Source organism: Leopardus geoffroyi, chromosome B2, assembly GCF_018350155.1.
Source record: "Leopardus geoffroyi isolate Oge1 chromosome B2, O.geoffroyi_Oge1_pat1.0, whole genome shotgun sequence".
In the NCBI taxonomy this organism is placed as follows: Eukaryota; Metazoa; Chordata; class Mammalia; order Carnivora; family Felidae; genus Leopardus; species Leopardus geoffroyi.
The window spans coordinates 144,314,579-144,370,665 of record NC_059332.1 but is presented as its reverse complement, the minus strand read 5'-3'; the positions used below and the strand labels follow the sequence as shown (position 1 = coordinate 144,370,665).

The following is a 56,087-nucleotide window of genomic DNA, read 5'->3' as shown; positions in this document are numbered from 1 at the left end:
AAGGAATACTACTCAGCAAGAAAAAGGAACAAATTAATGATACACGACTTGAATGGATCTCAAGGGTATCATGCAGAGTTATAAGAGTCAAATCTCACGAGGCCATTCATGAAAGGAAAAATATCTGTACAGACGGAAGATAGATTAGTGGTTGATTACAGTAGTGGTTACATAAATCTCTGTGTCATAAAATGTCGGAGAACTATACTCACATATTGTACCAATGCCATGGTTTTAATATCATACTATAATTATGTAAAATGTAACGATGGGGAGAAACTAGGGCTTTTCTGTACTATGTTTTGTGACTCTATAGCTATTTCAACATACAGTTTTAAAAATAAATCTTTAAAATCACAGTAGTTTTTAATCTTATAATTGGCAATGTATTTATTTTTTTATTTTTACATATTTATTTTTTGGTTTCGGGAGTAGAATTGAATGATTCACCACTCACCTATAATGCCCAGTGCTCATCACAGCAGGTGCCCGCCTTAATCCCCATCACTCATTTAGCCCACCCCCACCCTCCTCCCTCCATCAGCCCTCAGTTCTCAATAGTTAAGATTCTTTTATGGTTTGCCTCCCTCTCTGTTTTTACCTTATTTGATTTTGTCTTCCCTTCCCCTATGTTCATCTGGTTTGTATCTTAAATTCCACATATGAGTGAAACCCTATGGTATTTGTCTTCCTCTGACTGACTTACTTCGCTTAACACAAGACCTTCCAGCTCCATCCATGTCTTTGCAAATGGCAAGATTTCATTCTTTTCGATGGCTGAGTAATATTCCTGTGTGTGTGTGTGTGTGTGTGTGTGTGCCACATCTTCTTTATCCATTCATCAGTCCGTGAACATTTAGGCTCTTTCCGTAATTTGGCTATTATTGATAGTGCTGCTATAAACATTGGGGTGTGTGTGCTCCCTTGAATCAGTATTTTTGTATCCTTTGGATAAAAACCTAGCAGTGCAATTGCTGGGTCATAAGGTAGCTCTATGTTTAACGTTTTGAGTTTTCCTGTTTTCCAGAGTGGCTGTACTAGTTTGCCTTCCCACCAACAGTGTAAGATGGTTCCCCTTTCTCCACATCCTCACCAACGTCTGTTCTTTCCTCAGTTGTTAATTTTAGCCGCTCTGACAGGAGGCAAGGAAAACAAAAGCAAACATGAACTATTGGGACCTCATCAAGATAAAAAGCTTCTGCACAGTGAAGGAAACAACCAACAAAACTAAAGGGCAACAGTGAAGTGGGAGAAGATATTTGCAAATGACATTTCAGATAAAGGTTTAGTATCCAAAATCTATAAAGAACTTATCAAAGTCAACACCCCAAAAATAAATAATCCAGTGAAGAAATGGGCAGAAGACATGAACAGACATACCTCCAAAAAAATTACAATATTTAAAAAAGTGAAATGCCATGGGGGCTCAGAAGAGGCCGTTTCTTTAGAGCAATGTTTCTTAAAGTTATTAATCAAGGCGCTTTTGAAATCTGAAGAAAATCATGACTCCTCTGTCCAGAAAAACACATACCCCAAATCTGCATACACTTCTCCAGGTTTACTGATCTCTCATTCAGTTAAAAACTCTTGTGATAGACACAAGGCTCAGCAAACTATGGCCCATAGGCCAAATCCAACCTGCTGCCTGTTTTTTAAGCAGAGTTTCATTGACACAAAAGCACGTCCATCCATTTCTATACTGTCTATGGCTGCTTCATAACCACTGCAGCAGAGTGAATAGTTGCTATATTCTCTGGCCCGTGAATCTTAACACATTTACTACCTGGCCCTTTATGCAGAAAGGCCCTTTATGCAACCTCTGGGTAGAATTCCACCTCTGGGAGCCGGAAAGAACACTGAAATAAAAAATTAATAATAAGAGCACAGAGAAGGCAAGACTATTAACACTCCAAACTTTGCCCGTCTTTTTCTGTGTGCCTGGAATTAAACACCATTTTCTGTAGGCAGGTAAGCATTCAGGTAGTCAGATAAAAAGGTGGCAATTAAAAAAGAAGAACAGGGGTGCCTGGGTGGCTCAGTCGGTTAAGCGTCCGACTTGGGCTCAGGTCATGATGCCCCATGGGTTCGAGCCCCACGTCGGGCTCTGTGCTGACAGCTCAGACCCTGGAGCCTGCTTCGGGTTCTGTGACTCCCTCTCTCTCTCTCTGCCCTCCCCCCACTCTGTTTCTCTCTCTCTCAAAAATAAATAAACATTAAAATTTTGTTTTACAAAAGGAAAGAACAGCTAACATTTATGGAGCACCTTTGTGCATGGGCTGTGCTCAGCGCTCTTGGGGATGAGGCCTCTTGTGTGGATTCCTCCCTACGACCCTGAGGTGGGCAAGGCTGCCCTCTCCCAGGATCAGTGACCTCAGGGTGTGTTGAGAGCGAGGTGACCCCAGCAGGCCCCCATACTCAAGAAAAGAAATGGGGCATCCATGCAGGCTGAGAGGCTTGTGAATGGAGGTCTGGCAGACCACTCTATCCATATTGTTTAAGCCATGCTTAGTAGAATCTCCATCACTTAATATCCCATTTACTTAAAAAAAATTAACCTAAAACAAAGAGAATGTACTTATATCTTCTCATGAAGAGTGAAGATCTTTTCTTTAAACACACGTCTCCTGATAGGACTTCTCCATGCTCTTTGTTGCACAGACCACATTTGTAATGCATTGTTTATAATTTGCAATTCTGATTTCTTTAAAGTTGAGCCTGTACTCAAAACACTTGGAAACAATCTGAATCCAAAGTCCCAGATTCTTACCATACTCTTTCTTTTATATTTGACTCACCCACATTTAGACGTTTTTGGTGACTCATTTTTATCGAATATCAAGAAGGCATTGGTTTACTTTAATCACATTATAATAAAAACATAATTCATTTCTTATACCCCTATTTCATCAGGTTACATAATGTCATCAAGTTAGGTCATTGCAACACCAAGTTCAATGCAAAAAAAGAGATGTAGAGAGGAACGTAACTGACTCTTGGTCACCTTGTAACTCAACTGGTAGATGTAGATGGGTGAACATTCTAGAATGTGCCACCTGGCCAGAGCTGAGGGTTCGTCAGCTGGTTGTACAGAGGGAAACGTGTCAGTCAGGGTTCTGCAGAGAAACAGAACTAATAGGATGTGTGTATGCAGGATAAACCAAAGAGATCATGTATTTTATATACGTACATAAAAGGAAATATGGGCTCACAGCATTATGGAGTCTGAGAAGTCCCACATCTGCTGTCTGCAAACAAGAGGCCCAGAAAAGCCAGTGTCATTCATTCAGTCCAAGTCTGCAGGCCCGAGAACCAGGGGAGCCGAGGATGTCACTCCCAGTGCAAGGATGGCAGGAAGGGAATGGTCCTCCCTTCTTCCACTTTTTATTCCATTCGGGGCCTTGACAGATTGGGGAGGGGGCAGTCTACCGAGTTCACTGCTCCACATGCTAATGTCACCCACAAACACCCTCGAGGACACACTCAGAAATCACGTTGAATCTGGGCCGCCCAGGGCCCAATCAGTGCGACGCACAAAATTAACCATCATCACGGAGGAGAGATCCTGTGAGCTGGTTCAGCAGAGGCTGGTTTCAAGCTTCTCCTAAGCCCAATGCTGACATTTCACACAGAATTTTCTTTATTTTTCTCATGCAAGCCTCCGTGAGTAGGACAACGTGTATAATAACCAGCCCGAGCAAACGTCAAGAATAAAACTCTTTTCCCTTTTCCTTGTTTGGTCAATCTCAGCATACCATCTATGATTAACAAGGACTCTGAAAATGTGAGCCTCGGTGACCCCCATGAAGTCCTGGAATCAAAAGTGACTTGGCAAAGACTTCTTCCTGGCAACTGCTCTACTCTGTGTCATCAGACAAATGAGTCTTGGGCTCAAGTTCACATTCAGACGTCGCTAGCAACAATTCCTTCAAGGCAAGAAGATGTGGAACAGGGCATCAACGTAGGATGTGAGTGTGAGAGGTGGTTGTGTGACACCTACGTGCCCTCACTCCGTGTCCTCCCTGCCTGGCCTAGAAGATAACAAATCCTACACCACGAACGCTTCTCCTCAAGTGTGGAGCGCATGGGATGCAGCTTCTCTCAGGATGAGTCCTGGCAAAACTGAGGTCCCACCTTCCAGGTCCTCTGGTGCCCTCGCCTCTCCTTCTCCCCTCGCCCAGCCCCACTGCCTCATCCAGGGTCCCTTGAAGCCAGACAGTCTCCCCTCCAGCCCCTCATCTGAAGAAACAGGCTCTATGACCCAGAATCTTAGGACTCTGGCACTGAACCATGTGTGAGGGCAGAGGACCTTGGTCCTGGAAACCAGTCCGGCTGCACTCTGGTCACTGCTGGTCTCCATCCCGGTCCCTGGGCCTTCAGTCCCGTAAGTGCTTGTGTTCCCAGAGGCTCCAAAAGAGCACGGCTCCCACCACCAGGCACGAGCTAGGGCTCCCACGTCAGCGGCTCTAGCCCAGAACTCTCTTCCAGCTCCAGACATCGCCACTTACCCGTCCGGAGGGTTTCTTGTAGACAGCGAGTCTCCCTGAGATTTTACTGCCAGTACTGAAATGGTATTATCTTTAGATCTCGAAAAGAAGAATTCTGGAAAAGCCCGTATTTGTATCTTGCATGTACATTTCCTAAGCCCTCTCTCACCCCCGGGACTACTTGGGGAACGTCACCACGTATCTACCCAAAAAGCAGATGTTCAGCGACTATTTCCGTGTCAGGCAGAACTGCTAAGGTCAGGCCACCAGGAAGAGGAAAGCCCAGTCCCTGAGCCCCTGGAGCTCACGACCTAGCGGGGGCCACAGATGGGTCACAACAAGCCACCATGAGGTGCTGTCACTAGGCCTGGGCTGTGTGTGCAAAGACTCCCAGACCACTAACCACAAAGCCAAGCAGGGGGACCTGCTCCACTCAGTCAGTGCTGGCTCTGGAGTAAATAATGCCAGCATCCCGCTAGGCATCGGGACAAGGTGAACAAGACAGATGTGGGTTTTGTTGTCAGGGGGCGACAGAGGAGGCAAAGGCAGCCCGGTGTGGAAAGTGAGCCTGGGAACACACAGGAAGGAAGCAGCTGGCCTCGCAGTCACTGCTTCCTGTTCACTGGGTGGGGACAAGTTTCCCTGACGCTTAGCCACAGTTCTAGCTAATTGTAGAATCCGTTGTAATTCATTAATGGCCTGGCTCCCCGGATTTGCGAGACGGAGGAGGGAGGGTGTCCTCTGTGGAGATAGTAGCAGGTTTGGAAGGTACTGTGTGGTTGAGGTACTGCACATACAGGAGGGGAAAGTCCGGAAGAGCAGGAGGGTATACGGACCCTTGACCTTGTCGGAGGAGGGCTGGGAAGAGAGGGACAGGCAGCAGGAGGTCAGGCGCAGCCCAGGGCTGAGCTTCAAAGGGCATGAGAAGGGGGTGGCTGCCAGGGGGTTCAGGGAGGGAACCAACAAAGAGGTTGATGCAGCGTGGGGCCAGAGGTTAAGCGAGGAATCTGAGTGAGTATAGCAAGAAGAACTGTCCCGTAACAGTCTAACAGAAAACAAGCAAACTGGAATCTCATTAAATCCTCAGCAGTGACGTTTCACCCAGGGACAAACACCCGGGGACAGCTCTGTCAGTCCCGAGACCACCGGTGACTTCGAGCACGATACAGTAAGTTTTGTACACAAAATAACCCGAATTCATACAACCAGCTTTGAGTACATTCGAAGTGCTTTCAGAAGGGGAAAAAAAAAAAAAAAAAAAAAAGATTTCAGAAATGGTTTCACCCAAAATGGTTAAGAGAAAGAGATGGTTAATATTATATTTTGTAATATTTATTTTCAAGAGAAGCTTGAAACCTGGGTGGCTCAGTCGGTTAAGCGTCCGACTTCGGCTCAGGTCATGATCTCACAGTTCACAGTTCACGGGTCATGATCTCACAGTTCACGGGTTTGAGCCCCTCATCAGGTTCCGTGCTGACAGCTCGGAGCCTGGAGCCTGCTTCTGATTCTGTTGTCTCCCCCTCTCTCTCTGCCCCTCCCCCACTCGTGCTGTGTCTCTGTCTCTCTCTCAAAAAGGCACAGCACGAGCGGGGGAGGGGCAGAGAGAGAAAGAGAGGGACAGAGGATCTGAAGCAGGCTCTGTGCTGACAGCAGAGAGCCCAACACGGGGCTCGAACTCACGAACCGTTGAGATCATGACCTGAACTGAAATCAACAGTCGGACGCTTACCTGACTGAGCCACCCGGGCGCCCCTGTGATGACTGTATTTTATAAAATATATTTGTTAGGCGATATGTGATGCACACGAGAGCACAGATGCATTGTGTGAGTTGTCTCTAAGCCTTCCTTCCTTAATTATTCCCTGGTCCACCTCTATCCCACCAAAAGTAACAACTCTTCCAGGTTTGTTTTGTGTGTGAGATGATTCTTCTTGTTTTCAAATTGAAGTATAAGTGACAAACAATATCCAATTCGTTTCAGGAGCACATAACAATGTTTCAATATTTTTATACATTATCAAATAAGTTTGTGTACTACACAAAGTTATTTCAGTATTACGGACTGTGTTTCCTATGCTGTACATTATAGCCCATGACATTTATTTTATAACCGGACGTTTGTACCTTTTAATCTCCTTCACCAAGTCTGCCCTCCGGCAGCCCTTCCCCACTCTGGTAACGAACATTTTGTTTTCTGTGTCTGTGAGTCTGTTTCTATTTTGTTTCGTTCGTTTGTTTTGGTTTTCAGATTCCACATTGAAGTGTAATCATTTGTCTTTCTGATTGATTTCACTTCCCATAATGCCCCCCAGGTCCACTCATGTTGTCACAAATGGCAGGGTTTCCTTGTTTTTTGTGTGTGTGGCTGAGTAATATTCCAGTGCGTGTGTGTGTGTGTGTGTGTGTGTGTGTGTGTACCGCAGCTTCTGTGTCCACTCATCCAGCAATAGATACAGGGAACACAGTGGTGCACACATCTCTTTGAATCGGTGTCTTCATTTTCTTCAGGTAAATATCCACAAGTGGAATCACTGGATGGTAGTTTTAATTGTGAAAGGAAACCTCCACATTATTTTGCACAGTGGCTGCACCAGTTTACGCCCCCACCAACAGTGCATGAAGGTTCCCTTTTGTCCACAACTATTCTGGATTTTGTCTATCTCATTTCCTGGCTTTTACGTTTAACACACACACACACACACACACAGAGTCACGTATGTCTGCGTGCACCTCTACCTTGTTTTCATTTCTGTTTTATATTTATATTTTCTGTTCTTAGGTTTATCTCCATTTTTCTCACTTAGGTTTGTTCTGTGATTCCCTTTCTAATTCTCTGTTCCAAATGGCTCAACGCCAAAGTCTTCCCTGTGTATCAAGTATTTGTGCTCAGAAAAATAGAACACACAAAAGAATACGATTTCATTTTTAGTTCAGTGTCTCTATCATTTACAAAGTTTATCTTTCCATCACAATTCATCACTTGGAGGCTTAACCTCCTAAAGCACTATTTCTCAGGTTACATGCTTTGTGGCGTATTCGTAATTGCACTTATACATAATTGTGAGTCTTTCTTGAACCATGTTTGATCCAGTAACTGTGGCAAGTAGTTACCATTCCATGTTGTTAAAGAAAAAATGTACTTTTCTAACCAGGATAAAATATGATTTAATTACCAATCCAGCCAGGTAGTAGCCAAGGAAAGATGTTGCAAGTTCCTGTTCTAAAAAACAAATAAACAGTGGTAACTTAGTGTTTATCTGGAAAAAAGAAACACATGGGTATATTTGAGGTTTCTTTGGTTATTGAAGATTCAAGCTCTTTTGATGTGCTAGGAAACAATGTTAAATCATTTGACCCAATACTCTTTAAAAACTCAAAAGCAATCAGATTAAATGGACGATTTGTTTTTTTATTCTTTCACACCGGATGATGACAGTAAAAAATCGGGTAATAATTACTTGAAGATGTGACTTAGAATAATATCTTATTTCTCTGACACCCTTCGAAAACCCAAACGTTCTAGTATTTAGAATGGAAAGGAAGTATGGGGCGCATATGTTGCAATCTCACCAGCCAGTGAGATTAAACAAGAGGCTAAGAATGTTTCTCCCCAACCTCAGACACTGTTGAAAAAAAGCAAGCATTAGCCAACGAAGTTTTAAAGGGCCAGCTTTGATGAACGAAACAAATATTGTGACAGCTGACTGTGGGGGTGAAAGCCCCACGAAGATAAACATCCCTTAACTATTTGATGTCTTGCAGGGTTCCCTGTGGGTGGAGACTTAGCTGTCATCCAGATGGGCTCTCTGGTACAGCAGCTACAAGAGGGAAGTAAAAGAAATGCACTGGGAGAGACATCAGTGCTGCCTAACTCTGGGGAACAGAGACTTCGTGGCCCCCCTCTAGAGATCAGTCTAAATGAACACAACCTACCTTTGGCTATCATGCAGTCCAAGGTTTGAGCCTTCGCTCTCCTTGGAGAAGGATATCGTAACAAAACATCTGGAAGGACATCAGTGGTCATTTGCTATTTATTTAGCTCCTGGGAAGCCTAGAAGAAACACAGCAGGGCCTGCTAAGGATGCGTGTTGGGGATTCTGGTAATACCAAGAGTGGCTAATTGGGATTTGCTGTGAATAATTTAAGAGCTTCTGGGTTGGGGCCTGCTACTTTCGATGTTGTCTGTAGGAATTTTTGAAGAGCATCTGCCAATCGCAATGCACGAGAAAAAAAAAATTAAAATCTACAGGCTAAAAGCAGTAATAGACGTTGTACGGACATTCACAGTGGTGTTTATTCGACCAGCACTTATTAAGTGTCTACTGTGTGCGTGCTCTACCCTGGGCATGGAGATTCCACATGGAATGGGAGCTGTTACTCTTAGGTCGTGGGTTCTTGTAGGAGAAGAGACATTAAACAGGGAGTTACGGTTCCAGGTTGACATGGTGACTGAACACACTCATCCAGCTCAGTGACTTGTGGAGAGAATATGCTTGACCAATGGCAGCCCAGAAGGAGGAGCAACCATCACAGGGAGGCCTGATCTAGTCTGGGAGCCAAGAGGGACTTCCGTGGTGATCTGAGGGTGACCGAGAAATGCCCTGACGGGAGTCAAAGGTGTGGGAGGCAACCTAACTCCATCCCTCACTTGGGACTGTTTTGCCATATGTGGGGAAAAGTCGCTGAGTGTGGTGTATTTCCCGGACACATTTTTGTTTTGAATTGGGGTAAGACACACAAAACGCTTACCGTCTTCGCCATTTGTAAGTTCAAAGTCATCGAGTACGTTCCCAGTGCTGCGTCTCCAGAACACTTTACATCTTCCCAAACTCAAACTCGGTACCCACCAAACTCTAACTCCCTGTTTTTCTTCCCCCCACCCCCCACTCCGTCCCTGGCGTCCACTTTTCTACTTTCCATCTCTGTGAAGTTGACCACCCTAGCACCTCGTGTAAGTGGAATCAAAGCGTATTTGTCTTTCTGTGCCTGGTTTATTTTACTTAGCATAATGCCCTCAAGTTCATCCATATTGTAGCAGGCGTCAGAATGTCCTTCCTTTTTAAGGCTGAATAATATTCTGTGGCATGTCTATACCACATTTTGTTCATCCATTCATCCATCAATGGACACTTGAGTCGCCCCACTTGGGGCTAGTGTAAACAATGCTGCTCTGGACATGAGGGTGCAAATGTCTCTTCAAGACACTGCTTTCAGTTCTTTGGGGTGTATACCCAGAAGCTCATTGCTAGATCTCACAGTAATTCTATGTTTGGGGTGCCTGGGTGGCTCAGTCAGTTAAGCATCGACTTCAGCTCAGCTCATGATCTCACCGCTCGTGGGTTCGAGCCCCATGTCGGGCTCTGTGTTGATAGCTCGGACCCCGGAGCCTGCTTCAGATTCTGTCTCCCTCTCTCTCTACCCCTCCCCCGCTGGCGCTCTGTCTCTCTCTCCCTCGCTTAAAAATAAATAAACGTCAGGGGCGCCTGGGTGGCTCAGTCGGTTAAACGTCTGACTTCAGCTCAGGTCATGATCTCGCGGTTCGTGGGTTTGAGCCCCCGTCCGGGCTTCAGATCCTGTGTTTCCCCTTCTCTCTGCTCCTACCCTGCTCATGCTCTGCCTCTCTCCATCTCTCAAAAATAAAATAAAACATCAAAAACAATAATTCTATGTTTAATCTTTTGAGGACCCACATATTTTTTTTTCCACGGTGCCTGCGCTATTTGACATTCCCACCAACGGTCCACGAGATTTCTGCTTTCTTAGATGGGCGCGTTTTCATGTGTGTGACTGAGGCGATAGCCTCTTTATTTGATAGCTCACCTACCTCATAATCACTTTGTGTCATCAAGAAACACACTCCAGAAAAGGCAGAGGCTTTTGCTTAAAATTTGTTTTTAATAAATCATACTTTTCTTTGGTTTTCTGTTCATACTCATAGAAGCCACAAACATGCTCATTATTTTATTTTACAGTATTTGTCTATATGTGTTTTGCAATGATCTTTGGGCAAACCATTTTGACTCCAAGCACCATGATGTTGGCTGACTCTTGTCTGGGAGGCTGCTCCCGCCCTGGGAAACGTGCCCCATGTCCCCCTGTCCCTGTTCCCCGTGTCCCCGTGTCCCCATGTCCCCACATCCCCGTGTTGCTGTGTCCCCATGCCCCTGTGTCCTTGTGTCCCCATGTCCCTGTGTTTCCTGTCCCTGTGTCTCCGTGTCCCCACATCCCCATGTCCCTGTGTCCCCATGTCCCCACATCCCTGTGTCCCTGTGTCCCCATGTCCCTGTGTCCCCATGTCCCCACGTCTCCATGCCCCTGTGTCCCCATGTCCCCATGTCCCCGTGTCCCTGTGTCCTCATGTCCCCATGTCCCTGTGTCCCCATGCCCGTGTCCCCATGTCCCCACATCCCTGTGTCCCCACGTCCCCATGTCTCCGTGTCCCCATGTCCCCGTGTCCCCATGTCCTTGTGTCCCTGTGTTCCCATGCCCCTGTGTCCTTGTGTCCCCATGTCCCCACATCCCCGTGTCCCCGTGTCCCCATGTCCCCATGTCCCCATATCCTTGTGTCCCTGTGTCCCCACGCCCCTGTGTCCTTGTGTCCCCATGTCCCCACATCCCTGTGTCCCTGTGTCCCCATGCCCCTGTGTCCTCATGTCCCCATGTCCCCACATCCCCGTGTCCCCACGTCCCCATGTCTCCGTGTCCCCATGTCCCCGTGTCCCCATGTCCTTGTGTCCCTGTGTTCCCATGCCCCCGTGTCCCTGTGTCACCTGTTACTGTGTCCCTGTGTCCCCACATCCCCATGTTGTTGTGTCCCCATGCTCCTGTGTCCCCATGTCCCCACATCCCTGTGTCCCTGTGTCCCCATGTCTCCGTGTCCCCATGTCCCTGTGTCCCCATGTCCTTTTGTCCCTGTGTCCCCATGCCCCTGTGTCCTTGTGTCCCCGTGTCCCTGTGTCCCCTGTCCCTGTGTCCCCGTGTCCCCACATCCCCGTGTCGCTGTGTCCCCATGTCCCCATGTCCCCTAGCTGCTCCTCATACTCAGGGCTTAATGAGAGACAGTCCTAATGCTCCATCCAGCCCCATGGGCCCTCTGTTTAGGGCCCTAATCAACATGGGGTGGCATAAAATGCACAAAAATGTATTCTCGCAGCTGACAACGCAGGTCATTTTTTTCTTTTAGCCGTAGCAGGTTGGGAGGCCAGGAACACGTCCGTGCCGGGTCTTCCGGGGAAATCAGCCACTGCTGCTTTCAGAGGACTCCTCCAAGAGCAAGCCCGGCCGCCTCTAATTTCCCTAAGCAGGAAATGACTGCTCAAGTTCAGACCCTGACACATCATTATCCGAACTCAAACACGTTTTCAAATAAAGGTGTTCTCTGTTCTAGGGACAGGAGGATGCTGTTCAATGTGAAGAGCCGCGGGGATTAGTAATTAACTTAATGAAACTCTTACTGAAACTTCTTAATGAAACTTGGAGGGAAACTCTTAAGAGATTCCCCCTCCCTTCCTTAAAATTTGGCTCTGGCAGTGGTTCTTCCTAAAGCATCTCGGAGAAGGAGGGATTAATAAAGGCCAAGTGTCCCTAATGAAGTGAAGGCCCATTAAGCCAATTAAACGGGTTCTTCAACGGAACAAAGTAGCTAAATCACTGTGCGGTGGTGAACGAGAGAGTAGGCGAAGAGGCAAGAGAGGGCCAGAGAGGGGGGCCCGGGCGGCTCAGTCTGTTGAGGGCCTACCTCTTGACTTCCACTCAGGTCACGACGTCACGGTTCGGGGGTTCGAGTCCTGCACGGGGCCCTGTGCTGATGGCACAAAGCCTGCTTGGAATTCTCTCTCTGCTCAACCCCCACTCTCTCCCTCTCTCCCAAAATAAATAAATAAAAACTTGGGGCGCCTGGGTGGCGCAGTCGGTTAAGCGTCCGACTTCAGCCAGGTCACGATCTCGCGGTCCGTGAGTTCGAGCCCCGCGTCGGGCTCTGGGCTGATGGCTCAGAGCCTGGAGCCTGTTTCCGATTCTGTGTCTCCCTCTCTCTCTGCCCCTCCCCCATTCATGCTCTGTCTCTCTCTGTCCCAAAAATAAATAAACGTTAAAAATAAATAAATAAATAAATAAATAAATAAAAACTTTTAAAAATTATACGTATAAAAAAAGTGCCAGAGGGATGCCAGGAAGGCCTGAGAGAGACGAACCATCTTTAATGCTGTTACCTTGTGTCTGCAGGTGCGGTCAGCTTCTGAGATGGTAGAGAGAAGGGGTTAAGAGCAGGCACAGCGTGGAGATTCGAGTTTTTTCTGTAACTGACACCTTTTAAGACTTCTGCTATTAGGGGCGCCTGGGTGGCGCAGTCGGTTAAGTGTCCGACTTCAGCCAGGTCACGATCTTGCGGTCCGCGAGTTCGAGCCCCACATCGGGCTCTGGGCTGATGGCTCAGAGCCTGGAGCCTGTTTCCGAGATTCTGTGTCTCCCTCTCTCTCTGCCCCTCCCCCGTTCATGCTCCATCTCTCTCTGTCCCAAAAATGAATAAACGTTGAAAAAAAAAAAAAAAGACTTCTGCTATATACTTCAAATGGTCCTTCAGAATGTGTTACAAATTAATTCTACAACACATTGCTAGAATGTCGTTTTTCTGTGTCCTTGTCACATCCAGATCCCCCCACACACAGCCCCCCCACACACACACGTGTTCTGCCCACACGCACAGCTTCGCAAAACCAGTCAGCACAAGATAGTATCTCATGGCTGTTTTATCGGCATTTCTGTGAGGAGAGCGGTTGAACGTGCTTCTTGTTTACTGGCAATTTTCTTTTTATTATCGAAGGACTGCTTTTGTCTTTTGCCCATTTCCCTTTTGGGATGTTCCACTTTCCCTTATTCATGGGTAAGAGCCTTTGATGCATTAAGAATGTTAACCGTTGGGGGGCGCCTGGGTGGCGCAGTCGGTTAAGCGCCCGACTTCAGCCAGGTCACGATCTCGCGGTCCGTGAGTTCGAGCCCCGCGTCGGGCTCTGGGCTGATGGCTCAGAGCCTGGAGCCTGTTTCCGATTCTGTGTCTCCCTCTCTCTCTGCCCCTCCCCCGTTCATGCTCTGTCTCTCTCTGTCCCAAAAATAAATAAATGTTGAAAAAAAGAAATTAAAAAAAAATAAATAAATAAATAAATAAAAAGAATGTTAACCGTTTGACTGACACGTAATCCTCAAATTGTTTTCCTGTGGGTCATTGGCCTTTTAGTTTTTTATCGGGTCTTTTTCCCATAGAGAATTTTTTTGTTTAAACCTAAACGAACAAATCTGTATGTGTTCCCTTTACGGTTTCTTAACTGCTATTGTGTTCGGAAGGTCCAAATGCTGATCTATTTATTGTCAGCTTCTCGTAGGTCAAACGGTTCTCTTTTCCACATTGAAATAATTCAACCAGAAGGTACTTGATGTCAACTGGGTTCTCCCGCCTCCATGAGCGCTCACAGCTGTCTCCAGGCGCCAGGGGTAAGTTGCCATGATTAGATTACGAGATCTTGGGTCTTCATGGTCTGTCTGGGCCGATGGGTGAAATGGTGCTTCTTCAGTGGCTCCGCTCCTCCCCGGCCTCACTCCCTCCTCCAGTGCTGCGACTTTCCGGTTCTGTTCCCAGACACCGCGCTCCGCCCTGCCCTGTGGACTTGGACGCAGCCTGAAGCCTGGGGTGACGCAAGAGGAAGTTGAGTATCACCCGCTGCACCCTTTCCTCTGCACGGTGTGCCCGCTGCGTCTACATTCCGTGTCTTGCAGCTTTTTGCTCAGCACGTCCACGTTGCCCTCTCCTCCGTGTTGTCGCACAATTCCTCAAGCTCCTCCTCTGGCTCACTAATTCGATTTCCTGTCAATTCCAGCCTGTTCTTTGTCGCCCCTGTTGCTTCTCCAGATGTGTTCTTCCTCTAAGTAATATATCCACTAATGGGGCACCTGGGTGGTTCAGTCAGTCAACCAACCGACTCTTGATTTCGGCTCAGGTCATGATCTCACGTGTTCATGGGATCGAGCCCGCATCAGGCTCTGTGCTGACAGCTCAGAGCCTTCTTGGGATTCTCTCTCTCTCTCTCTCTCTCTCTCTCTGCCTCTCCCCCACCTGCACGTGTGCTTGCTCTCTCTCAAAATAAATAAAATAAACTTTAAAATAAATAAATAAATAAATAAATAAATAAATAAATGTTTTCCCTCTCCATGACCTCATCATCTTCTGCAAACTTGGAGAGAACATGAATTGGAGATTTTCCTTATGTTTTCTCCTTTTTGGTGGTGGGGGGCAAGCTCTTCTAAAAGGAAATATTTGCGGGGCGCCTGGGTGGCGCAGTCGGTTAAGCGTCCGACTTCAGCCAGGTCACGATCTCGCGGTCCGTGAGTTCGAGCCCCGCGTCGGGCTCTGGACTGATGGCTCAGAGCCTGGAGCCTGTTTCCGATTCTGTGTCTCCCTCTCTCTCTGCCCCTCCCCCGTTCATGCTCTGTCTCTCTCTGTCCCAAAAATAAATAAACGTTGAAAAAAAAAATTTTAAAAGGAAATATTTGCTAGGATATCTCAAGTTTGTCATTTTGTCTTGAATTCCCGAATCTTCTTAATGTTTGGCTCTGCTTTCTCTACTCATTCCTTTTTCCACCAGAATTGGTAGATGAGATACTTTCCTGGAACGTGTTTCTTGATGAATCATGAGGATTCTGTACACGGCCTAGGGGCTATAACATGGAAGGGTAATTATCACAGTCACCCATGAACACACACACGCGCGCACAGAATGTGTGGGTCACACTTCAAAGCTTTTGGATTCGGACAAGTGGGTATTAGCATAGTTTAGACTCGCTGCAGTTTTCCTTTGCCATCTAGTTTGAGACTTGCTGCAGACTGGATTTGTACCCCCATCTCTGGCCAGATTTCTCTTTGATTCTTTTGCTTATAATGGGATGTCCTGGCATCGAGAGTCTGAGGTTGGGTAAAGGATTCCACCCACTCACTTTTCCTGATTAAACACAATGCCCAAACAATAGCTCAGTACTACTCGGTACTACTCACGACTACTGCTCCCAGCCTTCTGTGTGGGGATTGGAAAACCACAAGACTCTGAGCAGGTATGGACCCTGAGCAGTTGTTCTCATCAGAGGCAGACAAATGGGAAAATGTGCCTGGGGTTGAAATTTGGGACTTCAAGGGCCATTCTCCTCCAACAATTGAAAGTTAAGAAGGTAGAAATTGAAGTTGGATAAAGAAATTCACTCGTAGCATCCCTGCGGTTTAACGTCCATAAATCTTACTGATCAAGAACACAGCCTTAAAGTAAGACACACACCTCTCCCTCAATGGTTTTGATGTTGTAACCAAAAGCCAGAAAGACCTCTAAGAAAAGAGCATCACAGAAAAGAATTTCCATATGTTATTAATTCTTCCTCAATAGGAAAAGGGGAGTATACACTCATTCAGGAACCATGTATAAATTTATTTGTATTCTCTATTTGAGAAGAAAGGAAATATTAGTACACAATTACTTAAACTAAATTAGCCCTGAGGGTAGGATCCATTCAAGTCTTCTTGTATCCCATCATCCTGTGTGAATGTATTTCCTACTGAAATTACTTCAATCATCTGTTTGGTTTCGCCTGTCTCCCCCAACTAGAATGTTAGCTCTGTAAGAGCAAGAGATCTTGCCTATCTTCCTCTCTCTAACTGAGTCCCCAGTACCTAAGCCTGTGTTGGCACGTAACAGATGGTCAATTAATACTCGCTAAATGAGTTAATGGTGGGGAGCTGGGTTAATGGATCTATCGGTGGATGGAGGCAGAGTATCCCTTGATTTTGGCTTCTACCCAAGGATAAAATAAAAGTATAGGAGGTGGGAGGGAGAGGTGTCTGGTTGTGTAACCCAACAATGATGATGAATCCTGTAATAACTCAACAACAATATCCAGACAAGAGTATTTTTTAGTGTCTCCATCAGGATGCTACCATCCATTAGTCATTAAGTCATTCACTATATTGCCTTGGTGTTGATTTTTTGCCATTATCAAGTACGGCATTTTCCTGTAACTTGCCATCAATTAGGGTCTCTGCATCTTTCTGTCCAGTGGCTCCCACAGAGGCCCTGGCAGAAAATATGCTACTTTAACTAAATTAACCAGGATTCTTGCATCAAATATTCAAAATACCCACCCTTTTCCCATGAATAGGAGTGGTCCGATATTGCACAACTGTTCTTTAGAACAAAGCCAGCATAGAGCAAGATTGCAAGGGCCCTTTGTATGTTTCATATGAGTCTTTGGGGTGGGATAGTCTCATTTTTCCTGGAAATCTATTTTCCTTGTCTCAAGAGAGCAAGCAACCTTTGGTATGGGCCCTGGAAACCAGCGTCTAGACACTGTGGGCTATGTCTCCGACTCTGAACAGCAACAATCATGTTAGGAGCAGCTGGTCCGTAGGAACCACGCTGGACACAGAAGAATATTCTGGAAGTTCCCAATTGCAAATAATGGTGGATCGTAAGTTTTATCTCCCAAATCCCAGACAATATTTCTCTGTGTCCTTAGTTCGGTTCGTGGGTATTTCACCTTATTTTGCCCTTTCCCCCACCAGCAACCAATGGTTAGAGGGTTTTTATCTTTTCACTAGGCTTCTGGCTCACCGTAATCAGTAGATGATCATCACTTGATTCCCTCAAATTAGAAAAAAAGAATTCATATAGTGTCAAGTGCATACATCTGACTGTGACCTTCTAATTCAATGATCAAGGCAAGTGTTTTGCCTTCTTAGTGGCGTGCCATGTGGTCCCTTCATGGAGGGCTTCTCTCTTCTCCATGGAGGTCTCTCTGGACCTTGGCCCCTTCGCTGTCTGACCATCGCCCATCCTCACCCCCCAGAGCCTGTCCAAAACAGCAGGAGGAAGGGGGGAGCACCTGTGCCTGCAAAAAATCCCTCCATTTTTGGTGGTTCTGGCCTGGGTTCATCGTGCCATTTGAAGGTTTGCATAGAATTACTGTGGAGCATGGAATAGATAAGGCAGGAAGGAACTCTCATAATTTCTGATTCTTCAGTTTAAATTAAGAAGGTGTATCGTTTTGAAATATCATTCTGAAAAACGTTTCAAGGCAAGAAACAGTTCTGTGACGATTTCTGCCCGGGGCACGATGTGGCAGCACGGCGGGCAGCCGGGCCCAGCGCCGCAGCTCCTCGCCAGCATGGGTCACGGTGAGGGCAGCACCCCATGGGCCCCACGGCCCCCCTGCCTGCCCTCCACGCCACACAAGTCGTCGTCCCCCGCGTGCACCAAGCAGGTCAATGTTTCCTATCCCTAACCTTCTAGTCTGCAGCCTGGCTCCTAAAAGATCTGACCTTTTTTCTTTCCAGGTCCCATAATTCTGCATGGCCAACATATTTTAACGTAAAATGATCAAACCATGGACATTGGATACTTTAAGCACGTTTCATCTCTCGTCTCCATCTGCCTCTTTTCTAGGACTGTTAACCTTGGTGTTCATCTAACCTCGAGCAGGGAACTCCCATTAGTTGTTTCCAGCAATTAACAGAGGGTCTTGTAAACTCTATTAGAAACTCACGTGTGCTTTTTCTTGGCACAATTCCTATTATTTGTTTCATTCGATTATTATTATGGACTTCTGACTCTTCATAGGCTCAAACTGTTCCATTCGACCATAATTACTGTTCGCATGATGTTAAAATTGTCCCTGTTTGGCCATTGGGAATCCTCTGTATTTAGTCGTGTTTTCTTTTTTAAGTGTATTTATTTATTTGGGGGGGCGGGGGGAGAAAGAGAATCCCAAGTAGGCTCTGCACTGTCAGCTGGGAGCCCGACACGAGGCTCAAACCCACGAGCCGTGAGATCATGACCTGAGCTGAAGTCGAGAACCAGACGCTTAAACTGATGGGGCCACCCAGGCGCTCCCAGCCATCTGTCTTTTTAACACTTACCTTAGCCACTCTGAGGGCCTTTGGCCCAAAAAAGTGTCCTTTCTTCTCTTGAATTTTGAATTTTTCTTGTTCCTAAGCCTCGCATGGCAACCCTTGGCAGAATCCGGATTTTGAAAACTAAATTTAATGAAATTAACTTATTTAAGCAAATTACAAGGGAGGGACTAAAATCTGGACTTCTGCAGCAGGACGACACGGCTCCACGGGCCCTTGCAGCAGGCAGAGCGGTACCAGAGGGAGCCTCAGCCACGGAGCGAAATTACGAGCAGTTTCGAGACACTTGACTGAAAATATGAATTGGAAGTGACACGAAAATCAGACCACAAAAGCCTTACTTTCCGCAGGTCGACTACCAACCGTTTAAAGAAGACTGATTCACGTTGTCTTAACGATATTAATGGCTGGGATGCCAGAGCAGATGGAAACCAACCAACCTGGAGCTTTGAGCCGGACGGTAAGTCACAGAGGGTGTCTGTGAGCACCGGCGTTCGGAATCAGAAGTGACATCAGCGCCGGGGAAGGAAGTCACGGGAGACACAGAGACGGGGAGACACAGAGCCGACTGACATCTGGACCAGGCAGAGGTAACCTTTTCATCATGATTGGAGGGTGCCCGAGGCATAGGCACAAGCTGACAGGCTTTCTCAAAACTAGGGTAACGGGGTGACCGAGCATGGTCCTCTAAACAGTCCCGACCCTCCCTCCGGGCCTCACGACTAGAAACACAACTAGAGTCTGACGTGAAGGGTGGGGGACAGGACCATGCCTTACCAACTTCTCTTCCCAGCTGCCCTCTGGCTCTTCAAAGACCCCGTCATGACCCTCCTGGGCCCAGCAAAGACTTCATCTGATGTCACCAGCCAGGGTCTGTGTGAGAGCGAGCCCCCCCCCCCCCGCCCACACGCAGTCAATTTCTTTGGGGCCGCGTGGCTCTTGTGATCCTTTTTGTTTTCAGGTGTGGGGAGGACACACAGTGAAGGACTTTGTCAGTGCGTTGAGAGGATGTTCTAGACCCCACCCGACCGCACCCGCCATTGCCACAGGTGAGCTGTGTCAGCTGCAGGACACCTGTCCATTTTCCACGTCCTCACTTCTTTCTTGGCGAGTGAAGGACACGGTGGCTCAGACGTGGAAACCTGACCTGTGAGGGCTCACCTGACCAAACGGGCGCCTTATTCCCACATCCTCCTTCTAGCTCCCGTTGGCCCCCCATCTTCATCTAGAAAGAAGCTTCGAGCTTTACATAAATCGGGCAGCCAACTGGCTCTTTGTTTCCTTGTCCCCTTCCCACCTCTGCCTTCCCGAAAGGTCCTAGTGGGGCACATTAGCTAAACAAAAGGCCATCTGGTCCCTGGAATCAATTATGTCACTCCCCAGGGGGACAGCAGCGTTGGAGACACAGACCCTTCCCCTCCGCTCAAGCTTCCGAAGGGGCGGAAGGTAAAAGAACGCTTTCTCTTGCACTTGAGGGTTAAGTACAGTTCCTAGTGGAGAGGGGAGTTCTTGAATTAAAATGGAGCACAATTTTTAACTCCTATGTTTGGCAAATGTACCTACTGAGAGATTTCAAATGCAGTCATGCACGTTTGGGATGATTTTGTATGTAATGTAGTGTCTAATGTGAAATGTAATATCTATGTGTAGTGTGTGTGTGTGTGTGTGTGTGTGTGTGTAGAGACAGAGAATGAAATAAATTCATAAGACAAATAGGATTTGGTTCGGCGAGTAGAATATACGTCATCTACACAAAATGCTTGGAGGCACAGCAGTGGGTCCTGCACGGTCTCGACATTGTGACAAACACGAGACAGAAGGCCCCAAGGTGGTGTTTCTCCTTGAATAACGTGCGTGGCTCAGCTCATTACCAGGAAGCCACTAACGAAAAGTCAGATCCGTGTTCCCAGAAATGGACGAAATGTTAACTCAATAAAGCGAGTTGCTGCCCGAAGGGGATGGCCTGTCCCCATGAGTTCCCGGGGACCGCAAAATGTAAATGTGCGAGACGCGGGGCCTTGTGTTTCTGTGACTGAGTCTTCTCCAGCCCCCACCCCGGCAGGCAGTAGAAAACTCTATCTTGCCAAGTCGAGGGAGACTTGACCCCTTCCGGGTTCTCTCGGAGAGTTCAGGTAAAGCGGGGGATTTAAGCTTTCCCCTCGCCCAGTCTCCCTAGAGGGCAGCACGTTGGGCTCCGCAGGCCTCCTTCGTGTCGTGGCGCGGAGGGCGCCGGTCACTGGTCAGCCTGGGTCCCTGCTGGCGTTCCCAGGGTCTCTCTCCCCTCGCGGGGCCAGCTGACGGTGCACACCCAGCCCCGTGACACGATGGCCGTACGTGAGTCACATCACGCTCCTTTCACCAAATGGGAAGCCGTCGGGGGCTCCTCACACGGCCGCACGAGGAATCTGTGCGGCTGCCGCCTCGTCGGCCACCGACGCCCAGCCCTCCACGCCATGGTGGTGTGGACAGTGCCCTATGGGTCTTATGGCCCCTGGGGCACTGGGGCAGGGCCCTCCTCCCAGACCCTCAGATTTTTGTGCCGCCCGCCAACTACAGCATGGACAGCTGGTTGTCCTCCAATATCTAGTCCCATTGCTGCCTCAGTGATGGAACCCCAGTGTTATGTGAGGGCCACAGCCCCCCGTGTCCCGTTCTCTCTCGATGTGCTGGCCAGTGGGACACAGAGCTGTGTGCCACGTCCAGAAAGTGCCCCTAAAGGAAGACCGTCCTTCTCGTCTGTGCCCTGTCTCCCGTGGTGCGGGCGCGTGTGGTGGGGACGGATGCAACCAGGGGGTCCCGGCCGCAGAGGGAAGTCCTGCCCAGCACAGCCGTGGGGGGGCACCTGGGCCCCGCCCTGTGTCACCCCCCAGCTCTGGGGCAGGGTGCCCTTGAAACTCTTGAAGATGAGACAAAAAGAAACTTTTGTCTTATCCGAGCCCCTGATATTTGGGAGGCTCTGGTAATTCACAGGCCAACTTCGCCCAGACTTCACCCCCTCAGGATCCAGGGCAGAGGAGGGCGGTCGGGGCCCAGGACGTGTTCTCAAAGACTGGCACCTGAGTCCTCGGCTTTTCTCGTGGTTCCTGCCCGGCCCAGGGCACATGTGTCTCTCCCGTCGGCGGGTGGAAGACGGCCTTTCTCCTGTCCTGAATCTCCGCCCTCGCTAGTGGGCCGCCCGGTGCCAAGATGTGCGTCGTCCGCTTTCTGGCTTTACTGTGACCGCTCAGCGTGGGACAACAGCTGCTGTTCGCGTGGCGGCCAGAGTTGGGGTTCGGAAGGAGAGCGGGGGGACGTGCACGTTCTCGGTGCTCCAGAACTCAGCCTGCCCCATATTCACCGCGGCCCCGGGTTCAGAGGAAGGACGGAGACGCGCCCCCGGGGGCGAGACCCGGTGGGGGGTGACCAGCTGACGCTCCCTCTACGGGATTCCGTCCCGCGGTGGGTTTTGACGTGATTTTCATTTTGTGTGTTTCTTGGTGGTTTTAAACTTCAAACATCAAGAGGCCGCAGTCAGGAAGGTGCAGTCTGAGAACCACGGAGAACCCGCTCCCCAGCTGCAGAGAGGTGCCCACTGTTGCCGTTCTAAGGACAGTGCCCCTCTCGGGGTGGCCCCAGAGCAGCGCCTGAGAACTTCCAGCTCAGACCAACCAGGAGAGGCCTCAGTCTTCCCCACAGAAGAATGGCTTTACTGTTTCTGGGTTTTCTGTAAATAATGGTTGAGCCTACTATTGCCGGGACCTCAATAGGAAGTACAGCATCTGGTTAAAAATGTGGATTTGGGAGGGGCGCCTGGGTGGCTCAGTCGGTTAAGCGGTTAAGCGTCCGACTTCGGCTCAGGGCATGATCTCGCAGTTCGTGGGTTCGAGCCCCGCGTCCGGCTCTGTGCTGACAGCTCAGGGCCTGGAGCCTGCCTCGGATTCTGTGTCTCCCTCTCTCTCTGCCCCTCCCCTGCTTGCACTCTCTCTCTCTCTCTCTCTCAAAAATAAATAAACATTAAAAAAAAGTTTTTTTAAATGTGGATTTGGGGGAGAGACCTGAGGTCCTCCGCTTACTACCTACTGACCTTGGACATGCTGGTTAACCTCTCTTTGTCTCCATTTCCCCTTCTCTGCACTTAGGGAGTATTACCCAGTGTCATGGAGGTGCTGTGAGGGTTTCATGAGATAATATAAAATGCTTGGGATGGGAGGCGCCTGGGTGGCTCAGTCATTTAAGCATCTGACTCTTGATCTTGGCTCAGCTCATCATCTCATGGTTTGTGTGTTCAAGACCCGTGCTGCGCTCTGTGCTGACAGCATGGAGCCTGTTTGGGATTCTCTCTCTCTCTCTCTCTCTCTCTCTCTCTCTGCCCCTCCCCTACTCATGCAGTTGCTCTCTCTCTCTCTCAAATAAAAATTTTAAAAATGCTTGGGATGGTACCTGGTACGGAGCAAGTTCTGGAAAAATCCGAACTATAGTTTTTAATAGTCTTGTTGTTTCTCCGAACTCCCAAGCAACCAGATTTTCATACTCCTTTCACCCCCAAGTCAGATTTGCCCAAGAAAGCAGCAGGTGCCACAGGGAGAGGTTTGGGATTAGTCCGACCCAACAGCTCCAAAAACCAACCGTGACACGCATGCAGTTTAAATGTGCACATCCTTCTCACAAGTGGGGGGAAAAGGTAACACACTTCACTCGGACAGGAACCCAGAACAAGGTTACTGCCACCCACAAGGCTGAAGAAGTCAGTGAGCGAGCGGGGACTGTGAAGATGTGCCACGGCCCTGGGAACGGGACCTTAAGACCACTGCCCAGAGCACATTCAGGACTTCCCTCTGTCCTTCCATTCAACCCATAGGCCTGTGGCAGGGGACAAATGGATAATCAGAAAAGCCAGGAATGGAAGTCTCTAAGACCAAGAAACTCATTCGTAAGAGGCCACGCCTCTTAGAATAGTCCCCTCTGTTCTTCATTTTTTATGTTTAGAATTGAAGCTCGTAACCTCTCCTGCGATCTGGTCCAGAAGATCTAAATACAAGGCCCAGTTCCTTGCTTCGGCAGCACGAGCCACTTACCGTCTCTGAATTTAGCTTTCTCGAAGCTTTGAAATGGAGGTGATAATATCGGCTTTAAGATGTCGCCGTGACTGAGGGAGTTCCTTTCTACGAATGTGTCTCGAAATGGCCTTTTGAAAAGTGTCTTTGTTTAGTAAGCCTAATAGGTCTCTGATTTGCTCCAGTGACATCTTGAAACATCAGTCATTCAACGTTTAGCTGCACAGAGGAGGCAGAGGTAGGACAGACAATAGGACACGTTGCCCTTCACAAGCAGACGCAGGGAGTGAGCTGGTGGAGTGGAGATGGTTGACACGCACGTGCACTACAGATGTGGGGACCACGTGGCATGGAGGCTGGTGTGACATTCCTGGGTGATCTGCAGCTTTCTGTATCCCCAGAACCCACCTAGAGGTGGGTGCCAGGAGGTCACGGATGCTCGGATGGTTAAGGAGCCATAAAATCAATACATGGAGATGTGGGAACTACTTCCGGGTCAGAGCAGAGTCCAGGCTCTTCCCGTGACTTCATGCTGCCTCTCTAAGAACGCACCGTGTTCTAGGCACAAGGCTGAAAGGGAGTGCTTCCTGCCCTGCTGTCACCACCCCCTACCCCCCATGAACCCCCTGGAAGTGGGTTCCAGGCCCTGAACTGTCAGCACAGAGCCCGACACGGGGCTCAAACCCATGAACCATGAGGTCAAGACTTGAGCCAAAGTCAGATGCTCAACTGGCTGAGCCACCCAGGCACCTACCCCCAACTTTTAAATTCTTTAAAATAGAATTTGGCGGACGAGAACATTCTTTTGTTTGCTTGTTCCAAGTTGCCAATATCCATTCTCAAAGGAAGATCAAAGACTGCTCAGGCCCAAACCCATGGCCTCACGTCCCTGAGACCATCACTTAGCCGAGCAGGCCAGAAGTGCTGACAACATAGCCCCATGCCTTTCCCCAGGCCTCCGATTCACATTAGAAATATTTTTTCCCCAAGGTGCTCCAAAGCAAGGGTATTACGTTGTCTTTGGTTTCTTTCACAGGGAAAGAAATTTTAAAACAAAGGTTTTTGTGTATTCTAGGAACGAAATCACCTCTTCCACCAGAACTTAAACCAGTTACTACATAACTGGTGGTAAACTGAACTCTTTGATATATTTACTACAATAGTTTATAGTTGGCATAGGAGTCTACCTTCTAGAATCACCAACAAGAATGAAAACCAAGAGTGAAACTGAATACAACATTCCTCGAGCAAAGGTGGCAGAAACCGCTTCCTAAAAAAGTTACAGGACTTCTGGCCTGCGGATGAGGATCATGCTCTATTCCGTGAGTCGTATGTAAACGTGATTCGGGTATGGTCTGCCGGGAGAGTCGCCATGTTTGAAAACCAAGTGCCCTTCAAGAAAGCTACACCTTGAAATATTTTTGCCAAGATAAATACTCCCAATACAAAGACATTTTCTTTCGGAGGGAATGAAACAACACAGATTCTAGGAAACCAGTTACAGAGGCCTCTTTTATAGCCATATTTAAACTCGACTGGATCATCGAAATACTTTAGATAATTAAGTAACTGGTAACCACCAACAGCTCCTGCTAGGAAAGTAGATAAAAGAGGCCAGGGCTTTGGGAGACTTTTTAAAAGAAAGAAAATAAAGTAAAACGAGGCACATTTGGTATTGTTCAGCATATTGGTTTAGGGGCAGGTAAGTGAGGAAGAGCACAGAAAAGTAAGGGTTTCTAAGCGTTTCTTCAGATGCAAACCCCATCTTCGATCTCAGCGAAGCATCTCTCTCACGTGCCTGCACGTTCTGTTGTTTGGATCTGAAGGTAAATCGTGTTTTCTTTGGGCTTTGCTATCCTGTAGCCACCCAAAACAAAAATGAGCGTTAAAATAAACAATGTTTTGACTAAGAAACTATTTCAAAAGAGAGAGAGAAGAGAAAAGAAACTATTGTAAAATTGTCCACAGGAATATATCTCAAAACAAAAGGAGAAAAGGAGGGTAGCAAGGAACACAAAAAGGACCAGCAAAGTGATATCTCAAGAGATGACCCGGTGCTTATCAATGAATTGTAATGACATAGTTTAAAATCTGATAATCAGGGGCGCCTGGGTGGCTCAGTCGGTTAAGTGTTCGACTTTGGCTCAGGTCATGATCTCATAGTTTCATGAGTTCGAGCCCTGCATCAGGCTCTGTGCTGACAGCTCAGAGCCTGGAGCCTGCTTCAGGTTCTATGTCTCCCTCTCTCTCTGCTCCTCCCCTGCTCATGCTCTGTCTCTGTCTCCTTCAAAAATAAATGAAAACATTAAAAAAAATTTTTTTTAATCTGATAATCAATATTAGCTACCTATTTGGGACCCAAAAAGGCATATTGTCATCAACTAGAAAATGCGTTTACAGTTAAAATAGAGTGTCCCAGGGCACCTGGCTGGTGCAGTCGGTTAAATGTCTGACCTTTAATTTCAACTCAGGTCATGATCTCACGGTCATGAGACTGAACCCAAGTCGGGCTCTGAGCTCACCACAAGGAATGTGCTTGGGATTCTCTCTCTCCTTCTTTTTCTGCCCCTACCCCCCACCACTCGTGCTCTCTCTCAATCTCTCTCAAAATAAATAAATACGCTTTAAAAAAAAAATAGTTTTGTCCCTTATCAGTACGGAGACATCCAGAATTTGTCAAAGTGAGGTTTATGAAGCACTTATGAGCTTCCAATATTGGCAGAGCTTATTAACAGCACAGATTCCTGGCTCCCACCCTTCATCTACTAAATCAACAAACCTAGAAGGCTCGGGAATCTGCATTTCAATAAGCTTCTTCTTTTGTGATCCTTCTGCATACTAAGTTTTGAGAATCACCGAGGAGTTTACACAATATGCAAGAAGAATGGAGAAAATCTAAGGTTTATCGAACACCTACGACGTGTGGGGCACCTGATCAGTCACTGTTCCCTATGGAATCCATAGAGCGAGTCTGGAGGGGGACCCGAGAGGCTACCTCCTCAAGCATTGCTTATTCCTTTCCTTTTTTATTGCTGTAAGAGAAGAATCTGAGACTCCATTAAAGTCCTCGTCCCTGTCACAAGAATGAAAGTTTTAAGTCCCTCTTCCTTTGTAAAGAAAGTCATTAAAGAGTCGGAATCAACAGGGGCGCCTTGGTGGCTCAGCTGAGTGTCCAACTCTTGATTTTGGCTCAGGTCATGATCTCACAGTTTCTTGAGTTCAAGCCCTGCATCAGGCTCTGTGCTCACAGTGCAGAGCCTGCTTGAGATTCTCCCTCTCTCTCTGCCCCTCCCCTGCTCTCACTCTATCTCTCAAAATAAATAAATAAACATAAAAAAATTTTTTTTTAAAAATAATTAGAACCAACAATTGCTAAAAGGACAGAAGACTGATTTAAAAATAGCTCCCAACTCAGGGCAGTTAGCTCCTGGTGAGCTAGGGACTCAGCCCTTGTTCAGTCAGCATCTCAGACACATGTTCTCAGTCCCACAGTTCAGAACGGCTAACTGCCAACCAAAACCACATATTCGTGCTCTCCAATCTTTCCTCCCCCAAAGCCAGTGGCTATTTGTGTCGTGTTTCTCTCTACAGCAGCTCTGGTTAAAATAAATAAATAAATAAATAAATAAATAAATAAATAAAAAGATGCACAGATATCTGTGAAGCTCTCCTAAACCACTAAGATAGAGGAAATGGAGATACCGGGGGCAGGTGCCACTCACGTGAACCCCGAGTCCCCAAGCACCACAGACTCACCTCCCAAGGTTCTCTGCATCCTCGATGGTCTCTGGCAAAGTGACCCCTTTGGTCTCAGGAAGAAGCAGCGTCACCCCCCCGGCAACCAGGCCCAATATCGCTTCAAACGAAACAGAGTTCACACAGAGCCGTTAGAGCACAGCCAACACCACGTAGGGATGCCGACCGCTAGCTAAAGGGATGGCTAGATAATGCACCTGTGAGACACACTGGGTGTTTAGAAGTCGGGAACATCTAGGAAACAAAAGTTAAAGCAATAGGATCACTGGGGAAATGTCAGAGTGAGAAAGGGGAATATTGGGGTGCCTGGGTGGCTCAGTCCGTTAAGTGTCTGACTCTTGGTTTTGGCTCAGGTCATGATCTCACGGTCCACGGGTTCCAGCCCTGAGTTGGACTCTCCACTGACAGCATGGACCCTACTTGAAATTCCCTCTCTCCCTCTCTCTCTACCCCTCCCACCCTCTCAAAATAAATAAACATTTAAAAAAATGGGAATAGTGCCTTCACTTCTACATAAGAATAACTTGGACAGTAACTGATGTTTAAGTGTTAGCAGATTGATTATATATAATGTATATTCTATATATTATAGTTATATATAAAACTATACACATTAGATAATTGCATTATAATGTGTTGTTTTATACAGAATATATATAATAGTTACCATATATAAGCTATAATATATACTATAGTTACTATATATTAATATTATATTACTACATATTTGATATGAAGCATAGATAATATGTTTGTGGGCAGCGTGGGCCTCTCTCGTTTCTCCTTCCCCATCCCTCCTCCCCTCTCCTAATTTCTCCCTTCCTCTGTCCCCCGCCCTCTCCCTCGTGCTATGCCTGGGCCCCGGCACAGCACCTCTCTGCACGTAGATGGCCGTTCTGCCTTCCACCAAGTGGGTTAGCAGGGTCTCGGAGGTCCCAAGGTCTCAGTTTGGGGAGAGAAACTAGAGTCCCCTCCTCCTTCTCTAATCCAACTTCATCACTATCACAGCTGATACTAAACTTCGATTCCCATTTGTCTCTATTTCCGCTGTTAAGCAGCAGAGTGATAATTCAGCATCTTTAAGCCTCCAGCAATTACATGTTAAATACACAAAAATTAGGAGTCAAATTCATAAGAAAGGAGGAGGCTACGTCAACACAGGCCTCTCAAATTCTGTCCTATAAGACAATTATTGGACTCTGGAGCCATAGAATGTAAACCTCTGGCCTGCCTTCCAGGAATGGCCTCCTATCTTCCCATGGAGCAAGACAGAGCGAGCCAGGAGACAGCGACAGGGAAGGCGCCATCCTTGTCATCTGTAAACTCACTGGAAGACATCATCCTCTCATCAAATAGTTGTTGAGTAATCGTGCTGGGCTGGGAAGAAGGAATAATAAACATCCCAGGAAGTCTTACCAAACAAAATGAGGGGCGAGCCTCGCCAAACCTCCATCAGCCTGAAGACCAGGAAGGGGGTGATGATCCCGCCCAGATCGCACAGGGAGGAGCACACCATCACTCCAAGGTTCCTGACAAAATAGAGAACAAAAAAGATGCTACTTCTGTGATCCAACTTTCCAAAGGTTAACCTTATCCTAGCGCAAGCACAGGGAGGGGAGAGAGGCTGGCGTAGAGTTAATCACCAATGGCCAATGATTTTCAGTCAATCATGCTACATGACAGAGCCTCCACGGAAACCCTGACCTGTGGGGTGCAGAACTTCCAGGTTGGTGAACATATCCATGCACTGCAACGGTGGCCCACCCCAACTCCACGGGGACAAAAGCTCCCGTGCTTGGGACCCTTCCAGGCCTCACCCTAGGTACCTCTTCATGTGGCTGTTCATTTATATCCTCTATTATGTCCTTTATCATCAACCGGTAACTGCAAATAAGTGTTTCTCTGAGTTCCATGAGATAGAGCAAATTATTGAACTTGAGGAAGGGGATATGGGAGTCCTGATTTAGACCCAGTGAGTCAGAAGTCCAGGTGACAACCTGGGGCTCGTGCCTGGCATCTGAGGTGGGGCCAGTCTTGTGGGACTGAGCCCTTACCCCGTGGGATCTGCACTAACTCCATGAGGTTACCATCAGAATGGAACAGGATGCCCAGGGGGTATCTGGAAAGTTGGAGAACTGGTTGGTGCAAGCTGAGCTCTTCCTTCCTTCCTTCCTTCCTTCCTTCCCTCCCTCCCTCCCTCCCTCTCTCTCTCTTTTCTTTTCTTTTCTTTTCTTTTCTTTTTCTTTTCTTTCTTCTTTCCATGAAGACATAGGGAAGGGCAGAGAAGGTATTAAGGATGGGAGGATGAAGAAGCCTAGAAGAGAATCAGAGAAATGATCCTACCTGAAAGGATTCTCTCCATCCCTGGTGATAGTCTTTGCTCTGACATCTCTGTCTTACGTGAATACGGCCACTTTTGACTAGTGTTTGTATGGAATATCTTTTTCCATCCTTTTATTTTTTTTTTTAAGTTTATGTATTTGTTTTGAGAGAGAGACCGCGTGCGAGCGGCAGAAAGAGAGAGAGGGACAGAGAATCGAAACAGGCACCGTGCTGACAGCAGACATCCCAGTGCAGGGCTCAAACCCATAAACCATGAGATCATGACCTGACCCCAAGTCAGATGCTGAACGGACTGAGCCACCCAGGCGCCCCATCATCATTCTACTCTTAAACTATCTCTGCCCCTATATTTAAAGTGAGTTTCTTGTAGCCAGTATACAGTTGGGTATCACTTTTTTTGTCCAATCTGATGATCTTTGACTTTTAATTGGGGTGTTTAGAACATTCATACTTCTTTTGACTGTTGATAAATCTTGCTTGTTCAGTGCTGGGTATTTTTGTATTCCTATAAATAGTCTTGAACTTTGTTTTAAAAACATGGTTAAGCTAGGAACAATAAACTGGGAGAAGTTTTATCCTCTAGGATATGACCTTTAAGCTTCTTCGGTGATACCTATTTGCATCTTGGTTGGTTATATCATCTCTCAGTGTTTGCCACTATACCTTTAAACATATTTATGATTTATTTGATCAGTTTTCAACAGGATATTTCTTCTTAGCTGTAAAAAGTATATTGAGGGAATTATATGTAAAAATTATCTATCCATGTTTTATGGAAAGATTATAATAGCAAGAGTAGATGTTGAATTTATTAAATGCCTTTCACTGCCAATGGAAATAAGACAGAACAGTTTTAATTTGTCAGCTTTATTAGCTCTATAAAACTCTTTCAATTTATTAGCATGATTTATACTATTAGATTTTCTAATACTGGACTTTGTGTTCCTGAGTAGCTCATCTTAGACATGATATATTATTACTTTAATCTCTCCACTATTCTGTTTGATAATATATGGTTTAGGGCTTTAATCAAAATTCTACAAATAATATTTACCTATAGTTTCCTTGTTTTCTTTATCTTTGTTGTTCTTTGATACCAGTATTATGCTAGCTTTATTACAATTTTTAAAAAATCTTTCTCCTTTTTCTATCGTCTAGAAGAGTTTGAGTATCGTTGGAGTTTTCTATTAATTACATGTTTTGTAAAATCTCCCTGTGAGACCATTGTGGATTTCTTCTTTATCATTGTTTAGGGACTTCCTTATCTTATTAAATACATTTTTGGCATACATTCAATTTTGTCTGATAAGATTATGGCTCTTGCTATATTTTTGTCTGCATTTACTGATATGTTTTCATGCATTCTTTTCTTTTCAACCTTTCCAAGAAGTTGTGCTTCAACTATGAGCCAATTGTTCAGTTTTGCTTTGTAATCAACTCAAGGAGTCTCTTTTTTTAAATAGAGGACCTGAGTCTCTTTGTGTTTATTTAAATGTCACAAACGCTTGGTCTTAATTCTGTCATTAGCTTTTATGTCATGGTTTTTACTACTTCTAGTGTCTTATTTTCAATACGTGTTAGTTATCAGTATTTTTTTCTGATAATTTGGAAGGTTTGTATTTTTTTAAGTTTATTTGTTTTTTAGTAATCTCTGCACTCAGTGTGGGACTTGAACTCATGGCCCCCAGATCAAGAATCCCATACTCTTCCCACTGAGCTAGCCAGGTGTCCTGGAAGGTTTGTATTTTTATTCAAAATGTTACCTTTATAATTTTATTTAATACATGTAATACTCTATTTCTTTAGACAGTATTCATTCACTCCCTATTATAAACAATGATAAAATTCGTGTATTTCCACTTCCTCCTCAAACCATCCCTGCCCGCACTGACTTTAGTTAATAGTATCATTGTTTTCGTGTTTCTCCTTACATCTTAAAATATACCTAAAACACTATGCAATTTATCAGCTTTTAATAATACATTTTTCCCCCAGCTGGAGAAAGTACACAAAGGAAATCAGCTTATCACACCACATCTGACATTCCCTCTCCTTTCCTGTCCCTGTCTCCGTTAGTTCTAGCATTTCTTTATTGTCAGATTTCTGACATTTTCTGCTGTTTGTACTCAAAACCACATACCCTTTAATCCCCCATTTAATGATTATCAACCTGATATCAAGTAGATACTCCCCCTAGATCTGTGACTCAAACCTACAGCCCAGTAACTTAATAGAATATTCCTTTTTGCTTCCTTCTGAGTCTGTTTTTCCTGTGACACCATGTGCCACTTCAAATCATAGAGTCAACCATTCTTTTATTTCTAGAAGTTTCCTTGAAGGTTTTTTTTTTTTTTAATTTCTTGGAGGGTTTTTTTGTTTGTTTCGCTTTTTCTGTTATCTTTTCTGGGATGTGTGTACGTGCACGTGTGCGTGTGCATGCGTGTGTGATCTCCAAGACTTTTAAACTCTTTGCTTATTTCCGTTTTATTTTGCAATTCTCAGATCTACCTTGCCTTTCCCTCACTGTCTCGGTTCTCCTTTGCACTGCTTTCTTTCTTTTTTTTTTTTTTAAATGGATAATTTTTGGGGCGCCTGGGTGGCGCAGTCGGTTGGGCGTCCGACTTCAGCCAGGTCACGATCTCGCGGTCCGGGAGTTCGAGCCCCGCGTCGGGCTCTGGGCTGATGGCTCAGAGCCTGGAGCCTGTTTCCGATTCTGTGTCTCCCTCTCTCTCTGCCCCTCCCCCGTTCATGCTCTGTCTCTCTCTGTCCCAAAAATAAATAAACGTTGAAAAAAAATTATCCATTTATTTTATTTTTTATTTTTATTTTTTAAAAATTTTTTTTCAACGTTTATTTATTTTTGGGACAGAGAGAGACAGAGCATGAACGGGGGAGGGGCAGAGAGAGAGGGAGACACAGAATCGGAAACAGGCTCCAGGCTCTGAGCCATCAGCCCAGAGCCCGACGCGGGGCTCGAACTCCCGGACCGCGAGATCGTGACCTGGCTGAAGTCGGACGCCCAACCGACTGCGCCACCCAAGCACCCCCTTTGCACTGCTTTCAAACAGGTTTCCATTTCTATCATCTGGTCCATATTCTGACCCAAGACCTTTTATCTTGGCTTTAGGCTTTCATTTGATAGAGATGACTGAGGCAGAGTTTGCATTTGGTTGTGCTATTTTGGGTCACCGTTTTCATCTGCTTTGTGACACTATTTTGCTAGTGAGTATTCTTCATTTGTCCTCTGCCCTTTGTTCCCTTTCTCCTTTTCTCTCATGGTCTATTTGCGTAACTGGGTGGATTGCTTTTTTATCATCCATCTTTACTGCTGGGATCTCTTCCTGTATCAGCCATGTCGAAGAATTTGTGGAGAGGAGCCAGGCCACGTGCCGGGTCAGGACAGATTCTCTCTTTGACCTGGGTCGAATGCAAGCAGATGCTTAACGTCTCTCACTCCCAATCGACAGGGGTCGACAGGACAGAAGTGCTCACCGTGTTGGGTCTTTCTCCTCCACCCTGCCTCGCGCACACCGCCATCTCCAAGGTCCCTGAATGTTCTCTCGTGGCCTCACTCTCCCTGCACCACCTTCAGCCTCCCAAGGTCGGGGGGATGGAGCTTATGGGTCCAGCCCCTGAAGCCATCCTGTTACTGCAAACAAGGGACTGTGGGTTGTACCCTCCCCGGTATGCTTCCTGCTTTGGAAAACTGTTGGCCTTGTCCAAGGGTTACTGTCACCATGTGCATCCCTGGAATCTTCCAGACCCTCTGAAACCTCACTGCGTTCAGCAGCCCTTCTTCTCATGCTTGTCTTTCAGGGTCATCCTAGGTTTGTTTGTTTGTTTATGTTTATTTATTTTTGAGAGAGAAAGAGAGAGAGCACGGGCAGGGGAAGGGGCAGAGAGAGAGGGAGACACAGAATCTGAAGCAGGCTCCAGGCTCCGAGCTGTCAGCACAGGGCCTGATGCGGGGCTCAAACTCACGAACCGCGAGATCATGACCTGAGCCGAAGTTGGACGCTCAACCGGCTGAGCCACCTCAGTGCCCCCAGGGTCATCCTAGTTTTAAAGTTGGCATTTGCAGCTTTGTTTATTCTCATTTTTCAAATAGCTTCAGTGCCATTTCCAAGAGAAGAAAGAAAAGACGCCGTTATTTTAAGCAGTTATGTTTTAGAGAAGTAAAAAAATGTAATAAGCACACAGAAGCTAGAAGCAGTAGGGAGAGGGAGCTAAGTTCCTTATGGGAAAGTCACATGGTGTGGTGTTTTCTGCACTCGGCCGTTCTACGGGCCCTTGGGGACCGCTCAGGACAGCTCTATTACAGGTACGGAGAAGTACGATATGTCGCTCCCGTTTTCAGGCAGCCCATGCCGTAGTGGGGAGACAAAAAGGAGAGACGATTTCCAACACAAGGCAGAGCCTACTGAAGCCAAAAGAATGTTCTTGACAATACGTGCTGCAGTCAGAAGGTGGCTGTTCATTTCTAAAGCCTCCTGTGAGTAAGAGGCAGGGTCAAGATGGCTTCAATAGTAATTTTTAAATTTGGAGCTCTTGTAAAGTAATAACGTAACTGGAATAACCCATTTAAAAAAAAAAACAGTTTCGGTTGGATTCTATCAATTGAAAATATCAGAACTTTCATGACTCTTATTCTTGTGTGTGTATGGATCACAGTTGAAGTTTTTTTTAATAAAGTTTATTTATTTATTTCGAGAGTGTGTGTGTGTGTGTGTGTGTGTGTGAGCAGGGGAAGGACAGAGAGAGAGGGGCGAGAGAGAATCCCAAGCAGGCTCCGCGCTGTCTGCTCAGAGCCAACGTGGGGCTTGAAATCACAAACCGTGAGATCACGACCTGAGCCGAAACCAAGAGTCAGATAGATGCTTAACCGACTGAGCCACCCAGGCGCCCCTAAACTTATTTCTGAACTTCTGGCTTCCGTTTCTAGTTATTGAGAATCCTTATCAACAGGCTCTCTGCACAAATGGCTCCTTGAGATGGGTTGCTTGGCTTTCTTCCCTGTAGGAGCAGGGACTCAGGCCCTTTGACAGTTAACATTTTCAGCCAGTCCCCTGGGTCCAGTGGCCATGACAATGGAATTGTTTGGCCCGGCTATTTTAGACTCCGGGCTCAGGACTGCCAAATGTGGAAGGTTTTCTCCTTAATGTGCCTTCACCCCTTTGTACTCAGTCCAAGCAACCTTTTATAGATGAGAGTATGAGACGGAGCCTTTTAATGAAGGGCAGGTGGGGAAGAGGACAGTAAATCAGGGCCACTGTTGCACCTTCTGGCTGACGGGCTCAGATTGCTGTGCAGCTGAGCGATCGGGGAGCTGGAATATTTCTTAGAAACTACTAGCATGATGGCATGAGGAATAGCACACCAGAAAGAGTTACACAGACCGAAGAGACAGTTTGAGGAAATAGACCAAATTCTAACAAAGGTCCGAATTCAACCTTTAAGTAAAGTGGTTAGTTTCTTTTACCCTAAAAATAATCTTCATTTAAAACTAAGCCTCCTAAAACACAGATGGCAGTAAGTCCATACAAAGATGCTCAACATTTTTAGTAATTAGGAAAATGTAATTTAAAGTCACAATAATACCACTACTTCTCAGAATGACTTCGAAAAAAAAAAAAAAAAAAAAAGAATAAAGAAAAAAACAAGTCACAATACCAAGTGCTGATGAGGATGTGGGATGATAGGATGTCTCACGTGGTTGGCGGAACACTAAATGGCGCAGCCTCTTTGGCAGACGTTCTGACCGTTTCTTATAGATTTAAACACACACTTACCACAGGAGCCACTCCTAAGTTTGTGGCCACGAGATACGACAACATGTATCCACTCCAAGACCCGTACCTGAATGTTTATGAGCAGCTACACTGTACTCACTCCAACCTGGAGACAGTCAATGCCAATACACTGGGAAATGGATAAACAAATCGTGGCACATCATGCACACGCCAGAAAAGCACTCAGCACGCACTCAGAAGGGGCAGAGCACGGGCGCAGGCGGGCAACTACGTGATGTCCCCCGTCCTGCTAAGTGAAAGGAGACAAACACCGAGTCTGCCTGCCTTGTGACTTCATTTACATGACATTCTGGAAAAGGTAAAACCAAAGGGACAGAAATCAGACGAGGGGTTGCCAGGGGCTGGAGGTGGGGAAGGGACACAAGGAAGCATTTGGAGATGATGGAGACGTCTCCATACTGATGGTCGCGGCAGGGAAATGAACACACATATAATAAAAATTCAGCAAACTGTGCGTGTTAGAGTGAACTCTGGTCTGAACCTGACTTGGAACGATAAGTCCTCCAGGCCTGTTGTTACGTTTACGGACAAGCATTGTGTCATCACGGGAAAGGCGCGGGCTTCTGGTGGCATCAGGGCAGACGCCCTGACACTTTCCAGCTGTGTGCCTCTTGCGAGTTCTGTGTCCCTCTCTGAACCTCAACTTCCTCATCTGTAAAGTGGAAATAATGACATCGGGGGCGAAATGGCACAGCTCTAGAAATGCTTCCTGTGTCACTGGGCCAGTCGGAACTCTGTCTACGCAACGTGTGTCTACAGGCACGAATGGAGCTATGGGAGTTCGTGCCACTAGCCGTGGGCTGGGCTGAAACTCAGTCTCCCACTCTCTCCCTCTCTATGCAGATGCCTTTTCTCTCATGCCTGCCCTCTGCACAGTCTCCTCCAACCTTTCCATCTCACGTTCTCTCCTACAATCGGGTGTTGACGCGCTCGTTGATGCCCAACCCCCGCCTCAATGTCCAAACGGGGGAGCCTTGAGGAATCGTCTTAGAAGTGCCGGTCCTCGTTGAGCCTGGCTGGTGCACAGCTATTTCAGGAGCTACCCGACCTCTGCCCCCCCCACCCCACCCCGCTTTGTGCACCCACCTGACAAACGTGGGATACAGCTCGGCGTTCACCAGGCACACGATTTGGAACACGATGGTGATTCCCATTCGGCCGACGCAAGCTACTGTGATGTTTAGCCAGTGCAGATCTGGACAGGAAACACAGAGGTGGGGATCTCACGTGAGGACTGTGGTCACAGAGTTCCCTCCCTCGAGGAGTCAGGTTAAGAAGCTTGGCCTTTAGAGCTGGAAGGGCCTGAAGGACTGTCTTGTCTAACTCTTTCCTTCCGGGATAAGTAAACAGTCCTGAGAGGCCTCAGAACTGGACCGTGACACATGAAGGGGGGCTCCTCTGTGCAGGGGAAAGAACATGCATTTGGAGTCTCAGCTCTGCCTCCTGTCAGCCACGTGACTTCCTTCTTTGTCTCTTGGTTTCCAGAAACACAGTAGGTCCACGAAAAATGCAGCCCTTTAGGTACTATCCTGGAGCCGACAGACCAGATTTCTAATCTTCCATCTAGGGTTCGTTTCCAAACACATTTTTAAAACCAAAACCCTTCTCCAGATAGTCCCAGAGGTGAGCATTAGGGAAGCAAACCTTGTCTCCGCTTAGCCGACTGCTGTGGGCTCTTGGTTACATGACGGTCCAGGAAGCCCGTCCCCTGTTGAGGACTGATCCAAGAAGTGGGCACCTTCACCTGCTCCACCTGGATCGCCCCAAACACTGACACACACAAGTGGCTCCTGTGACATGCCAGGTCACTTAGAAAGCCTCTTGGCTCACAGCCACTATGCCATCTCAACCCCTGGCCCCAGATATTGGCTGCTCACGGAAGGCTGCTCTGTTTCACTCCACCAGCGTGAGGCTCCCAGGAGAGAGGACACGGTGGCCTTAGGAATGAGCTGGCCACAAGGTCCAGCCCAGTCTCCCAGCCTCCGGCAGCTCCCCACCTTGTGCTAATCAAGGACGCGCCCCAGCTTCCTAAAGAGAAAAGATAAAGTTTACTCCGTACATAGAGGGAGGGCCTTGCACACAAACTCTGGGGTCTTCAATCTGTTGAGCTGTTCAACTGCCCCGGCTCCCCTTGGCACTGTGGGGCCATCCCTGCCCAAAGCCCCCAGTGCCTCTCTTCCACACTGGGGTACAGTCCAAGGCCACCTCCTGCTAACTGGGCCTCCGTCCATCGCTCCTGCCCCTGCTCTCCTGATTCTGGGTGCAAGGATTCCAGCTGTTCCTTGAATGCTCAGCTCTGCCCTCCTCGGGGAGACTCCCACTCCTGTGGGAGCACATTCCCTAGACGGCAACACGGCTTGTTCCCCTCATTCAGGTCTCCCGAGGCCACCCCTGACCACCAAACCAAGGACTAAGCCCACCACGCTTTGCCTTCTCCTTTTCCCTCTAGCATGCAAATTCTGCAAAGCAAGAACTTTCTCTGCTTTGCTCGCTGCTGAGATCCCAGGGCCTAGATGCACACTGGCCACAGAGAAGGTACTCGAAATACTTCCTGGACGAGGAAGTGAGTGTTTACCATCTAATGTGACAAGGACTAAATCGAGGCCAAGTGGAGAGGGTGGGGCTGTGAGGGGGGCCTGGGAGGATGAGACCACAGAACACGATGCCTGGGCTCTGCCTGCCTGATAATTGAACAGTCTCAGACCTCAAGCTCCCTCTCTGTACCCAGGGCTGTTACTTAAACAACAACAACAACAACAACAACAACAACACTTCTCATTTATCTTTCCAGGATCCTAGAAACAAGAAAATGCGGAAGAAGGTGGGTAAAATCTATTTCAGATGGCCTCTGCCCCTTTCCCTGTCTTCTTTGTCCTCTTGCCATGCAAGGAGGGGGGAGAAAACTGAGCTGCCTTTTTCCACCTCTTTTTATTTATTTTTTGTATTTATTATTTTTTATTTTCAGCCTGATCTATATCCAGCCTGTTCCTTGAGAAGACAGAGTTCAGGAAACGCTTCCCACAATACCCTCCATAAAAGCTTACCAAAACAACTCATTTAACCAACAAGGCCAGAGCGCAAGCAATGAAACCAGAGAGAATAGCAAATCTGGTTTAACAATCTTCCCAAAGGAACAAAGAGGAAAGGCAATTTGTGCATTGGAAATTAAAACTGACGAAAATGATTCTGTTTTGGATTATCCTGGATTGTAAGAATTCAGGATGAAAGACACACCCACTGAAATGGCTGGTGTGAACAAGACCAGCCACACCCCGTGTTGGTGATGATGTGTCACAATTAGACACGCGGGCCTCATCGGGGGGAGTGTAAATTGGTCCAACCATTTTGGAAACCTGTTTGCATCTACTTAGAGGTACATATATGCCGCCCCGACCCAGAAAACGCACTCACAGATCTGTACCCAAGGGAAATCGGTGCCCGCACCATGACAAGACAATGTGCTAGAATGTTCACTGCAGCTTAGATCCCAAGAGGCAGATGCTGGAAACCACACAGGGGTCGGTCAGCAGTGGGACAGGTAGGTGGCATGGGATTCATACGGCGGAATGCTGCACAACGATGAAAAAGCACGTAAACTACGCTCCGGTGTGATGGCAGGGAAAATCTCACAGATGGAATGAGTGAACGAAGCAAGACAAATACACAGGGCACATCTCGTATGGTTCCTCTCGTGTGAAGTTCAAGAACCGTTGGAATTAATACTCAGGGACAGAGGTCAGAGCAGCGGTGATCTGAACAGGGGGGGTTGAATATGGATTGTCGGGGACCATGGGGGAACCTCCTAAGGTGCTAAGGAAATGTGCCACGTAATCCGGGTCATGTACCCAGATATATACCTATGGACAAACTCATCAGTTTTGACACTTGTAATTTGCTCATTGAGTGTATGTTATACCTCAATTTAAAAAACAAAAACAAAAAAACGAAAAAAAAACCCTTGTAGATGAAGGTAACACCCATCTTTGTCTTTGTTCTTATCCCAGGGGCTCATCGAGCAGCGAAAACACTGTTCCCACAGTTGGATAATTCAGTTCCCTAGAAGACGATGGTGGACAGCTCACCGTGTGAGATAAAAACCATGGCGAAGCAGGCTGCCCCCGCCACCAGGTTTGACAGGGCCAACGGGCGGATGAGGCCGCAGCGGTCAATGGTGACGAGGATGATGAAGGCCGCCGGGAATTCAACCAGAGCCGAGTACAAGAAATCCAGGTAGAGGTTCGCACCCGTGGCGCCCACGTGCATGATGAGGCCCTGGTAGACCACAGAGCTGGTGAACCTGGGCACGGGGGGGGGGGGGGGGAGGCGGAGTGTAAGGCAGAGTGTCTGTGGGACAGCAGGGAGGGAGGGTTCTGGCAGCGAGGACAAAGGCCCCCACGAGCTGGAGAGGAGCATGGGTCCCTTGATTTAGGATGTCCGAGAGCAATCCGAGAAGAGGGGATAATCGTCAGGAAGGACGTCCTAGAGGGACCCTCGGGGAGCAGCTCCTCTCAGATTTACGTGAGACAGTGACTTCCAGGACATAAGCACGTGTCCCAGAGACCCTGACCGTCTCCTGCGACCTAGCGGCCTGGCCCCGCGCGGAGCCCTGCACGGGCCTTACTTCGTCTGATCCTCCGGCAGCTACAAGGAGGCGGGTGGGAGAAGGTGGGGGAGAAGGTTCAGTAATCAGGCCTGCTGTACGAGCCGTGTGACCCGAAGTAACTTAGCTAAGCCCTCTGTGCCTCAATTCCCTCATCAGCAAATGGAATAAGGTCTTCCGGGAACACTCAGGCAAGTCCCATCCCGCCCAAACATGGAGACTCGGGCAAAGCGACCTCTCCCTTGTTCCACCCTGACGAGGGGACAGCCGTCCTGACCACGGACGTACAGGCGTAGAGGCCAGCCTTCGTTTAGGGAGACTGGGTCTACCTCAGTGCCACCCACAGGTAAGGTCTGCCCTCAGCAGGACGGTGGCCAAAGGGGCAGGGATGAGATACCTCTGTCCACAGCCCTCTCTGCACCCCTTCCCTGCCCCACGGGAAGTACCCGGTGGGCTTCGGCACCGAAAGAGCACTCGGCAAAGATGAGCAGTAATTGGCATTGGCATCTCCCCAAGGGCAAGTACGCAGACAGAGCAGAGCAGATACTGGCCAAGTCTCTCCAGCTGCACAGTGGCGCTGTCCGCCTGTCTTCCACCCTGTGGAAGCTACCCCCTGTAGCCCACCCCACGACCCATCCAGGCGTCGTCCAGGGGAGAACAGCAGTGTCACAGAACAAGGCACCTAGAGCGATGGGGACCAGCTAAGTGGCTCAGAGAGACGTCAGAGTTCCACGTGTCCTTTTAGGTGACATGGTATGATTTCGGAGGCTGGACACATTTTATGACGCTGTGAGAAGAGACCTCAGTTGACGATGAACTTTGGCTCTTATCCCAGCATGTGGATTGCCCATCAGCTCCAAAACTGAGATCACGACCGATGTGTCCCATGAACACACCCCCTCGATTTCTAAACCTGCACGCAGAGAACCACTGGGACGCTCTTATTTCCAGCCCTGCCTCACTCCTGATTGGAGAAAAGGGTGAAGGCAACGTGAAAGAAGGCGCTCGCCTGTAGCTTAGTGAGTCCAGATAAGCCCAGGGGCCCCCTCCGTGCCAGCTAGCCAGTTAAACGGGAACAGTCACATATTACTGACAAAGACCTTGATTGAAGAGAAAGGAACGGAGAGCCTGGACTTTCCGGTCCCCAAACGGTTCACAAATGTGCAGGGCTGCCATCTTTTGGCAGAACCCATGAACTGCATGTGCGTGTTAGAATGGCACCTCCTGGTAGGGAGGGGGTCCCGCGTCTACATCGGACACCGTTCTAAGCTGTTCACACATGTTGTCTCGTGAATCTGCCAACGCGCCTGTGAGGTAAGTCCTATCACGGCCCCACGTGCTGATGAGGAGGCTGAGTCACGGATAGTGAGGCCTTCTGGAGTCACACAGCCGGAGTTTCTGCACTGAAGGAGCAGGTGGAGGGAAGGTGTCCGGGGTCAGTGCCTTGGAGGCCACGGGAAGGGATCTGGTTTCATCCTCAGTGGACTAGGGAGGCGTGGACAGGGGAGCGACCTGGTCTTTGCCTGCTTTGTGAGCAGCGCCTGGCGGGGGACGGCGGTGGGAGCAGACAGGACAGCTAGGAGGTACCACAACAGCACAGGCAAGAGATCACGACCGTCGGGAGGGGAACTGAGAGGGCAGGTGATGCAAAACGGCAGATTCTGAACACATTTTCAAAATAGAGCAGAATTTGCTGAGGGCTTGGGTGCAGGGGTGTGAGAGCAGAGGAGCCGAAGCGCCCCCCCTTAAGAGGAGTGCGCTAGGGGATGGAAATGGGGGCAGTGAGTGGTAAGGGGAAGAAGGAAGGAGGGAGACGGGAGAGCACAGGCAGCAGGGGTGTTTGCAAAGGCTCCCGGGACCCATCGTGGGGCTGGCTGCCAAACTCGGGGACCAACACGGAGGCGTGGCAGGTGACTGATGGGGCAACGGGAATGAGCCTGGCTGGTGTCTAATGCATTTAGGAGGGATTCCGTGGAACAGTGGTTATTCATTCAACCTTCAGCAAATATTTGTGGGCTACCATGTGCCAGGCACCACCCTATTAGTTTGAACCCTTAGTCCTAGTAAAACTTTATGTGGAAGCGGAAATGAGTTAACCAGCAGCAGGGGAAGCCCACAGTCCAGCTGTTCAGCCCCAGGTGTTAGAGAAGCATGTCAACGACAAAGGCCCGGTAGTGGGGAGCCGACCCGATGTCCTTTGAGGGAAGGGGAACTGCAAGATGGCAACCTGGAGGGGGGTACAGACCCTGGGGGTGGGCAGGGGGTACATGGGTGAGTCCATCGGTGTCCAAGAGTTCCGTAATCAGTGGATCATAAAGACACAGAAACGCTCAGGGCAGGGTCTCTGAAGTTCTAAGGTGTGAGGAAGGGATCGTCCCCTTTGGAAGCACCAGGAGCCACTGAAATCACCTTCCGAAGTGAAATCAAGACTCTTCTGTTCCCAGAAGATGGACACGTGGGGTTTGAGGCAACCTTGGGAACCCTTCGTCACGTCTCACTCATCTTACTGTTAACCTCGCCGACGTAACGTGCTCTTCTTACTAAAAGGATGTCTTTCCCCATTAATCAGTCCTCAAGGGAGAAAAAAAGACGTCTCGCTAAGAGCTCTTTGCTTGAAATTCATCTAAAAATTCCTTTACATGCTTCTCTTTTTCCACTGGCATTGCTTCACTGTCTTTTTTGTAATGTTTATTCATTTATTTTGGGGGGGGGAGGGGCAGAGAGAGAGGGAGACAGAGAATCCCAAGCAGGCTCCACGCTCAGTGCGATCTCATGACTCACCGTGAGACCACGACCTGCGCCGAGGTCAAGAGCCGGCCGCTCAACCCACCGAGCCACCCGGGCGCCCTGCTCCGCTGTCTTTAACTTGTACCCCGGCGTCCGGGCAGGCTCACCGATTCTGGCAGGGAAGGCACAGGGAGGGCCCCTTACCACAGGTACATCAGAATAAAGGTGTGTTTCCTCAGCTGTGGCGTGCGGAACAGGTCTGCAAAGGAGGGGCTCAGCTTCTCGGTGACGTCCTCTTCGAGCGAGAGCATCTAGGAGGGACACGGAGAGCGTCAGCCACATCCTAACTGCGGGGGGAGCCGAAGAAGCCCTCAGAGCCACCCCGCCCCGCCTTGAGCCACTGCCCTTCCTGTGCTCGGCACTCATCACCCCCATTGCCTCCCGTGCCTTCCGGCTTCTCAAGGCAGCCCCAGAAGCACTTTCTAAATCATAAACCCGACCCCCAAATTCAGGGATGTGAGGAAGCCCTTGCTAGCACATCACCTTCAGATCAACAAGTGGCAGCTTCCCATTCTTGCGGGCGATGTGGCCCATTATCTTCATCACTTGCGCGTTTCTCTTCTGCGACAGCAGCCAGCGGGGAGACTCGGGCACACACCTGCAGACACAGATCGTCACTCCGTGGCACCTTCCCCAGAGCGCGTCCCATTTTAAGCCCTGGTCAGAGCGATGTTGCTCTGAGCAACCCACCCGCCTCACGTGGGGACTGTCAGTCCTCAAGCAGCTAGCGGACGAGGATCTGGGCTCACCCTGTGTTGGCTCAGGGGGCGCACGAAGGAGCTCTGCGGGCCCCTCACACTCTCACTGCCACCTGCTAAGATTTAGGGGCCAAAAGGGAACCACCGCTTTCCTATGTGGCCTGCATTTCATGGAGCAGGGGCCCCATTCTTTGCTGGAAGCTGGGAGCCCTGTTCCTCACCCAGAATGGACGTTCCGTGTGCCCCCCCACCCCTTGGGCTACAGCAGGTGTCTCCGTGTAATTCGAGGGCGGTCGAACAAGGCTCAAAATACCTCCCAAACTAAATAAACCATACTCACTTTCCTTTAACACCGGGGAGATAGCAGGCTGTCCATTTCAAACCAGGTAAGGATGTTACAACTCGAAGACTGAGCATCTCTGGCTGAAGGTCTTCTGAACACACTCTGGCGTGGCCCCACCCCGCCTGACCCTCCTTTCCCCCCCCCGGAGAGCCCCTGGTTGCAGCCTGGCGAGGAGAGAGCAGGCTGGTCCTGAGCACAAGTGTGCCGCCCCTAGTCGGCCCTTGTTGAGAGAGGCTGGGTCTACCGCGGTGCCGCCCACAGATGAGGTTTGCCCTCAGCAGAACGGTGACCACAGGGGCAGGGCTGAGGTACTTCTGTCCGCAGCCCTCTCTGCACCCCTTCCCTGCCCCACCATCAGAACTCATCTGTCCGGATGCTTCTCCCTGGGGACCCTGCCAAGCGCCGACAGCTAGTGAGATCGACAGCTCATTTGGGCCGGTTTGTTTCACAATGGCCTAACGTGCACATTCCCCATTCGCTCGTTCATTCATTCATTCATTCATTCAACCAACAGCAAATGCCTACCAAGTGGCTAGGTGGGGTTGGGACTGGAAGCGTTGCCTCTCTATCTAAGGGGCTGCGAATTTAAAGAGGCCCCGTTTGAGGCTAGCTCCCCATGGAATGAGGGCCGCTGTCAGAACACGGACCACCCCGAGTGGCACAGAGAGTGACAGCAGCCCTATGCCCGTGCCCGTGGCCACCGCGGCCATGTGAAGGACGGCCCGTGTGGCAGCCGGGGTCACCGCGCAGGGGTCCGGGGCTGGACAGAGGAGCCGGGGCCGCCTCGGGGGACCCACGTACCAGTAGTAGAACAGGAAGAGGAAGGTGGGCAGAGAGATGGCCAGCTGCAGCCACCGCCAGTGAGGGATGGCGTAGGCCACTCCCGAGAGCAGCACGAGCCCCACCGTGAAGGCCGTCTGGTAGAGGATCGCCACGGTTCGCCTGTGGCCCAAGCCCATGAATTCTGTGACTGAGACACGAGATGAGTCATATTCTGGCTCCTTCCTCCCCGGTGAGCCCCTGCGCCCGCCCCCCACCCCATGCCCCCCCCCCCCCCGCCGCTGCCTGCCTGACCCCAGGCTCCTTCCCAAGTCCTGCTGATCGAGGCTCCCGGAGACACCCCGCCCTTCGTCCCAGCCTCTCTCGAGCTGGTCCTTTCTCAAACTCCCCCATCTGCCATCCGTACTGCCCGTCACGCACTCAGGATCCAGTCTGCCTGACACCTTCCGCCTCTCCTCCCCAGAGCTTGGCCCCACGAGCTCCGGGCTGAGCTATGACATTTCCCTCGGCCCCAGGAGTGCTCACGGACTTAGTGAGGGACCCGGCACCAGTCTGCGTGCCTGGGGTCTGTGGCAGCCACATGGGCAGTGGCGGCCCACGCACCCCTCCTCCTCGAGGGAGAGGGCCGAGGGCACACGCGGCCAATGAGTAAACCGTATGCCACGGGGGGAGCGAAACGTTAACTGGTGGGAGGGGATCGGGACAGTCGAGGGTCAGGGAACGCAGCTTGCCAGAGGGCGGTGCCATGGGGCGGACCTCAAGGGTGAAGTTCCAGGCAGAGGAGCTAAGGACGGGGATCTCCAGGGCAGGGGGCCGGGCGAGGCCATGGGGGGCTCAGAGAAGGCTGGCTTGCATGGCACGAAACGCAGAGCCGGTCCCTTGAGGGGCAAACGCACTCCCACGTCTGCTGCTGAGCTGAGACTTGAGACCGACGTGGAGGCGAAGGGACAGTGTTGGCCCGGGCCCAGTGGCAGCGGCGGAGGAAGAGACGGTGGGTCCGGGTGTGCTGTGACAGTGACAGCAGGACCCCAAGGAGGCAGACACAGGAGTGGGAAAGCGGAGGCCGTGACCGACCGCAAGAGGGCAGGTCCGAGCGGCTGGACAGACGGCACTTTACAGACTGGGGGCTGGGGTGGGGGTCGGCAGGTGTAACAGGTGTAGGGTTGGAGAGGACAACATCCTGGGTCCCGCCCTGTTGAGGGATGGGAGGATCGGGGAGAAGAAGAGGAGCCAACAAAGGAGGCCAATGAGCCACTGGCGGAGGACGGGGTGGCGAAGTGGGGGGGGGGGACCGGGGTGGGGGGTGTGACCCATAAGTGAGTGGGGAAAACCTTCGGAGGCAGGGCCCTCACCCCACCCAGGTACCCGCTCGGGCATCTGTCGTTCTCTCCAGCGTGTGAGCTCCTTGCAGGGAGGAAGGATGCCTCCTCTACCCTAGTGCCCCAGCCCCGCCCTAGTGACCACCCTGCAGCAACAGAACCAGGCAGGGCCGGGCACGGGGCAGGCATCGCTCCGAGCGCCACCTGTGTGGCTCATCCGCTCAGGGCACCGCCACCCCCCCCCCCCCCACCCATGAGGGCATCGAGGCCGGAGATTATGGAACTCGCCCAAGATTACACGGCCGGTCAGTGTTGGGCAGCCGACGTGTGACCCCAAGTTCATCTTCTTCACCATGTGCCAAATAGCACATATTGAACATACACGTGGCCAATACGTATGACCCGAACCGATTAAACAAAACCATCTGCACCAGTTTCTAGGGGGAGAAACATGCTTTCTCTTGGTTAGTGAACCCTTTCCCAGAATGCCAAGACACAGGATAGCGTCTTCAGAGGCGGAAGGGCATCACTTTTTCTTTTCTGTTCGCTACAAATGAGCACAACTGTGGATTATCCTCGCTGCTGTCTGAAGTGCCCACCTATGGGCTGAGGAAAGCAAAGACGGCTCTTTTATACTGCCTCCTTCCAAGAAAGTAATTTTCATTCTCTCTTCTCACCCTTCAGAGAAAAACTTGAAAGAAAAAAGTGTAGAATTACAGTGGTTTACAGCTCAATTAAAAAAAAAAAAAAGTTTCTCTCTTCTCTTATCTCCTCTTCGTTTTCTCTCCTAATTTTCAAGTGGTTCAAACCAGTTGAGTTGTATTTCTTTTCAGGAGGTGCTGGTTCTTTCTTATTTAAAATGTTAAAATACTCTCTTACCTGACCCCCCCTTCCTGCCCCTCCCCCTGCTGTAAACACGTCAACTGTAATCTTTTTCCAAATAGATGAGTTGATATGGAAAGATTGATCTATTTAAGTGGTTGTTTAAGTGTCTCTCAGACAAAGGAAGGGAGGAAGGAAGGAAGGAAGGAAGGGGAGGGAGGGAAAGGGAAAAGAAAGGAGGGAGGGAAGTAGAGAGGGAAAGAAGGAGGAAAGAAAGAAGGGAGGGAGGAAAGAAGGGAGGGAGGGAAGGAAGGAAGGAAGGAAGGAAGGAAGGAAGGAAGGAAAGAAGGAAGGAAGGAAGCAGGCCATCCCCACGTAATGCCCCTGCCCCAGTCACACAATCACATACAACTAGAGTGACCACAATGTCTCCAGACCCTGCAAACCTGCCTTCTCCCCCCAGACCCACCTCCATGTTCGGCCCCACCCCCTTCCTCTCGCCCACCCGACCTCTGTGGAAAGTCAGCCCCGCGGATACTTACTCAGGATGTAACCGGACGTCCAGCTGCCCTTGCTGACCAGCCCCTGCAGCAGGCGGAACAGCAGCAGGGACGTGTAGTCTGGCGCCACGGCCGTGAGGACGCCCAAGACGGCGCTGGTGAGGGTGGTGGCCAGGAGACATAACTTGCGGCCAAACCTTCAGAGGCAGGGAGACAGGGACCTGAGGTGGGGCCGTTGAGTATTTGGGGTCAGGTGGGCACCACGGGGCAGCAAGGGTCCCGGTCGGGAGGCACACGTCACTGCTCTCCGGAGGGGCTGTCCCCCTCAGGGCCCGACCTTGTCATCCTCAGGGAACAGCGGCCCCTCCGAGGTTCGTTAATTCACACTGTAGCGAGGAATCCAGAATCCTGACGCTCTCGGCCATCTGGCATCTCAGCCTAAAGGGGGGCTCCCCCAGCGGCTCTGCGGGTCCCACGCGGGTCCCCTCTCATTGCCTTTGTATCTGGCAGACTGTGTTATACAGGGTTTAGTGGGGCGCACCCCCACGCAAGTCTTATCAGCTGTGTCAACATTTCCGGGAAAACATTCAGTTCTCGTGGTGTAACTGTTGAGGATTATTTCCCTTTCCTTTTTTCACGAACGAAATGGGCAAATTATTTGCTAACACTTCATCCCAGTAGGGGGCTTTACTGACTGTCTCTAAGGGACCAACCTCGGTGCGGTCACAGCCACCTGGTCCCCACCCCCAGAGGGCCCCACCCTGCTCCCTGCGTCCTAGACACCCACACGGCCCTTCATCCTGCTTCTCCTTGCCTCCTGGCCTCAAACTCCTGCCCCTGCCCAGCGCGCCTCCACACCAGCCCATAAATGCCCTTGTCCTTTACTGAGATAGAAACTTCCCGTCCAACACTCACCCCTTCTCACCTCAGAACAACCAGGCTTAATGGCATCCACGTCGACCTCCCCGTCTTTTCTCCTGTGCTTCTGACCGAAGGCTGCGTCCCTGTCACTGGAGCCCAGCCCCCCCCCCACTACCCCTCCGGTCCCCCCACCCCCACCCCTGCACTCTGTGATGCGGTCGTCCCCATCCTGGACCCCTCATTTTCCCCCTGTCCTTCGCAGCCCACTGGCCTCAAAGAGCTGCCCACACACACAGCCTCCGCTTTCTCCTCTCTCGCTCTTCTTTAGCCTTCCCGACACCGTCCCTGTCGCTGGCACTCGTGGGGCCACGTGCACAGGTGTTGAGTGCTCTTCCTCGTTGAGCAAGCCTCGCCTTGTGTTCTCCGGCTGGGCACCAACCCCGCCACCTGTCATTTCTTCCAAATCTCCTTTGCCACCACTCCTTCCCTATCAACCTGTCCACCTCTCTACACACTCTGCTAGCTGATCTCAAACACGGTTTACGGCGTTAAATACCAGTGCCTGCTGACAAAGCCCAAAGATGTATCTCGAGCGCGAAACTCTCTTCTGAGTGCAACTCGTGTATCCACTTGCCTCCTTGACATCTCTTCGGTGCCTCCCGGGCCACTGTTAGCACAGCTGTGATGTTAGCGCTGCGGGGACACAACTCGGGACGGCCTCCCACCCCCTCCCCCCACAGAGAGCTACAGTGAAGTCGGCCTCTACCCGACTCAGGCCCGCCTCGAAAAATAGCCCCGCCCTCACCTCATCCACCTGCCTGACACATAAACCTTGGCTTTGTCCCCACCTTCTCTCAGGCCACCACCCCAACTACACAATCTGCGTGGTGCGTCGACCCCTGAAATCCATCCTAAATCCCCAACCTTACTCCGGCTTGCTGCCCCACCTCGTCCAAAGCACTAGCTACCACGTCTTTTCCCCGTCAAGTTCCGTGGGAGATTTCAACTGGCCAGATTCTTCCATCACTGACCCCTCTGATCCACCCTCCACACGGCCTTGCCGCTCCGTACAGGTGGACTGGCCTTCACGTACCTGTCTGCGATGTAGCCGACACCCAGAGAGCCCAGGAAGAAGCCCACGTTCACGCAGGACTGAAAGAGGTCCACCTTCCAAGAGTCATCACACACCAGGTTGAACTGCACAGGTCCACACCGCAGTCGGAGGGGCCGAAAACACAAGACCGCTTGTGAGTCAAACTACACCTTCCGCCTTCCCTCCGGACAGAGTAAACGTTTAACACAACGTGTGACATCCGAAGGCGTCTCAGGTCATCTTCTCTTACCGCGTGTTTGTAAGACAAATTCAAAGTTTCTGGCAAATCTCGGTTAATATCATTATGGACCTCATATCTTTGCTTTACCCTCACTATATATTAAAGAAGCTACCGTCCAGTGCTTTGACACTGATAGTCGATTATCAAAAGACAACATGGCCAACAGGTAAGTTTTCTAGAAAGGAGTACAGCAAAGTAACTTCCTCAAGACGGAAGTGTAGCAAAATAAACAGAACATGTTTTCCAAAATTGGTCAAAAGCCCTCAATTAAGTGCCTGTTAATTACACCTTTCGTTATGTCAAGTCCACCAATAATTCTATAGATTCCGTTGTGACTGATGTTGCCGTGTGAACAGGAAGGGCTGAGCGAGGACACGATCGCAGGAAGGCGGGCTTAGTGGGAGCAGCCTGGGTATTAGTGTCCTTGGGGGGGGGGGGGCAGGGGAGCTGGAGACTCGGAGGGACCGGAGGGACCGACGTGCCAAGAACCAGAGAGGGGAGGGACTGAGCAGGAGGGAGGCAGAGGCAAAGACGGGACAGAACTGTCTGATGAAGGGCCTTATTGTGTTATAGGGGACGTCCCACCGTAGAGAGCACACGCCTGGGCACTGGACGGGCATGATGAGGAGACACTGCCACTCCCTCTTTGGGGCTCAGAGAAGGTAGATGTAAGTATGGACCTCCGCGGCCGGGCCTTGGCGCCCTCCCCGGTCCTGGTGCAGCCCTAACTAGGCGGCGTCTAGGGGCACATCCCTCCTTTCTCCCAATCTCTGTGCCGCTCTAGCTACTTTGGATTCACGGCCCCACCCTACCAGACAACATTGTGGGATGTGACAGCAGGAAAGGCACTTAGCCACTTTGGGCCTCAGTTTCCCAGTCTGAAACGGATGCGTTGAGCTGATCCTGTCCCGCTCACAGAGCTACGCAAGCACTGAGGGGGAAACGTGAAAATGATTTTGGTAAATAACAAACCCTTTAACTCTTAGAAGGTTTTCTTCCATGTTTTTCATTTTGAGATTGAGAGAGACAGTGTGCAAGCAGGGAGAGGGGCAGAGAGAGAGAGGGAGAGAGAGAATCCCAAGCAGGCTCCATGCCAACAGCACGGAGCCCGATGTGGGGCTTGAACTCACAAACCGTGAGATCGCGGCCTGAGCCGAAACTGAGAGTCGGACGCTTAACCGACTGAGCCACCCCGGCGTCCCACATACCACCTGACTTTCAGAAACTCATAATGAGCCTGCCTGTCACCTGCTATTTATGCCCAGACCCATCGGTCCGCTCCCGTGGTGGCTCAGCCCTGGGAGGACAAGATACCTCCCGGCACCTCTGAAGTTCCCCGTCCCGACCGGGGTGTTCGTTCCCCTCAGCTGCACACCCTCCTCACCCAGCTCACCCTGCGGTTCTTTGGTTTTCCCTGGCTGCCCCGGGCCCCGCCGTCAGAAGGCAGAGGGACGGACGGCTCTGGAGTGTTATCTGGCTGCCCCAGGCTCTGTATCTCCAATTGTCCAACTGTCTTTTTGTAGCCTCCCCGCCACGCTCTCCAAGACCACATTCAGTGTCTACGAGACTGCACCGAAGCCGCAGAGCCCTGTTTTTTGTCTTTTGTTCTAATCTTCGCCAAGAGCGAGTCTGTAACATGTCCCTGCCATGCTTCCTGAAATGCCCTGGATGACATCTTGCCCTTGGACTGTGCACAAGCTGGGGGCTCACAGGGCCAGTGGGAGGGACCCCCGCTTTACCTGCTACCACTGCCTCCTGCTGAGATCTCTGCCCCGCCACCGCCCCTCCCACTATGCTAGAGTCACCTGCCATGCCCCGTGGCCCCCGAACTCACACCCAACCACTGCCCTCTAGTACATGTGTGCACACCAGGAGGGCAGGCCCAGCCCTCGGAAAAGCCCAGGGCTGTGTTGAGCCCCAGGGGGGCGCCGGATGCGCCTCTGAGTCCAGTCACGGCTCCTGCTGGGCCTGGTGTGTTGGGCAGCCTAGAAACCCGTGGGCAGTGCTGTCCAAGCTCGTCTGATCACAGGAGTCCCCCAGGGTCCTCGTCCGAGTACAGATTGCTGTGGGTCCTGTCTCGGCAGATCACAGACCAGAAGCCAGGAGATCTCGGGGACCAGGCGAGTTTGGAAACTATGATGTAACTTTAGGTCCCATGACCTCGGGCTGAGGCCTTTCTCTCGCTCCTGCCCATAGGCAGGGGAGGACAGGGCTTCCCACCCTGGAGTGGGGCCCCCCAGCCCAGTGTGGGGCTGCAGCCGACAGGGCCAGCCCCCACCCCCCCCAACACACACACACAGGGGAGGCAAAAAAGTCAGGAAACAGCACATTCCTTCCCCAGGCGGAGCCCAGCCGCTGTCTCTGGCTTGGAGGGGAAGTGAGGCTGGGTGTTCAAACAAGCTGGCTCAGCACCTCCTTCGAGCAAGTTCCAATGTCCAAGGCAAGGCTGAGTTAAAGATTATTTTTGCAGAAATAAATCCCCAAGGTGAATCCCCCAAGAACAAGCTTCAGTTTAGGATGAGGAGTGGAGGCAAAGGGCTTTGAAGCAATCACGGGGGGGAGGGTGAGAGGAGAAGGCATCGCTTCCAGGGACCGGATCCCCCCCAAATGCACTCTGTACCCGACAGCCACCTCCTCCCCGCTCCCCCTGAGCACAAGGGTTCCAGGAGCCCCTCAATTCCTGCCAGGGCTTAGATCTGGGGTCCTGTGGAAGCGGACCCCTACTGCCACGCACAGGGAGCCCCCCCCGCCCCCCCGCCCCGGCTCTGGAGCGTTCTGAGTCCTCCTGCGTTGGAGTCCTCCCTTATCCGCTCCTCCCCTCTGTGTCTGCCACCCCCACCTCCCAAACCGCTCCTTCTCCCGTGGTCCAGGCTCAGATTCAGTAGCCCCCCTCGCCCACCCCCCAAGAACCCTCAGGCGAGCTGGGGTCCCTCCCCGCCAGCCCAGGCCAGGCCTGTGTCTCTTCAGGGCCACTCTAACTTTTGTTCCTGCAACAACCACGTTGGCTGACCCTTCCACCGGGGCTCATTTCTGGGCCACCTGAGCCCTCCTGACCTCTGGGGACGCCTCCAGGCCATTCCCAAGGTCCAGCTAGAACTAAACCGCCTTGCTCCTCTGCCTAAACAAGACCAAATTTCCTCATTTGTTGCCACGTTTAGGAAGAAAACAACGACGACGACAACACAGGGTGCCCGGTTGAATTCGGATTTCAGATAAACAACACACATATATGTATATTTTTCAATATGGGCACTGCCCACGCAATATTTGTATTCCCTGCTTCAGTATCAAATATTGCACAACATCTGAGACATGATTATCTTTTAAAAAGCGTTGGTCATTTATCTGAAATTCACATTTAATTCGGTGTCCTGTGTTTTATCTGGCGACCTTTCCTTTCGGGAGGACAGTGTAACAGTTCATTGTCCCCAGCGTGGCACGAGCTCCCTCTCCCCTGAGCCCGGGCCCGCGCTCCCCCTCCCTGTCCTGTTCCTCTCCTTGCCGCTCAGGATACACCCGAGGCTCCAATCAAATGCCACCTCCCTCCAGAAGGCACCCGTGATAAGTTCGGTGGCTCGGGGACGCCTCCTTGGAGCCCGCTGCCCCGTGTGCTTGCCCACACGTGGTCCCGGGCACAGGCCTTGTTCTCCCCGCCTCCCTCACTGCCCCGGAGATGCCAGGCTCCTGGAGAGAAGCGCCCAGCTTTCTCCCTGTCTCCATCCCAGCACCGCGGCAGTGCTGGAGCGGAGCAAAGGCTCAGCCACGTTTACTGAGTGAACAGATGGGGGAGTAAATAGATGGAGGACCGACTGCTTCTGCCCGTTTACTAGTGGAGTGGCTCTCAGTCACGGAGAACAAATACTTCTCTGTCTTGGTATGCTTCTAGACTCCCAGCCAGAGCGCTGGGCAGTTCGGTGTCCCTGGGAGGGGAGGTGCCTCGCTGGTCGTCTGTCATTGAAGGGTGCCTTGGAACCCTTGGAAACCCATCGCTTTCAAAAGGATGCATGAAGGGAAAAAACCGGGTAGCTTTTTACTAAAATATCCTCAAGGCACAACACAGAAAGAACCCCCCGAACGAGGCGAGCAGGGCGCTTCGACACCACCACCGCATCCTGTGAGGCCACCTCGTGCAGCTCAGCTCCGGTCTGTCAGCGGTTCCGCCAGCCTCAGCTGAACTTCCGGCCCCTGTGGGTCACGGCCGTCCCGGGTTTACTGATGAGGAAGCTGAGGCTCAGAGATGCCGGGTAACCCACGCAGTGACACCCAGCTCATCTGGAACATGGCCGGGATTGCAACAGTCTGACTCCAAAGCCAGGGAGGCCTCCCCAGCTCCCCAGCCACGTTCAGCCCCCACAGGCGCGTGCCTCCTGAGTGGAGGAAGGGGGAGCCCGCTAATTCTAACGGTAGGGAAGCCACACCCCAAGCGAATTCAGCAGGCTCTTGGAGGAAGAGGCCGGTGGGGCAGAAAGAAGAGAAACCCGTCTCTCCCCGTAGACCCGTGTTCAAACGATCTGGCTCAGCCCGGCTTGCTCTGACCTTCAGCCTCCTTCACCATCACCCAGGGTCTGCGGAGGGCTACGCAAGGGAAGCGTGCAAAGTGCCCGGGACGGAACTGGACACGTTCTAAGTGCTCAGTGAATCGAACTCTCCTCCCTGCTTCCCCCGTGTCCCGAAAACCCAGCTGCCCCCCAAAACACAGGGCCAGCTCTCACCTCGGTCACGATGGACGAGCCGGGCGTTTCGTACACCCAGCCGTGCCGACAGGGGCCCAGCGGCAGGTGGCTCCTGTTGGCCGCCAGGCCGGCCAGGGGGTCCGCGCAGCTGAGGGCGCTCTGGTTCCAGTCCACCTCGTAGCGGCGGCACTGGTGAGGGGACGCCTCGCCCGCGGCCCCCGGGCCCGGCGCTGTGTAGTTCAGCTCCTCTGCCAGGCTCCAGCCGCATCTCCGGCTCAGCTCGGCCACCCCGGGGCTCAGGCAGCGGTGATCCGGGGTGAAGGCCAGGAAGACGATGCCCACGTAGAGGGGGGCAAAGGCAGCTGACAGCAGGCATAGGGTCAGGAAGACTTGCTTCTGGAACCAGCCGAACTCCCCAACCTGCTCCAGAATGTCATCCACAGTGGGCATGACTGGACCGGCACCCTCATCCCTTTGGCCAAACTGCCTCGGCCGCGGTGGCCAAGGTCAATGTTTTGTGTGGGCTTCTCTGCAATGGGCTGGTTTGAAATCAAGTTGCTGTCCAAGCATGCTCTACCTGGAAGCCAACCAACTGGAAATAATCTTTCACCCCGTGGTGCGGGTGTCCAGCAAGCGTGAGAGGCAGGGGGGTGAGTGTCCAAATGGCTTGGCCAGGAAGCAAGGCCACGAGGCTGGGGTTCTAATTCTCTTGGCATTAGAGGGAAAAACTAGAGCCTGCCAGGTAACCCCCCCTCCCCACCCCGGAGTGGTCTCTTTAGGGCTCTTCCAGAGAGATTACTTTAAAACTTCTTTTTATAATTCAGATAAGTCAAAGGTATCACAGCTTCAGGTGCTGTGTGATCCAGCACGCACACTCCTTTCACCTAGCTGGCCTGGCCCCAAGCGTGGCTCGGCTGAGCACTGCGTCCTATTTGTCCCCAAGGGCCCTGCGGGCCGGCATCTTGTGGAAAAGGGAGCCATGAACGAGCTTCAGACTCAGCAATGACAAAAGCATCAGCCTTCAATTCGGGGCTCTGAATTGTTACCAGGTCGTGACAGCCTTCAAGGTCAACACTACGACTCTCCTCACGGCACAGCTAGGAAAACAGAGGTTTGGGGAGCCAACGGCAACCTCCCGAGTTCCCACTGTCCTTGAACTTGAGTCTTGTTCCGCTCCAGAGCAACATCCCGAATTTATTAGCCGGCCCTTAGTTCACCAACTCCTGTCAGTTTGCTTTTTGCATTCAAGGAATATTCACCAAGCCCTTGTACGTCTCAGTCCGTGCCAGGCTCTGGGACACAGAGATGGGGCAGCTTCTAACTCCAAACAGCATACCGTTCGGGGGGATAGACTCACAAAGGGTCAGCTCAAGCAGAGGGCACTAGGGGAGCCCCCAAAACTGGCTTCTCAGCCAGCCGTGAACCTTATGGCCAGTAGGTTGATAGGTTGGTGGGGGGGGGGGGGGGGGGGAGCAGGAAGTGATGAAAGGCAGAAAGGGTGTGGCAGGCAGGGATGGGAAGGTGACGCCCGAAGACCCTGCCTCCTGGCACGCGCACCCTGGAGTAGGCACGGGACCTGAGACTGGCCTGTCCCCACGGAACACAGCAAATGTGGCGATGCCACTCCCAGGACTCCATCGAGCGCGGTTTCACAGCCGCCTGGCCCGGCGTCCCTCATCCCACTGCTGGCTTTGATGAAGCAGGTGGCCCTGCGGGGGAGTCCACAAGGCAAGGAGGGGAGACGCCACCGGCTGACGGGGACCCTCAGGCCCGCAGCTGCAGGAACCACGTGGGCTGAGGCCCATCTTGCCCAGACCCGCAGAGGGTCCCCCCAGAAGCCGGGAGACGAGTATGCGGCCTCATCCAGCTAGGGTTGTGGTCGTGTGGCTCCACAGGAACAGACAAGGAGAAATGGCTCCTGGGAGACAAGGAGGGAATGTTCCTGGGAGCAGCAGGGCCTCGAAAGGCCTGCGAGCCCACGTGCAGTGCTGCTCACGTGGCCTGG

The 56,087-nt window shown here is 50.3% G+C and overlaps 1 protein-coding gene across 2 annotated transcripts; it reads right to left on the bottom strand.

Annotated features, from left to right (window-relative positions):
• Positions 1 to 24,752: 24,752 nt before the first annotated feature.
• On the bottom strand, positions 24,753 to 54,744 carry SLC22A1 (solute carrier family 22 member 1). 2 transcript variants are annotated; one of them, XM_045500203.1, is made up of 11 exons: positions 54,122 to 54,737; positions 49,169 to 49,272; positions 47,257 to 47,411; positions 44,595 to 44,763; positions 43,236 to 43,350; positions 42,897 to 43,003; positions 39,448 to 39,662; positions 36,452 to 36,560; positions 28,629 to 28,741; positions 27,213 to 27,312; positions 24,753 to 25,313 (listed from the first exon to the last, which is right to left on the bottom strand). In XM_045500203.1, exons 1-11 carry the CDS (start codon positions 54,530 to 54,532, stop codon positions 25,247 to 25,249), a joined length of 1,665 nt encoding a protein of 554 aa, XP_045356159.1. In that variant the 5' UTR covers positions 54,533 to 54,737; the 3' UTR covers positions 24,753 to 25,246. The 2 variants fall into 2 exon arrangements, with proteins under 2 accessions (XP_045356159.1, XP_045356160.1); XM_045500204.1 differs by lacking the exons at positions 36,452 to 36,560; positions 39,448 to 39,662 and having other exon boundaries at positions 54,122 to 54,744.
• Positions 54,745 to 56,087: the final 1,343 nt, after the last annotated feature.

Coding starts and splice junctions, on each gene's coding strand:
- SLC22A1 (XM_045500203.1), bottom strand. CDS start 54,532: ATGCCCACTGTGGATGACATTCTGGAGCAGGTTGGGGAGTTCGGCTGG. Junction 47,412..49,168: donor GTCGGCTACATCGCAGACAG/GTACGTGAAGGC, acceptor CTGCCTCTGAAG/GTTTGGCCGCAAGTTATGTC. Junction 27,313..28,628: donor CTCGCCCCTCATTTTGTTTG/GTAAGACTTCCT, acceptor TTTCGTTTGAAG/CGATATTGGGCCTGGTTGCC.